This window comes from Lycium barbarum, chromosome 6 (assembly GCF_019175385.1).
Source record: "Lycium barbarum isolate Lr01 chromosome 6, ASM1917538v2, whole genome shotgun sequence".
NCBI classification, from domain to species: Eukaryota; Viridiplantae; Streptophyta; class Magnoliopsida; order Solanales; family Solanaceae; genus Lycium; species Lycium barbarum.
In genome coordinates, this window is record NC_083342.1 from 137,217,836 (window position 1) to 137,289,924 (window position 72,089).

The following is a 72,089-nucleotide window of genomic DNA, read 5'->3' on the forward strand; positions in this document are numbered from 1 at the left end:
TCATTCTTTTAAAAATACTAGAGTCATCTATGATATTCACATGGTATATATCATATACTGCCAGAGTATCATAGAAGATTGATTTATTCCTTTAAGAAAAGCACTCAATCCTCTATGATACCCATATGGTATATATCATATACTAACATAATATCATAATGACTAGTTCATTCATTCAAAAGAATACACTCATCAGTCCTCTATGATACTCACATGGTATATCTCATATATTGACACCGTATCATAGAGGACTGGTTCATTCCCACAAGAAAAACACAACTCATTCTTCGACGATAGCACATGGTGTATATCATATACTGACAGAATATCATAGAGATTGATTCAATCCTTCAACAAACATACTTTTAATTCCTCTGTGATATCCACATGGTATGTATCATATACTGACATGATATCACAGAGTTTGAGCTTAGTTTTGATATTTTAATTATTATGTCATTTTTAGCAAGTTAACTTTTATTTAAAAAAATTACAAAAGATAGAGCAGTCATATTTTTTTAATATTAATTTAGGTTTTAATAAATAAGCTAGTAACTTTAGTATTTATTATTATTATTATTATTTATTTTGTAGTCTAGTTATTTAATTTTTCTATATTTTTATTAATAAAAAATAGTTAGTTAATATTTTTATTTTAATCTTTAAAAAGAAAAAAAAAAGAACACAAAAATGAAGGGAAAAAAAGAAGAAGACAATCTAATTTAAAAAAAAAGAATTAATGAGAAAAAAAGGAGCCAACTAAGAGAAAAGGAAATTAAGAGAAAAAAGAACAGAAAAGGGTAAAAAATGCCCTTAATGTATTAGAAATGGTTAAAAAATTCCCTCATTCTACCTATTGAATCGAATTTGCTCTTCCTTCTATCTATTTGAATAAAAAATATTCTTTACGTATTAGAAAAGGCTAAAACATGTATTTTCACTTGTTGGAAACTGGAAAAGGAAAGATCCAATTTTACAATTCAAGGGGAAGCTGCAAGTAAAGGGGAATGCCGCAATATTCTGTGGGTATTGAGGTAAATTGTTCATACTGTGTGGACTGCTGTATAAATAGTTTAAATATATATGGGTAAATTAGGGTACATATTCTATCGTTTGACGGACAATTAGTGTACTTTTTTTTTTTTTTTTGCGTGGATTGTCCTTCATTTGGGTGGTCTTTAATTTTTGCCCTTCAAATTAGTGGTCTTTAAGTTTTTCCCTTCGCCTAATACTCTCAGGTTGTGGGTTCGAATCCCAGCTCAGTAAAAAAAAAGAAATTGCAAGACAAAAGTTGCAAAATTCCGCCTTAAGGCAGAATTATGCCCATGCAATTCTGCCTTAGCCCTTAAGGCAGAATTTTACAAATCTGGCCATACAATTAGGTCTTAAGATAGAGATATTTGTAAATTCTGCTCATGCGCAAATTGATTTATAAATTTTGTGTATAAGGCTGAAATTTTACTGAAGGACAAAAAGTTAAAAGATTTGAGGGAAAAATTAAGACCACCCGAGCAAGGATAAGTAAAATTTACACAAATAACTACCTTTTAACACCTTCTAACAAGTTATAGCTATAAGTTGAAGATTTACAATTCGTAGCTGCTTTTGGCTGTATTTCAGTTGTATCTTGCGTTTTTTAAATACAGCGAAATACAGCGTGGCTGTTGAATAAAAAAAAGGCTATATTTATGGCAATAAAAATCTTTTTCAAATTATATGGTAATTTGTATTAATGGTTCCATGATTCACGCAAACCTCATGAGGTTCCATTACAGCTAATGTCTCTCTATCAAAATCACTCCATTCAAAAGTTTTTTGCTGGTTTTTTTTTTTTTTTTTTTGTATTCGATTATATTTCGCGTTTTTGAAATACACGAAAATACAAAATTTGGCAGAGTAAAAATAGGCTGTATTTATGGAACATATTCTCTTCTTTCATTTTAAATGGTAAGTTAAATTAAATCAACCATGTATCACGCATAACGGCTAAAGTTCCATAACAACCCATGTTTCTCTCTCCAAATTACTCCATTCCAATCTTTTAGAAATACTTCCAAATACAGAAAAATATACATTGAAATACAATGAAATATGGTTGATTGTTTAAGAAATATAAAATTGCAGTATGCGTATATACAATGGAATACAATGAAATGTATTAGAAGCTGTTTCGTAAATTAGAAATACATTGAAATATAGCGAAATATACTGAAACAGTACACTAAAATATACTGAAACAGTACATTGAAATATAGCGAAATATACTGAAACAGTACACTAAAATATACTGAAACAGTACATTGAAATATAGCGAAATACACAGAAATATACTGAAACACCACAATCACAAACCCTACCGAACCACCACAACAACTGGAAAAACCCTCCTCCTTCCTCCGTCGCCTTTCTTCCGATCCACCATCCTGCTTCACTCCAAAAACCCTACCGAACCACCACAACAAACTGGAAAAAGCCTCATCCTTCCTCCGCCGCCTTTCTTCGATCCACCACTGTCCTCTTCCACTCCAAAAAACATACCGAACCACCACCAAAAACCATTAATACATGAAGCATATGAAGTTCAGATCTGAAGAACTAGAGCCTTAAGTTTTTACGAGTTTGGAAATGGAGATGGTAGTAATAGTGGTGGTGGTAGTGGTGGCTCCGGTGAAACCCAATTCTTCCTCTTTTTCAGATCTGAGTGTATTCTCAGATTTGGGGTCGTTTCATCACCGTCACTGCCACCTCATCATCATCAACAATAGGAGCAATGGCAGCAGCATCGCCGACTTTAGCAGCCGTCGGAGTAAAGTCATGATTGTTATTCGACTAGGAAGCAGCAACAACTTGTGCAACAGCGACGTTGCTATAGTTTCTACGAGCTTTAATGCTCAGTTGCCTCACGAAATTTGGCTGAAGGAGAAGAGAGGTCAAAGATAGAGAAAGAGAGGGAGAGAGGCGGCAGTGATGGGAAAGGGAGAGAGGAGAGAGATTTTTTTTTAGGGTTTGAAGAAGATGATAAATTTTAAATATGTAGTGAGGGAGAATAGAGAGGTACATGTATTTTAAAAGTTATTGGACCAGTTATGAAATGTAATTTTAGAAAAATAAAGCTACAAAAATTAAATAAAAAATAAGGTAGTTGGTGCAAATTGCCCGTTATATTCGGGTTTGGGGACTCATTAAGTTGGGCCGGGTCAATTAATAATCGGGTTAAAGACTGAGGAAAGGACTCGAACTCGTTATCCTGACATTGAAGATTGAATGGCGACGGTGGCGGCGGCGGCGCCGTGGTTTAGAGCAAGGTTGATCCCTGAATTGAAGAATGGCCAGTCACTACTCTGCTTCCGTAGAAGAAGAAGAAGAAGCTTCTCAGTTTATGCTTCATCGGAGGATGTCCGTGTTCGCTTTGCGCCGTCTCCTACCGGTAATCTCCACGTGGGAGGCGCTAGAACTGCACTCTTTAACTACTTATACGCAAGGTCCGTCCCCTTTTCCTTCTCTAATTTACTTCGTCATACTTGAAGGCGCTTTTTACTTGTCTCTCTCTGTTAACAGGTCCAAAGGCGGAAAATTTATACTCCGGATTGAAGACACTGACCTCGAAAGATCCACTAGGGAGTCTGAGGAGGCTGTGCTTCGTGACCTTTCTTGGCTGGGTCTTGCTTGGGATGAAGGTCACCATTTCTTTCCCTTACATGTAAATGTCTTCTTTTATGTGTAAATAGAATTGTTCAAAACTCAATGCAAGCTTTTAAACCTCCAACATTTTCCCCCAAGGTTTGAGCTGAGCTGCTCGGCATCTAATACGAGACTTGCTAGAAGCAAAATTATTATTGTTAATCCCCAAATCATCTGCAATATTATATAAACAACAACTATGCTTTAGTCCCTAACAAGTTGTGGGATTGATTAAATCATCAGCAATATCATAAAGAAAAAAATAGAGATGTTTCGGTCATTTGTTTTTATCCGAGAATAACTGTATAGATTCCTTCTGGAATTTTGCCACTATTCGGAAGAGTTCCAATGCTTTTCCTGATGGGATCTTTTTCTCAACTAATGAAAGCTTAATTCATCAAAAGTTAAATAGTTATCGCTTTCACTTCTGGACCAATTCGAGTGTTTCTTGCTTTAACTATCATATACAGACAAAGTAAGGCACATGCCAGACCAACATTCAATCAACAAAGGGGACGGAACTAGGAAGGCCAAAGAAGAGAGAGATCCATTAATTGATTTTGTTGGTGAACATTTCGTCATTTAGCCTTGGTTGTTCTGCCCTATTTTTTTTTTATTTGATTGGTAAAGGTTGTTCAGCCCTACTGGAAGGTATGTAAGAAAGGCAGACTCTCTCTTTTTGTCTAAAATTGGAGGAGATCTAATACGGGGGCTGTTATGATAGGCTCTCTCCTTTTTATCCAAAATTGGAGGAGATCTAATATGGGGACCAGTCATGATACCCTTCCTCTTTTACTTACTCACCAACCAAGGAACCTTTACAGGAGATCCCCCTCCAAACCTGCTCATAACCTATCTGTCTCATCATAGCCAAGGATCGTATTAATATTCGATAAAGGGTGTATCTCATTGATTTTACTGTTTAAAAGTGAAAAGGTCAATTTTTTTTGAAGCGCACACTTTTCTGCATAGATTCACCCATGAAGCGATAACTCTCAAACCCCATTTAGGAGTAGTCGAGCCTAAGCTGAGTAAGCTCAGGTTGCTGCAATTTGGCTTGTCTTGTTAGCGTCCTTAGAAGGGAACATTTAGACAAGTCTTTTGATTGCTGAGCAATAAATTCTTGATTGTGCTAGAATTCACTTACTGTCAATGCAACTGGAATTTAATATTTTGCACATACAAAACTGTCAAAGTTCAATAGCTAAATTCAATGTCATTAGTTGATCAATGAAGATGAAACATTTTCCGAATTTTAAATGCTGAAGTCAAAAGGCAAAACCAGGGACTCTATAGCATTAATTAAATGCGTGTTTTTTTTTTTCAATAAGTAAGAGAATTTCCTAACAAAAGTCAGCTCCAAGGAGGCAGTGGAAAGTACAAAAGTACGCCAAAAGTTGGGAATTCCTTCACATAGTGCCCAGACCATCTGTGAATTCTAGCCAACTTTTGTTTTCGAAGGCTCCTCCTCAATTCATTAGCCCATTCTTTAGCAAAAAGTTGGTAGCAGGACTTAACACTAAAGCTGCCATCATTCTTCTCTTTCAGCCATGTAGTATCCTTTCGATTATCCATCACTTTAGTTTGATTTAAAAATTGTGGTAATAACATTGTAGCTCTCTCTATTTCCCAGTTGTTAAAATTTCTTCTAAATTCTAACTTCCAACCATCATTGGTCTAGCTCTGTGCTATATTGATTTCCTTGTCAGTCACGCCAGATTGAATATGTGACTTTTGACACAAATCAATCTCTTTATTTTACTTCGCGAGCTGTTAATTGCTTGTTGCTTTTATAATATCCTGCTTTTTAAGTTTTCAATCAGCAGAAATTTACAACTTGCTAGTAAAAAATGCTATAACGCGAGAGTTATAATGAAGGCCAGGAATCAAATCCTTGTCGCTTGTTGCTTGTCATTGTGAAAGTGAGACAGTATTTAAATTCTGTCTTAGTTTTCATCATTTTTTTCCTTAAGACGTAACTGAAAGTTTTCAGAGAATGCAAAGCTTACTTTATTCACAGAACTGTACAGTATTTATACTAGAACAAAAAGATCAGAAAAAACTAATCAATCCCTAATTCATAGGAGCCTTAAATCAAGGGATTTCCTCTTAACTATTTTCCTAGAATAACTCCTAATATCTTTTCCTAAAATACGTCATATCACATATTTATAGGAGCAGATTATAATCAAATTTGCCAGCTCATTCACAGAGCAGATTGTGATTAGATCTGCCAGCTCATTCGACACTCCCCCTCAAGTTGGCATGTACATGTCGAACATGCCTAACTTGCTGACAAAGGTCTCAAAGGTAGTTCTGAAAAGACCTTTTGTGAAAATATCTGCAACTTGTTCTTTTGTTGGTACAAAAGGGATACACACGCTTCCATCTTCAATCTTCTCTTTAATGAAGTGTCTGTCCACTTCAACATGCTTTGTTCTGTCATGTTGAACTGGATTATGAGCAATGCTTATGGCAGCCTTATTGTCGCAATACAACTTCATTGGCAGCCTTATTGTCGCAATACAACTTCATTGGCAGCCTCATAGGTCTTCTTAGTTCTTGCAATAATCTCTTGAGCCATAACATTTCACAAATTCCATGTGCCATGGATCGATACTCAGCCTCAGCGCTACTTCGAGCCACCACGTTTTGCTTCTTACTTCTCCATGTCACTAAAATTCCCCATACAAATGTGCAATATCTAGATGTAGACCTTCTATATGTAGATGAACCAGCCCAGTCCGCATCCGTATAAGCCTCAACACTTCTTTGCTCATTCTTTCTGAAGAACAACCCTTTCCCAGGGGAACTCTTTAGATACCTTAGGATTCGGTAAACAACTTCTCGGTGTTCTTCTCGTGGAGAATGCATGAATTGACTGACTAGACTCACAGCAAAGGCGATATCAGGTCTAGTATGAGACAAGTAAATCAACTTGCCTACCAATCTCTGATATTGGCCCCTATCAATCAATTTTCCTTCCTTTGCAAACTTTACATTTGGGTCAATTGGAGTTTCAGCTGGTCTACAACCACTCATTCCTGTTTCTTTTAACAGATCAAGAACATACTTCCTTTGTGAGACTATAATCCCTTTCTTTGATCGTGCAACCTCCATGCCAAGAAAATACTTTAGCGGGCCTAAGTCCTTTATCTCAAATTCTGAGGCAAGACGTTCCTTTAAATTTTTTATTTCAACCACATCATCTCCTGTGAGGATGATATCATCGACGTACACTATAAGAACTGTTGTTTTTCCTTCTAGTGAATGTCAAGTAAACAATGTGTGATCTGCTTGTCCTTGCACATACCTTTGCTTCTTCACGAATTGAGTAAATCTTTCGAACCAAGCCCGTGGAGACTGTTTGAGGCCATAAAGAGATTTTCTAAGTCTACATATCTTTGACTTGTACTTCTCTTCAAAACCTGGCGGGGGGTCCATATAGACTTCTTCCTCTAATTGCCCATTCAAGAAAGCATTCTTCACATCTAACTGTTGAAGAGACCAATCAAGATTTACCGCGATTGTCAAGAGAACTCTAATTGAGTTTAGCTTAGCTACTGGAGCAAACGTCTCGACATAGTCAATGCCATATGTTTGCGTAAATCCCTTTGCTACTAGGCGGGCCTTATACCTCTCCAAGGACCCGTCTGATTTGAATTTGGTGGTGAACACCCATTTGCAGCCCACTGGTTTTTTTCCTTTTGGTAGATCCACCAACTCCCATGTCTCATTTTTTTCAAGAGCTCGCATTTCCTCCAAAATAGCCTCCTTCCACTCGGGAACTCGTAGAGCATCCTGCACATTTTTTGGAATCTCCACACTAGAAAGTTGTGAAGTAAAGGCTGAATAACTAGGAGACAACTTTTTATAGGACACAAACATAGAAATAGGATATTTAGAGGGATTTCTAACACCTTTGCGTTTTGCAATAGGAAGATCCAGATCTGAGAAGGAATTAGAATTAGAATCAGGTGGAAAATTACCTTGGATTCCAGTAAGGTCCCGCGGAACTGACTGTTGATAGTGTTGAGAATTTTCGGTCTTTTTCCTTGAGTTCGGTTCCTTCTCGAATACACCTGTATTTCTTTTGTTTGTTCTCTGTTTCCATTTTTAATTTTGTCATCTGAAGGCTCTACAAGTTCATTATCAGAGTTCTTATCATTTAAGTCACTTGGGTCCCTATTATCTCTTGGATCACACTTATTCATATCTTCTCCTATATCCCTCACATTAGCATTTATTGTAAAGTCTAGCTCCTTATTTGTCTGATGTCTAGTTTCCTCAATATCCCAAAAAGACGAATCTTCACCTACATGATACTCCCTCTGAAGATGAGTAGTAAAATAGAGTTGGGACTCAAAAAAAGTTAGATCCATTGTGACAATTATCCTTCTAGCATGTGGATCATAACACTTATATCCCTTTTGACTTGGAGCATATCCTACAAAAACACACTTCTTAGCTCGCGGTTCAAGTTTACTACGATTATGAGGATGAATATGAACAAACGTTGTACACCCAAAAACCTTCAGTGGCAGATCTGCAGTTAGTCTAGAACTAGGAAAACTCTCTCTGAATACATTAAAAGGTGTTCTAAATTTGAGAGGCCGGGATGGCATCCTATTAATAAGGTAAGTAGCAGTCAAGAGAGCCTCTCCCCAAAGGTACTGTGGAGCTTTACTAGTAAACATTAAAGCCTTCGTTACCTCTAAAAGGTGCCTATTCTTCCTTTCTGCGATGCCATTTTGTTGAGGTGTATCTGGACAAGAGCTTCGGTGTACTACCCCATTTTTTCTGAAAAAACTTCCTAATTGTTCATTAAAAAATTCACGACCATTATCACTTCGGAAAATCTTGATTTTTTCATTAAATTGTGTTTCTACCATGACATAGAAAGTTTCAAACACATTTTTTACCTCTGTTTTGTCCTTCAATAAATAAACCCAACTCACTCTAGTATGATCATCAATAAAAGTTACAAACCATCGCTTTCCAGACATTGTTGAAATCCTAGATGGTCCCCAAACATCACTATGAATCATCGTAAAAGGCTTTGAAGCCTGATACTTTTGAGAGGGAAAAAAAGATCGGTGATGCTTAGCCATTTCACAGAATTCACATTGGAACAAAGACGGATTTTTATTTCTAAATAGTTGAGGTAACAAATGTCTTAAATAATAAAAACTAGGATGTCCAAGCCTATAGTGCCAAAGCATGACTTTATTCAAAACAGAAGTAGAGTTCAAACAAATTGGATTCAGTTGTAGTGAGTTGTTCCCATTCTCAAGAAAATAAAGACCTCCAGATTCTCTAGCACTGCCAATCGTCTTCCCCGAGACCTTGTCCTGAAATTCACACAAACTAGAGTAAAAAATAGCACGACAATTAAGAGAACGGGTTAATTTACTGACGGAAACCAGGTTGCAAGAAAGTTTTGGAACATGAAGGATATCATAAAGTGCAAGAGATGGTGATAGTTTAACAGTTTCTTTTCCAGCAATTGCAGAGAAGGAACCATCAGCTATCTTGACTTTATTATTCCCTGCACAAGGAGTGTAAGTAGAGAAAAAATGGGAACTTCCTGTCATGTGATCACTAGCTCCTGAATCTATGATCCAAAGATTTATTTGGTTAGATTTGGCACTAAGAAAAGCGGACGGTACAGTACATGTTTCAGCAAAAGAACAAGAAGGATTAGAAGGATTTGGTGCACTAGGACGAAATTGTGGAGATTGAAGGAGTTTGTGCAGAATTTCCAGTTGTTCCTTTGTGAATGGAGATGTTTCTGGAGAAGATTGTTGTCCCTGATCAAAACAAGTTTGGAAAGCCTGACCATGTTGATATTGAGAGCCACGATTATCAACTCCTTTCTTCTCCCAGTTTGTTGGTTTCCCATGAATCTTCCAACATGTTTCACGGGTGTGCCAGTGTTTTTTACAATGATTGCACCATGGCTTTTTCTTTTTGTCGTCTTCATTTTTCACTGTTACAAGAGCTGAAGAGTCTATGGCAGGTTTTAGTTCATGGTTAAAATCAGGTTTTAGCATAACTTTCCTCCTAGTTTCCTCTCTCCTAAGTTCAGAAAAGGTTTCACGAAGTGAGGGCAAAGGGTTCTTTCCTAGGATTCGTGACCTAACCTCGTCAAACTCCCGGTTTAGTCCTGCTAAAAACAGGTAAACTCTCTCATTTTCTTCCCTTCTTTTTGCTTTCACACTATCCACCGGACACTCCCATTCATCATTGTAACACTGGTCTAATTCCTGCCACAGAGACACCATTTCATTATAATAAGCAGTGACTTCCCTCTCACCCTGCCATAGTTTAATTTTTAACTCAAAAATTTGAGAGGCATTTTCTACATCAGAATATGTCTCCCTAACAGCTTCCCACACATCTTTAGCAGTGGGTAGAAAAAGATAAGGTTTACCTATGACTGGTTCCATGAAATTTATTAGCCAGGCAATCACGAGTGAGTTCTCTGATCTCCAAGTTTTCAACTTTGGGTCTCCGACTTCTGGCTTTTTCGTCTCTCCGGTCAGATGTCCCAACTTTCCACGGCCATCGATTGCAAGCTTTACGGACTGTGCCCATTCCAGATAGTTCTTCCCATTTAATCTATGAGAAGTTAACTGGAAGGGCATGTGAGAAGCATCGCCTCCTTGTGCCATCAGATTTTCTGTCGAAGAAGAACTTTTGTCTTCTGTTCTAGAAGAATCTGTTTTGCCCATATGGTATTAGGGATAAAACTCATGCTCTGATACCATGAAAGTTTTCAGAGAATGCAAAGCTTACTTTATTCACAGAACTGTACAGTATTTATACTAGAACAAAAAGATCAGAAAAAACTAATCAATCCCTAATTCATAGGAGCCTTAAATCAAGGGATTTCCTCTTAACTATTTTCCTAGAATAACTCCTAATATCTTTTCCTAAAATACGTCATATCACATATTTATAGGAGCAGATTATAATCAAATCTGCCAGCTCATTCACAGAGCAGATTGTGATTAGATCTGCCAGCTCATTCGACAGTAACTCTAAGCGATCACAATTATCGATGAGATATTGTTTGCTTATCAAAGAATAAAAATAAAATGATGACATCTTGCCCCCCCTTTTTTTTTTTTTGCAGGTCCTGGAATTGGTGGGAACTATGGCCCATACAGGCAGTCCGAGAGGAATGCCCTTTACAAGCAATTTGCTGAAAAACTTTTACAATCCGGTCATGTTTATCGATGTTTTTGCTCAAATGAGGTGACTCTACTGAATTTTGATTTCTTTCCTTCGGTAGTGCTATCCGAGTTTTGCAGTGAGAATTTTGAGAGTAAAAATCTATACATCTAGAATGTAAGTTGACAAAGCAGATATTCGTGCTAAAGAATCCTTTTGGATTCCACCTATTAGACTAGTTTCAGGAGCATGGCGCTCGCAAGTTTGATGCCATCTTAAGCTGCTCCATTGCTATTAGCTTGATGGGTCAATATGTTTGTCCACTTTGTGGTATATCTTCTTGAATGATTCTGTAATACATAAACCATTTTCTGTTGTCTAGGAATTAGAGAAGATGAAAGAGATTGCAAAGTTGAAGCAGTTGCCTCCGGTATACACTGGGAGGTGGGCCAGTGCTACAGAGGAGGAAGTGCAAGAAGAGCTGGCAAAGGGGACCCCATACACATATCGGTTTCGAGTACCGAAAGAAGGGAGTTTAAAAATTGATGACCTCATTCGTGGTGAAGTTAGTGATATTTCTCTACTACTTTTTACTAGTAAAATTTATATTTCCGTCTAATTGTATACAGCCGTTGTGGCCATGTTTATGAATGAAAATACATTTACTTGAATAAAAAAAATATTTCCGTCTAAGCTGGTGGTTCTTCCTCTTTTTATTGTCATAATTGCGGTCCAAACTATAACGTTGAACTGCCAACTGGTGAATAAATCGAAGAATGTTTTTTTAGATGTTGCCCAACCTAATAATGGCAAGTTTATTGCTTAAAACATTGTGTTATGATGTTATCCTCGTTTTCTAGAAGATTAGAAACAAAAGAAGAAAGGGGTGGTTCTGACCATTTTTTCGCTGGTAATAATTATCATAGGATGGATTTATTATGATTTTAAGTTGGAGCGTGACTACCTCTTTCTTAAAGTAAGAGCTATGATTATATGAGTTTATTGCCTTATTTAGATAGGTGGACTAACTTCTCTAGGTTATCAATTGGTGGCTTCAAACTCAGTAAAATTGCTGTGTAGTAATATGGTGATTATGGGCTTTGGTGTTATCAATCGGAATTTTAAGCTACTGTTGATTGGAGTTTGAACGTTATATAGCGTTTTTCAAATAATACAATCTTGTATCTTATATTTAATTTAATGATTTCTACAGTGAAATTGAAAGGTGATTGTTTAATATGTCTTTTGTAACTCTCTTCATGTCATGTTAATATCTTTTGATACAATTCATCTACTATTAAACATCATAACCACGTTTTGGCGCTCATAAATTTTCTCGATTTTCGTGAAATGGAACCTTTGCTATCAACATGCTTTCGAACATTTTCAAATATCTATTAGAAAGTGCAGTTGGACCACTTCTATACTAAAGATGGTTAAAACTTTTCAGAAGTTAGTTTTAGCCTCACTTTTGTGCTTACTCTCGTTTAAATAATTTCTTCCTGCTTTCACACGTATGCCTGCTTTTGCACATATGCCTGGTTAGAGAGACATTTAAATTGGGAAAGGGAGTAGAACTTAGAGATTGTAGAAAAAAATAGATAAAGAAGTACTATAGGATACTAATCATTTAAATTGGGAAATATGGAACTTAGATATAGTAAAAAGAAGGTACTACAAAATACTAATACCCTAACACATAAGTATCCCTTTGCATATTTCTTTCTTGCAATTTTTTTTTTTTGCCCCTTTTCTCTCAATGATGTACGGCGGGCAAAAGTGGTAACGGTTAGAAGTTTCTTTTAATTAAATTTGCTATCTAAACCAGATGGAACTGACAGTGCACAAAGAAGCTGAAGAAATTATGGAGATGTGTCCCCTTGTGTATTTTCTGGACAATGTGGAAAGGAACCATAGGTGCTTTGAGAATAGTTTTTTTCTTATGTTTCCGTTTGTAAAGCTTAAATTCTTATAAGAGAGCTGGAAGAAAATGGATTTTAGAGACAGAGAGTCGTACTTCTCTAAAGAAGCAAAGAAACACAATATTCACTTGTACAAGAATATTTGGCTATGCCGGCACTAAATTTAGATGGAGGGTGCAGAAAGATGGTTCATCGAAATGCACCCAGATACAGTCTAAGTCGGAAATATGTCTTGCAAAGGAAATATTTTCTCCTCACATGTTTGGTCGGAAGGTTTGAGAAAAGCGTTATTGAGAAAGTGGTTGTGGAGATTTGTGGTAGAAGTGAATGCTCTTTGGAGGAAGGTGATTGTCGGAGAAGTATGGAGTTTTGAAAGGGGATGGAAGACAAAAATTGTCTCTCTCTTATGGGCGTGGGCTATGGAGGAAATCTTAAAAGTGTGGGAAGGGTTTAATGGTAACATTTCATTTAGGTTGGGTGATGGGAGAAGAGTGAGCTTTTGGGAACGTAAGTGGCGTGTGACAATATTGTGAGAATCTCTTTTCCTAACATGTTATATAATCTCTTGTAAATAATGATGTCGGTCCAATAACTGGAAATCTTGCATGCAATGCACGGGCAAGATGCTAGTACATCTCTGTTATTATGGTGGACTAACTTTGTTACAATTTCATGAAGGTCAGTTGGAACTTCGACACGCTTGGAGACTTTGTGATCATGAGAAGTAATGGACAACCTGTTTACAACTTTTGTGTCACAGTTGATGATGCTACTATGGCTATCTCCCATGTCATAAGGTAATAGAGTATCTAATTTCAATACTCTATGACCGAAATATACTAGAGGCCAAGGCCATTGTAAAATTCCCACTGAGAATTTGAGGTGACGGTGAAGAGGGTTATTTAATTATAGTGATCTTTAGTTCTCAATGTTATGGCGTTTACTAGATGATGATTGCCAAAATTTATTCCACTTGAAAGTGGAATAAGATTGGTCGCAGGGAGGCCCTGAAATGTCAAGGATTGACTATTGTACATGTACTTTCTTTTGATATAGAAACATGTGCAAGAACAATTCTGTGTCCTTTTCAGTTGTGTATTGTATCTTACACGAACTCATTCATTTGCCTTGATATAACATTGTCAAATGGGTATTGACATGGTTACCTTGAAATGTACTAAAAACTTGCTAAAAATCGAGCTTACCCATGCCACGATTTGTACGTGAGGCTATGACTCCCTGTAACATAGGTTGTATCATTTGTTTGCTGCACATGGATACTACCACTTTTTAATGTATGTAGCATGTATTTTTGAATTGATTATTTGGCACACAAGTACTGATGGAATCTTGATGCTTCAGAGCGGAGGAACATTTGCCGAATACTCTAAGGCAAGCATTAATATACAAGGTACTGCTTTCCTGTCTCTCTCCACCCCCCCCCCCCCCCCCCCCCCCAAATTGAAGGAAAAAAAATGGCAGAAAAGCTAAAGGAAAAAAGAGAGTAAAGAAAATGGAAAAAGAAGAAAAGAATCATTAGGTAGTTTTGGGTGTATGATGTCTCTTCTAGAAGCTCACGGAGAAAAATCCTTGCTGCCCTGCTGTAGGCACTAGGTTTTTCAATGCCCCACTTTGCGCATGTTTCTTTAATTCTTGCCCCTGATAGAAGCAAGCTCTCTAAACGGCATGGTGCAACTTCAGTTGGTCAGGTAAATGATTATTGCATGCTTTCCTTTTGAAACGGTTTTAGGGGTTTACTTGTCAGGTAAACATATGTTATTCCTTTGCTTTGGATGTTCTCTACCCTTTCCTTTTGAACTGTAGAAGTGAGAAATCTCAGTGTTTTCCTTTTGCTGACAGTTCAGGGACATGGGCTATTTGCCTCAGGCAATGGTGAATTATCTAGCTCTTTTGGGATGGGGTGATGGTACAGAAAATGAGTTTTACACCCTTGAACAACTTGGTACTCGATTGCCCCTATGCTGTGTTAACATGGCTAATACTAGCTCAGTAGCTTGCACTCATTTCTATTTATTTGCATTTCAAGTGTGATAGCTTCTCATTTTATTTGCAGTTGAAAAGTTCACAATTGAACGTGTGAACAAAAGTGGTGCCATATTTGATTCGACCAAGTTGAGGTATTATAAACGTATTTTTGATCAATCAGAGAGTAACTTCTATTATATGCACAGCAAAAAGATAATGCCGGAGGGTTACAACCAGAAAACAATAATCATCACAGGTTATCAATTCGCTAATGAAGTCAATCATGGCACTAGGGTCAGAAAAATTTACATCTGCCATGTTGCACCAAAAACTAAGCAAAAAAATACATCTGCGTTTAACTTCTATAACAGAACAGTTTTTGTCTTCAAACATCCTGATGTTCTGCTCCACCAAATCGCAGATGGAATTGTATACCAGATGCTAACAGAAGATTCCCGAAAACCTTTCCTATACCATCCTTGCAAAAAAATAGGGAGGGATGGGATATTATCATGCTTGCAAAAAAAGTATGATTAGTTTGGGCACACACCAATTCAAGCTAATTTATTTTTTTAACATAAAGTCCCAAATTTGAGTGGAAAACCTACAATAGAGGAACAGATGGTTCTTTTCCTCCATTTGGGCTTCACAAAGAACGCATCTGTTACAAAGTTGTATGCCCCTTTTTTGGAGGTTGCTTTGTGTGAGGCATGCTTCTTTGGACACTAACGAAGTGGAACATTTGACCTTACGTACTTCCAAGGCCATTCAGTATTCTGAGGACAACAATGTGTCAAGATGGGGTAACAAGATTTGACAGTAAAGTAACCTTTTGGTGACCTCCAAGAGAGACAATCTGGAGAGGAGGTAGCTGGTGAGGCACCACCGAGAGATTGCAATACCAAAATAGTTTTCAAGCTTCCAATCATTGAGATTTCTCCTGAAATTGATATGCCATCCATGGTCATGCCTATATTCTGAGATTATAGCTGTCTTGGACGCAGTCACACCATATAGATCAGGGACAACGTCCTTATAAGGGGATCTGCGATGCCGCACATCCTGCGAAAATCTTGTTTTTTCTGCCATCTCCCACCTTAATGGTGCAATTATCTGTAAAAAGCTCCCACCTGTCCCTGATGTGTTTCCACTTTCCAGACTCCAAAGCCAAGAGGGAAGGAGTTGGCTGGAAGTCCAAGGGTTGGAAATCCCATACTTAGCACAGATACGAGTTTTCGAGAGAGAATGCTCTTCCTGATTGAATCTCCAGTGCTCTTTGACAGTAGGCTGCTATTTTGTACCTTCAAATCTCTTGACCCCATACCACCACACTTTTTGGCTGTTCTAACAGTTTTCCAGTTAACCGAATTGAAAGCCTTCTTCTCCCTATTTCCTCGCCAAAGGAATTCTCTGCAGATTTTATCCAATCTAAAAGACACTTTTTGAGGGAGGGGAAAGAGAGACATGGTACATGTTGACACAAGACACTATTAATGGGAACCAGCCTATCCCCCCCCCCCCCCCCCCCCCCCCTTCCCAAAAAAAAAAAAGTACATCTTTCCATATTGCCGCCGAGTTCGCTGGCCCCAAGTGGGAGGCCTAGATATTTGGAAGGAAGAGAGCGAATGCGACAACCCATAATATCTGCATGTAGCTCGCTTTTGTCCCAAGTGGGAGGCCTAGATATTTGGAAGGAGAGAGCGAATGCGACAACCCATAGTATCTGCCAATAGCTCAATGTTGTGCACTTCATTGTCTGCATACATTTGGCTTTAAGGTAATTATTGTTCAGCCTAGATACTGCCTCAAATGCCGATAGCATCATTCTCAAATAAAGGACTTGGTCTACTTTAGCACCACTAAGGATTAACGTGTCATCTGCATAAAGAATGTGTGAGATATCTAGATTGCATTGCCCTCTAAAGCCAGCAGAGAAGACCTTGATCCAGTTGTGATGTGAAACGGTGATCATCATCTTAGTGACACCTTCGATGACAAGTGTGAAGAGGAAAGGAGACAAGGGGTCTCCTTGTCTAAGGCCTCTTTGGGTAGAAAAGAATCCATGAGGTGCCCCACTAGTAAGCACCGCGAATCTGACGGCGGAGATGCAGAAAAAATCCGATTTATCCACTTACTACCAAAACCCATATCAAAAAGCATCTCCAAAGAGATTCCAATGTACATATGATTGAAAGCTTTCTCAATATCCAATTTGCAAAGAAGCCCTGTAATGCCTTGTCTCCATATCAATACATTATTATATTTTCTTCTGCTAGATAAATAGGAATTCTTGGTTACCAAGACATTAATAAATATATTACATTTCTTGATTCTTGTTTAAAATATGGCTATGAACTTCAGGTGGATGAATGGTCAGCATTTGAGATCTCTTCCATCTGAAGAGTTGAACCAAATCATTGGTGAAAGGTGGAAGGATGCAGGCATTCTTACAGAATCACAAGGAGTCTTTATACAGGTAGAAATCTTCCTCTTTCTTTCATTTCCAACCACATCTTGTAGTTTGTCTTTCGATAATGAGTCTCATTCTTCTTTAACGGATAGTTGCTATCCCTTCTAAGTTTTACCAATCCAAGAAGAATAAACTATGTTTGTGCAATGTGATGTGATTTGTCAGTTCCGTGTATGGTTGCGAGCAACGTTTATGTATTGTGAGTATGAAGCTTATTCTTAACATATACTTATTGCAAGTTGGGATAAAGTTGTTGCAGACCCTCATATGAAATGAAACTGGCAGCAGTATCATTATAGGCATTTATTTTAACCATGTGATATTTGCTATGACTTGGCTGGCTGATTCTGGATAGACCTCGTGAAACACGATCTGTTGAATTAAATTGGGGATATTTTTTGCATAACTGAATGAATCAGGGATATTTGGTCCTGGAGATGACACCAAGTCATTAACTCAAGATCCTACTTAGGGTAACTTAGATTCTCAAGGCTGGATCATCAGGTTATAAATTGTTGCCTTTTGCAGTGCCTCCTGGGTACTCAAAAAAATACTAGGCGATTTCTTTTCATCTGCCTAAGTCTTGGAAGAGTTACTCGATACCTGTGCTGGTGGTAGAGAGTGGGTACCATTTGGAATTGTCGAGGTGCGTGCAAGCTGACCCGAACACCACCGTTACAAGAAAAAGAAACTTTTCTGTTTTTACATATTTCTAAAGATTATGTTAATGCATCATTCGTCAATGTCAATGTAATAATCCATTAAAATATGTTATGCTTAATCTCCTCGAAAGACAGCCCAAATCATTAAAATGGGAGGGGTATCCTTTTTGAATTAATATTACTTCTGAATCATAAAGAGCTCAAGTGATATGCTGGCTTGCAGCATTGGAATTGAACATTTCCTTTTCCCTTTTTGACACATAGCATATTTATTGATCTTCCATTCATTGCATCAGAAATCAAAGGGAAATAAAGACACCTCAGAGACATGGCTATGTAGTGTATAGTTACCAGTGTCACCAAAAAAAAAAAAAGGCTGTGTAGTGTATAAATGTTGGACATGCACAATGCAGACTTTTCTGTGCTGGTGGATCTATGGTAAAGGTCAAGATGCAATGTTCCTTCTAAGTTAGTAGGTCAGGGATATTAGATTGGGGGCAACTCAAGGACATTTTTAATAATCTTTGTGGAGATCAAGCCATGAGATTTTGGAGGCTTCTTTGGTTTCTGGTGTCTGTTATGTTTAGCTATCCATGAGCTTAAGGGGGTATGATATGTGAAATGTGTGTTTGAGAATGCATTATTGTTTTCAGTTAGTTGGACGTATTGCTGAAGTTGGACTAGTCGAGGTAGAATACACCAGGTGGTTTTGTTTGCTGGTATGATTCTCGAAGTGAATTGGCTAGATGTCAAACATGATTGAAGTTTCTAAAATGCTGAAAAGATCCACGTCTCTTTCCCCAATGGCTGGTGCATAGATGCTAGTCGTTAAACATCAATTCAAAAAATTATTGTTCAGTGTACATTGGAGTTATGGTTCTTATACCTGTTAAATTTTCTGTATATATAGGATGCTGTTCTACTCCTGAAAGATGGGATTGACTTGATACCAGATTCAGAGAAAGCGCTTTCAAGTTTGCTATCTTATCCTTTATATGAAACTTTGGCAAGGTGATTTATGAAATTCTGTTTTAAAACTATACCTATGTGATGCTAAAAGATGAAAAATTGTCTCCTCAAAGAGAATGAAAGTCTAGATAGAAAATGTGAAGGTTTCAATTTGGTCTATTAAGGCGGTAATGAGAATATTTGTTGATTAATGAGCTCAATTTGTTTGAATAAATAAAGGTATTAATTATAGAAAAAAGGAGAGTTATTCCCATTTACAAGGTAAATACAAAAGATAACTAAAACATAAACATGATTCCATTTACCCTTTACAAAATGAATACAAAAGACGAGTTCCACGAAAAACATTGATTTCTTTGTAAATGGCAACCAATTATCTATTCCAGCTGGAACATCATTTATGCTGCAGCAGTAATTAAAATGTTCTCGAGCTTAAACATTATAGCTAAATTGAATAAAAACTGGAGGTGAAAGCAAATTAAACACTTAAATTTTTGTGCTCTTATCATATTAGCAACCTTTTATGAGCTAATTAATTTTATGCAAGCAATACATAAAAAAGTAAACCTACGTAAAATATTTTTCTCTACAGAAGACACACAATCTCCTATACTAATAGGGACCTCATGGGTGCTCCAAAAATTAAGGACGAACAATAGGCTATTCCATAAATGTACACAATCTATCCCATCAAAAGTTCTTTTGTTCTTCTATCCACAGGACCCACATGAGGGCTAAGGGGTAACATTCCATACCTTGCATCCCCAGTTAAGCAGCGCCACAATAATTATGGCATCATCTAATGTAACCCAAACCAATTCAATACCACTCACATTCTTGTCGCCACCTGACAGTGCAACAGAAGATTATCCACATCTTCGCCTGAACATAAACACTAGTTGATATATGCCATTCTTCTGTTTTTCAAGTTTTTGACATCGTCCTTTTTGCTGCCAATTAAAAATAACATGTTTCTGGGTACTTTGGGTATCCAAACAGATAAGTGTAGAAAGTCCAACTGTTCCTTCAGTAAAAGCCTGTGATAGTATGACATTACTGAGAACACTCCATCTCTCTTCACTCTCCACCTCCACAAGTCCTTGCTAACATGTTTTGTGTTCTATTTTTAGAGTATATCAATTGAACTTGAATTCAACAATCTTCCTGTCTTGTAAATTCTTTCCTATGTCCCAGGAGGTTTGCCTCCTACGGCAGCTCTGCGTGTCATTTTTTGTAGTGTTTTCATTTGCATAATGATCAACATAAGAGATAATGAGTTTCCTTGTTTCAGATCTCTCGAGCTACCATAAAATCTGCATGTGTTTCGAGCTATTAGAATCCAGTACTTGACCATTGAGATCTAGAACTTGATCCACTTCCTCAACTTATTCCCAAATCCTATATTCATTATGAGAAACTGCAGCAACTTTAAATTCTCATTGTTGTAACCTCCTGAGGGACAATTTGCATAAGATTCCTCTCCTTTTTTCTTATTGGGACGGGCGCATTACTTGCCACACAATTCCGTGTCTAGATTCTGTCTTCCTTTCATGAACACTTTCTGGGAGACGATGTCTTGCCTAACACCTTTTTAATAGTAATTTTAAGGTCTTAGCCCTTGATATTCACAAATTCTGGCGGAGGCAAAAGCACTAGGTGATTTCTTCCCTCTATCCCAAGCCTTATTTAACAAAGTTAACCCGTACCTATGCTGATGGGAGGTGGAAGGTACCCTGTGAAATTAGGTGAGGTGCGGCAAGCTGGCACGGATACCACAATTATCAAAAAAGATGTCTTTAATATTCATTACTCCCTCCCTTTTTGGCAAAATCACAATAAAATGTGCGTCAAGGGTGGTCTCAAACTCCCCGATTTCTTGAAATGCAACTATACTCCATCACTGCCCCTTGATCTGCTCCAGCATTGTTGAAAGAAAGTCAAAGTGAAACCGTCCAAACTAGGGGCCTTGTCTACTGCACGAAGTTTCCAGGGAAAAAGAGATGCATGCCAATTAATTTTCAGACTCCTAGAAAGATAAAAAGGGATGAACAAGAAAGAAGATTGGGTGTAGAGGAATGGTGGGTTTGGAAACTATTTGTTGCATCATAAGCTAAAAACTAGAAAGATTATTTTAAGCACGGATTCTAACTTCCTTGAAGGATTATTAAGCCAAACTGTGTTAGGAGGGCAAGTAGTTGAGATATTTGGAGCTGTATGACATTATTCCTTATTTTCTGCTACATGGAAGAAATGAACAGGCTGAAAGGGAGACTTTGATGCCAGAAAGGACCAATTAGAATCACCCTGAAATGATGTTAAAAGAAGAAAAGCTTATAGTATGTGACACTGTTTATGGTATGCCATTTGCAGTACTGAAGGAAAACCGATCTTAGAAGATGGAGTTTCTGAAGTTGCTAAGAGCTTGTTAGCTGCCTATGACAGTGGTGAGCTGTCTGGTGCACTTGCAGAAGGCCAACCTGGATGGAAAAACTGGGTGAAAAACTTTGGTAAATTGCTGAAGCGCAAGGTTAGATATGAGCATTTTTTTTTCCCCCTTAAGTTGGTTTTTCAATATTTAATGAGGTTGCTTTATGTACCAGGGAAAATCTCTCTTCATGCCCCTTCGAGTGTTGCTAACAGGAAAGCTTCATGGACCTGATATTGGGGCCACCACAGTTTTGCTCTATAAAGCTGGAACATCTGGCTCTGTAGTACCCCAAGCTGGGTTTGTCACATTTGATGAAAGATTTAAAATATTGAGAGAAGTTCAATGGGAGTCGTTCAGCACAAATGTGCCTTTGTCTGCCGGTGCTGTAACTCATTGATATTGAGGCGATATTCTGTTGGATTATCCATAGTATGACTTCCATCTCCCATCCCCTGTAGAAACAAAGAGAAGCTGCGATCACAAGGGTGATCTTTTTGTGTTTGCACCTCATGGATTCTTTTTTTGTATCCCCTGGTAAGGTTGTGCTGATTGTGAAGCTACTTCTCTTTTTTTGAAGGGTGCGACCATGACCTGCTCGATATCTTACTGCCACTTGCCAGTCGGGGCAGCGACAGAACAATGGTAGAATAGTCAGCAGGGCATTGCAGCTTTCATCGCATAAACAATGGCTATGTATTGCGTTTATTGTTCTACGTGTATAGGCTTACAGTGATTGACTAACAAGGATTTTTTTTGTAAAATTTTCTTTTCTGGTGATGTGCTAAACCGTTGCATTCACTTTCTTGGTATTGTTCAGCCGTGGAATTAAGTCAGACTTTGTTGGTAGCATTTCATCGGTGCTGAGCAAGTTTCTCCAGATGCTATAAGTTTCTTTTCTTGGTTCTTGTTCTCTTGTATTGTTACAACATGCCTTAAAACTGTGGCCTATTTGTTTGGTCACCTGAGATCCAAGGCTATTCTTGCAAGTAAATGTTGCATGCCTTTTGAAATTCCGTTTTAGGCAACTCAGGACTTACAAGTAATTCATCATTTAACCACAGGATTTTTCCAGTGCCAAATGACGGATTTTGCAGCAATATGGGTCAATAGAAATAACCGTGGAACCTCGACCACTAAAAGGCCTTCACCAGCCGGCAAACCCATTTTCCGGTTTTCACCACCCTTAATTCTTCCAGAAAATCACATTCTTATCACCACTTGCACCGCTTCTCACACATCTGAAAAAACCCGTGGCGCTATAATTTTGAAGGAAAAAACGGTTAATCAGTTTTATTATCTTTTTGTTATGTTTGCAAAACTGGAGAGAGAAGAGGCAAATCCATCAAAGTTTGAGTAGGGAAGAGAAATTTTCGAACGTCAAGCAATAACGGGCCATTGTATCTTGGAAATCGAGTTCTTCGGATGACCTATAATTATGGAGGAGAGAGATTTGAGGCAAGGAGTACGAGTGGGATTTATCTTGGTAAGATAAAGAAAGACATGGATTGTTTGCTTGGGATTATTCTTTATAAGCATGGGAGGTGGAGTTCGAAGTTCCATCCTTTAAACAGTCAACTATGGATATCTTGTTGCCAAATGCCAACTATAATTTGTTTTGCTGTCCTCTTAGATTCTTGTAACTACAGGGAATTGATGATCATTTCTAACACTACTTACTATGTCAGCAAGTTCCCATATGAGTTTGCCCGTGAAGGTTTTCTAGGGTTCAAGAACGAGGTTTCTGATTTGGTTTTCAGGGGTAAATTAGTCAGTAACAATATTTTTATTTGATATTAACATAAATAGGTTAAAAGAATTAAAATAAGAAAGATAAATGTAGTTAGTATTACGAAATAAAACTTACGGGTAGTTTTCCAAAATTATCCCTATAATCTATTAGTTGGGCTAGCTGTATATCATTGGCGGGTCAATATGGATAATCCAAGTTAATGCATCTACAAGTTTTAGCAGCTTTGCACAACATATGTACAGTTATAGTTTCACTTTGTCGTGGAGGTGTAACATCTTGTTTGGTGCAGATGTTGGCAGACGTATTACTGCTTGGATGGGCATTCGGGCCGTCAGATTGAATATGAAATTTCGATTTTCAGATTGAACAAATTACAATACAAATCTAATTCAAATAACTTAGATCGGATTGGATTTTTTAAATTCGATTTCGGATTAATAGGTTTGGATATTTCGGATTTTCAGTTTCGACTTTTGATTAAAACAGACTTAGTAAGAACTAAATTCATGTAATCTAGTTACCAAGTTACAGGTCTTCGCACAATGTAAAATCAAATATGTGGATTCAGTAAAGAATTAATGTTACCACTACACCAAAAGGTATCAAGTCACATGATTCAGTTCTATATTATTTCCTTTGTTTCATTGGAAGCTGCCTTATTCTAAAAGTGGTGAAGTAAACTCATTATATTTAATTTAGTAGAAAATTTCATATTGAACTTAACTTAATACTATAATGAGTATGGTCGTAGGGTAATAATCTATTAAACCTTTGGACTAATTAGTATAAGACACATATAATATCGGTAGGACTAAATATAAGGTGTAAAAAATTCGGATATCCAATCCAAAATTCAAAAATTTTGATAATAAAATTCAAAGTCCAATCGATTGTTCAAAAATCTAAACCAAATAACCAAAATGTTAGGATTTCGGGTTGGCCCAAACTATTGGTTTATTAAATGGAAATACTAGAATTTGAATATTTTTTACTTACTTGGAAATAAAAGTCAATCCACAAAGAAATGAAAGTCCATAAATAACGGCATTCATTGAGGGGGGAAATTGTAGAATAAAAAAAATGTGGGTGTGAGTGAGAGAGTGAAATAATGATGGTGGCATTATCGACAGGTTGCAGTTTGCAGTACCATCGTAATTGGTTGTTGAATTCCTCCTCATTATCCGGTCGGCATAAAGCAGCATGTGTATCTTTGTCTGGCCCTCTTGGGTTTGGTGGTGTGTTAAAGAATGAAGCACGAAATTGTTGGCCTTGGGCTCGACCATCTCGCTCCTCTGACGAGGATAGTGATAGTGATAGTGGCAACACCGCAATAATCTCCGCTTGCTTTGTTGGCCTCTTCACTGGTATCACTGTCGTCCTTTTCAACGCTGCGGTGCGTCATACTACCTTCTTTCATTTCTCTTTTCATCTGTTGTCACTAACTGATATATCTCCCTTGGTTAGGTTCATGAAATCCGTGTTTTTTGTTGGGATGGGCGAGGTGCCGCATGGTTGAGGGAGGAGCCCATTTGGCAGCGTGTAATCTTAGTACCAGCTTCTGGCGGTTTGGTAGTCAGCTTTCTGAACGCTGTCCGAGCCACACTCGAGGAACGAAACTGGACACCATCTGTCCTGGGACCTGTTTTGAAGGCAATCGCTGCTTGTGTCACTTTAGGAACTGGCAATTCCTTAGGACCAGAAGGCCCAAGTGTTGAAATTGGTACCTCAGTTGCCAAAGGAATTGGAGCTCTGCTCCATAAAGGTGCTCACAATAAGCTATCTCTCAAGGCTGCTGGATCAGCTGCTGGAATCTCTTCTGGTTTGTTCCCACATTATTCTTGCTTCTCAATGTATGGATTCCTATCCCTGGACAAGTCCTTTTGTGTTTGCAAGCAGAAACACTACAAAACCATCAAATACACCTTTCTCCCCAGAGTAGCAGTAAAGGTGACCCAACAATAAGGCAGCTTACTTGTTGATTTCTGAAGATTTGTCTAACCAGCTCCTTTCTCTGTGTGTTCAAACTGTTAGCTGTCAATAAAGTTGAACCAGACAACTTCTTGGTTTCTGCAAGCTAATATATTTCCAGGCTTACTCTATAGCAGAAGTAAAATTTTCCCAAAAATCCTTGAGCTGGGAATGAAAAATGAACTCAAAAATGTCATATTAGGCAACTGTCAAAAGCAAAATACTCAAGTTGAAGTTTAGGTAAGAAAAGTGAATGTACATTGATGAACTCTCCCTTAGGAGAGAATCCAATCACTTGCCCCGCAGCATATGCAGGGGTGGAGCCGGGATATGTATATATAGGAGGTGTTGCATCCCCTTAACTTCTACGTGTGTTTACTTCTTGATATTTTGAACCTTCTTATTGGAAATCCTGGCTCCGCCACTGAGCATATGGACCTAAAATATACCAGTGCACTTTTCACATCGTATCAAAAGTTTAACAAACAGAAAAGGTGACTAGTCCTAAAATGTTATTTCATGTCTATATGCACAAGGTTCGACCTTACCATACGTGCATTATTTGTTCTTTGTCTTTCTAATTCGTCAGATATAATCAATCGTCGTTGTAAGTTCTTATAATGTCTATGATTATCTTTATGTTTAGTGACAAAAGACACTTACGCTAATCACATAGTTAAGTTGCCGAGGTCTCTTCCAATTATGTCGTAGTAGAGTATTGAGGTAAAAGATGATTTGATAGCCGACTTTTATCTCCTTTCAAGTTGAATTGCAAAAGCAATGTTCCATGCTATTGACAGCTAGACAAGGAAAAATGCAATTTACTTTAGGTATAGCAGTCTTAAGCTCGAGTAGCAAGTTGGAATGGAATTACATAAAAAAAAAACCTGGAGTTCAACCCCTGATTCAAAAAGTAACTTTAGTAAATTACCTCGAAACTAGCGCCTGGGAGGATTTTCAGCATCTGAGAATGGCTTTACCAAAGGTTGGCTCTAGTACCATTTTCTCCTTTTTCTTTTTCATTCTTCATTGCTAATGAGCTAATGCAGTTCCCGCTCTATGGTTGTTTTGATTGTCGGTGGATGTTCAATGAACGTTTTCTTCTTTTTATATGCTGTCAGCATCTTTTGCTTTGCAGGAGTTCGTTTTCTGGAAATATTCTACTTCTTGTTCTGCTAATAATTTCCTGTAGTATCTTTTCACTTACTTCCTCTCCATGATTAACTGGTTTTGTCACTGTAAGACTCTTCTTGTTTTCTACTTAAAGGATTTAATGCTGCTGTTGCGGGTTGTTTCTTTGCTGTGGAATCTGTTTTATGGCCATCACCTGCAGAGTCCTCCTTGTCCTTGACAAATACGACTTCAATGGTTATTCTCAGTGCTGTTATAGCTTCTGTAGTCTCAGAAATTGGTCTTGGCTCTGAACCTGCATTTGCAGTCCCAGCATATGATTTTCGTACACCTACAGGTAATTTTGAACTTCTTCCCTCAAGTTTTCTTCTTAAATACATTTGTACAACTTACAGCAACAACAACCAGTGTTGTTAAAAGCCATCTTCGTCGCTTAAAGAAATGAAGCAATGCGAAGCGAGGTGTGATCGCTTCAGAGGTGAAGCCATACGCTTCAAAGAAATGTGTGCCTCAAACAATGACGCGCACGCTGATCCAAACGAGTAGAGGTCAATTCTTTAAATATCAACTTTGAGGACTTGGACTATTGTATTTTTTTTTTTTTTTTTTTTTTGAGAAAGGCATCTGCATTATCGAACTGCAATTGAAAAAACTGATTTCAGCGTATCAGTTTTTTTTTCAATTGCAGTTCGATTCCTATAGTACTAAATTCATATAAGTTTGACATTTGCGCATTCACTTCAATGAACTGTGCGCTTTCCTTCTCGCTTTCACTTTAAGCCTCACGGTCCTTGCTGCTTTTTTGTGCTTATTCGCTTTTGAAAACACTGACAACAATTACATCTCAATTTAAGCTAGTTAGGGTCGGATATACAAATCATCACTATCTATTGCACTCCATTTAGTCATACCTCATTTAATTTGTCAATATCTGGGTATTCCGTAACATCAGAGGTTCTCTACATTTTCAACTTAAGTCATACAAATCTTTTTAAATAGACTTTAGAGGACTCCTAGAGAGGAGACATTGGCAACTGGCGTAAGATATCACCTTAGACTCACATTTCTGTCATTGGTATTACTTACGGTGGTACGTCCAAATGTGTTTTGAACTCTTTTTTGGTATGCACAATTGTGTTGATTTTCGGTCTCTTTTTCAGAATTGCCTCTTTATCTTCTGCTGGGCATCTTTTGTGGCTTAGTTTCAGTGGCATTATCAAGCTGTACATCATTTATGCTGCAAATAGTGGAAAATATCCAAATGATCAGCAGCGTGCCAAAATCAGTTTTTCCTGTGCTGGGTGGTCTTCTGGTTGGGCTGGTAGCTTTAGCATATCCTGAAATCCTTTACTGGGGTTTTGAGAATGTTGATATTTTGCTAGAATCTCGCCCACTAGTGAAAGGCCTCTCTGCTGATCTGTTGCTCCAGCTTGTAGCTGTCAAAATAGTAACAACTTCATTATGCCGAGCCTCTGGATTGGTTGGAGGCTACTATGCTCCATCTCTATTTATTGGTGCTGCTACTGGAACTGCATATGGGAAAATTGTTGGCTACATTATCTCTCATGCTGATCCAATCTTTCATCTTTCCATCCTGGAAGTTGCATCCCCACAAGCATATGGTCTGGTATGAATTTGCCTTTGTTCAAAGTAGTGCTACATGTCTGGATAAGTGAGTGTTTTATTATTGAAAAGTAATAAGAGGAGTGCAAGGGAATCTAGCACCAAATCTACTTATTTCCCCTCTTCCGTCTTTTCTTCTGAAATTCGAGGTCATTTTATCTCTACCTTGCATCACCATCTCGAACTTATTTCAGACCTCTCGCAGGTTATAGGAAAACTGGCCTGAATTTCCTTTGCCATAAGTGTCTCATATTTCACCGATCACCTCCCACCCCGCGCATCCGCACTCCTTACCATTACACCCCCATTCTTTCATACCCACCTAGATGATGGTCCATCCCCTATCTTTCCATGATATGATCTTGCTATACATTCACGGTTCAAGAGGATGCTCAAAAGGTATATGACATGAGATGGATGTGTAGGCATGCTAGGAGAGATAAGATTAGGAATGAAAATATTCGGGACAAGGTCGGAGTGGCCCCGTGGTGGACAAGATGAGGGAAGCGAGGCTGAGGTCATTTGGGCATGTGAAGAGGAGATGCGCAGATGCCCTAGTTGGTGGGTTTGAGGAGAGGTAGAGGTATTTGAAATGCTTTACTTGAGCCTATAGTCTATTGGAAACAGCCTCTCTACCTCCACGAGGTAGGGGTAAGGTCTGCGTACACTCTACCCTCCCCAGACCCCTCTTATGGGATTACACCGGGTATGTTGTTGTTGTTTCTTATGTAGCATCTGTCTTGGTTAATCTTTTCTGACGTCTATAGTATATTTCTCTGTTTCAACATGAATTGTACTGTTAATCTTACTGTTTGACCTCAATTTTGGGTTCTTTTTAATTTTGGGAGACATTGTTTAACAGGTTGGCATGGCTGCTACTCTTGCTGGTGTCTGTCAGGTGCCTCTCACTGCGGTTTTGCTTCTCTTTGAACTGACACAGGATTATCGGATAGTTCTGCCCCTCTTGGGAGCTGTGGGGTTGTCATCATGGGTTACATCTGGACAAACAAGAAAAGGGGTAGTAAAGGATAGGAAGGTATTAAAAGATGCAAAAGTGCAGATGACGCAGTGGCAGGGAACTTCTTCCTCCAACATTGGACTTTCTAGCTTCACTTATTCTTCAGGTGAGGAACCTTCACAAAAAGAGAGTAACCTCTGCAGACTTGAGAGTTCACTCTGTCTTTATGAATCTGATGATGAAGAAAATGATTTCGCAAGGAATATTCTAGTTGCACAGGCAATGAGAACACGATATGTGACAGTCCTAATGAGCACCTTGCTAATGGAAACCATATCTCTCATGCTAGCTGAGAAGCAATCTTGTGCTATAATAGTTGATGAAAATAATTTTCTCATTGGTCTGCTGACACTTAGTGATATCCAGAATTACAGCAAGTTGCCAAGAGCAGAGGGAAAATGCCAGGAGGTAGCTTTCTTAGTACATTTCAATATTTTAACTAGTATAAGAATATAATTGTTCTAGCATGAAATGGAGCTAATAAGTTTTACAGTAAAAAAAAAATTACAGTTTAGAACTGGGAAAACAGGGTTGGCTGGATATTTCTTATGTTGGACTTTTAGGATTATATATATTGCTTTAAGTGTTGTAGGTTGTTTTCTGATGTGAGAAAATGGAATGTTGTATTGTCAAATGTTAAAAAAAGGAATATGTGAATTTCAAAATTAATTAGGGAGTATTTTGAAGTCAATACTTACCTACTGAATCTTTTAGTATAGAGGAGAGAGTTTTCACAGGAAGAAGAAATGGGATCTGATTTCAATTATGTACAATTGATATATATGTTTTTGTATCTATATTCGCATTACTTTCAAGCAACCAACCAAAGGAAAGTGGCCATTCAACTTGAGTCAGAGGGAGAATATGTAATGATTTTATCTCTATATTTCATTGAAGCCCCATCGATCAAGAAACTTGAACTTTTTTATGGCCCGCTTCACTCAATTGATGCATTTCTGGAGTGCCAATAGAAACTGACCTGGCCGTGAAAATAACATTATTGTTCCCTCCGTTAACTAGTTTCCATGGATCGCCTCCTTGTTGACGATCTTCCAACTGCTAGAACAACTGTTAGCCGGGCAAGTTCTGGCCCCTTGCTATGAATAAAATGTAACAGCCCCCCAAAATGACTCTTTGGCCATTGGACTAGTTTCAACAACTTTGATTGTTCTTTATTTATTGATTACACCTCTATATTCAATTCTTTTTTTCCAATTTTAGTCTTAATTTTGTTCACAAGAGAGATAATGGTATAGCAATGTGAAAAAGAGTATATCACACAGGGATCTTTTTGAAGAGTCCCACATCGGGCTCTTACGGGATAGGTGGTCTCTTTACATGGCTTGGACAATCCTCACCTCTTGAGCTAGACAACAGGATAGATTTGAATCAAACTATTTATTCACATGGATTTTGTATTACAACAATAAAAGCAACGTACCCAGTATATTTCCACAAGTGGAGTTTGTATTGTATCATTAAATTAAAAAGATTGGTTTTGCTATTTTATCTTCATGTTTAACAAATACATTTCTTTTAAATATATGGATTCAGGAGCTTGTAGTAGCTGAAGTTTGCTCTTCAAATGGCAATAAGTGCCGGGTATCATGCACAGTGACTCCAAATACAAATCTCCTTTCTGCTCTAACTCTTATGGAGAAACATGGTTTAAGTCAGCTACCTGTTATACTAAGGCACGCGGAGGATGAAGGCATACATCCTGTGGGCATTTTGGATAGAGAATGCATCAATGTAGCTTGCAGGTTTTTGATATTTCAACTTTACCTCAAAATACAATGCTTTCTGGAACCAGTAATGATAAAATATGCAAGAAACCTGTGCAGAAGTCACACTTTACCATTGATTTCCAGTTATTATTAAGATGTCGAAAGTATTTGACAAAGTTTATCTCTTATACGCAAGCCCAAGAAGAGAACATATTTCTCCAACACATTTTGACTAACACTAAGAAGAAAATTACAAAAATAGGGTTAAGAAATTGGTTTGATAGGGAAATCATCCTTTATACTAAAAAGAGTTGTGTGAATTTGAGTTCTTAGAGCTTGTGAAAGTTATAAAAACTTGTTATTTTCTAATATGTGGAGTATTTTTGCCATCCAGAAGTAGAAAATAACTCCACTTGTACAATGAATTCCCTACACAAATTCTCACACTAGGGGTATTCTCTATTCATAACTAGCACCCCATGTGTAAGAGTTTTATACAATAAACCTATGTCACATAAAAGACTATACATGATGTGGAAGTAACCTCAAGCCACCAATTTTCAAATTCGAAGTATGACTTTTCATTTTCCTAATCCCTACACTGTAACAATACCAGAGTATGGTTAGAAGTTATTCGTGGCAGCAGAGACTATTTAGTGCTTCTGAAAAGGACATCCCACTCAGTCGAAAATGAAAATCTATCAAGCCTTGATGCAGCTCCCAGATTGTTGCCCTTGTTCCATTTGAAAGTTCCACCAAATAAAGGGGGATCAACAAATTCCAGATCTTCAATTGCCTCTGAGAAGTCTAAAATTGCTCCTGTGTGTCTGTTACTGCTTCTCTCAGCCACAAACATAGTTCCTGCTAACTCCCACAATAATTCTTGCCTTTCTATCCTGCAGTTGGAGCTGTAAACTCCTGTGATGTACCCGGACAAGTTATTTGCCAGTGAATAAAAGTTGCAAGTGATACTTTGAGTCCCTGTGTTGACTATTTCACCTTCCCAAATCCTTTTATCACACATCACAAGTATTCCACCTCGACTTCACTAGCCTCTAACGAACCCATGGCTGCTTTACAGTAATCTCCATGTTGCTTTCCATCTTCATTTCTTGAAAGCAGTAATACATCTGCTTGCCATCTGCGAATCAATGTTTTAATATTTTTCTTTTTCTGTACTGTTAATTCCCTGTACATTCCAAGTAATTATTTTCACATCCATTGATGATCAACACAAATTACTCCCCCTGCTTCTAGAGTCGGTATTTGACATTAAATACCAATCTTTGGACTTCCTTAATTCCTTTCTGCTTCGAAGTAGAGCATGGAGCTTCATTAATCTTATATTTTCTTCTATTATCGATCTTCATGAAAAGAGAAAGTGCTCAACTGGATAAACCGAAAACTACAATAGGTTTGGCTTTGATTCCGTGCGAAAGAAAGAATAGACTTTGATCCTAACTCAACCTCAAAAGTTAGCTAATTGCCTAAGACTGTGGAAGGAGAGAACCGTCCAATTCCTCAACCACTATGGGACACTTTATTAATTATGATGTCACTTTTCCTACCAGTTCTAAGTTGAGTGATTTCTTGATGTCATTGAAATGCCTCTAGAAAATTTTCTTCTCTCCTGAAAACACTTGTGTTCCAATTGAATCCCCCTTTGACATTTTCTATGTTTTCTCTCTTCTTTGGTGGAACAGAGCATTAGCAACTAGAGAACAGCTTAGCTAGTTCTCCGCGGGGTAAAGGCTACCTGAAGGTTGCAAAACCTGTTTGCAATAAGTTCTTCCCTGTTAAAGCATGTCGAGGGTTATTGTGTCCGAGTAATCCACCTCAACAAGTAAGATGGAACGGTTGGATTGATAGTGATTTATCCATTAATTACTGCTATGCTGACTTCTTGTTCATATAATAAGATGCTACATCAGCATATCCAAACAACTGGTTTGGTCTACCTGAGATTTTGGGACTACCATCTTCAGTTAAATTGTAAATGATGAGAATGATGCTAGCATAGATAGAGGAGAAATATAATGAGGAAGCTGGATTCACAGCTGAAGCTGAAGGTTGTTGAAGCTGCTTCTCAAATTAGGCACTGGAGGAGCGCACTGCCTAACTACACTGACTTGTCATCCAATTCCAAAGATTCACTTCCGTGCTATGGAACTTGAACAAGATTGAGTTACATGCCTTGTGTCAGAATTAAGTTTACTCTTTTGTCGTTAGTAATATCTCTTTTTGCTGCTTTAGTCAACCGTTAATGACTTTTCAAACAACCCCACCCCCCGCGCTCACCCTCCATCATTGTTTCCCGAACTGCCCTATCCTGATGCTTTGACTTTGCGCAATTTGCTCGTTCGTTATTAAGGTGTTATACTCTTTCTCTGGCACATTTTACATGATATGATTTGAGTTGGTAGAATTTAACAAGGCAATTTGGCTTGTATTAAATGATGAGAGGTAAAATAGTAAAGTAGCAGCTGATGAGTTAAGAGGTATGACAAAGTATTTTGATAAAATTTGATTTCTTGAAGTGAGAAATGAAGATAAAATTGTATATAGAAGTGCTAAATATTGTGGAATAACCAAAATAAAAATGTCATGCAAATTGAGAAGAAGTCAAAATCTCGCACATGACAACTATCACAAGACTTCGAGACTACTGTTCTGTTCTCTGAAACTTACCAAATCTAGCACGGAGTATTTTGCATTAAACAGTAAAGGAAAAGAGCAACTTGTGCTTCTGAATTGTATGATTTAGAATTTTAATATTTCAGAATGGAGAATTACTACTATACTCCACTATTATACGTTTAATACTCCCAAGTAAATGCAGTAACAGTAAAACTCTTGCACTTCATATATTTGTTTCTGCTCTGCACTAAAGATTGTACTTGGAAGCCCTTGAAAATTAGATCCGACCGCCCTACATTTTCCCTTTCCTGATGTCCATCTCTCCTCCAGGCTCTCCGGCTTGCTAGCAGTATGTGAACGCCAACTGTAGCCGTACAAAATAGTTAAAAGTTGCAGGAAGCTACCAATGTAGAGCCCATCCGGATGTTGGACAACTCACACAGGTCTAGAGAACTCTCAATGATCATCTGTAGCTGATTTTTAATGTGGGTGTGAAAATTGCTGAAGCTAATTCCAGCACAAAGGACACGGATGAAAGGAAAGTTGCCATGAATTCTAGATAAGATCAAAATGTCCACTCAATTAATGAGTAACAAGACAATGATGCACATGCTGCTTTATGGCTCTTCTCAAATAAAATATGCTGGCCTGCCCACTATCTAGTCAACAATCGAACTGCATCCAACTATCCTTGCATGTTGATTTTAACAATAAAACCGTTAGTTATGTCTAATGGTATTGATAAACCGTGTTACTAAGTTAAAAAACAAACGGCTGCCAACTTTAAGGATATTGGACAGAACACTACAGGCTACACCTGCCAAATGAGCTCATGGTGATTTCATAAAATAAAAAGCAACCCAGGAAGACTCTTGTGTACAATGAAAGTTAGAGACAACTATGTACAGCATTACAGAACAAATACCACAACAGGAGCATTTCAGAGACCATCCTTCAAGCTAAGCTTTATATTTTGGACTTTAACTGATAGTTGTTGCTTATGGTCATCTATATCCTTCATAACTGAATAAAGGTTTGCACGATAAACTTCACATTTCCGATTGGCACAATCTAGTTGATAAGAAAGTTCCTGGATCTTTGTATCCATGTCATCCTACAATAATATGCATATAATTTATCAGTCAAATAACCAAAGATCTGAGAAAATAACCAAACCTCCAGACATGCAAAAGTTTCTTTGCAGCTCGAAAAAACAGTTGACCAATTTTTATATTTTAAATTTTTTTATTATACATAGAGGAAAGGGAAGAAGAGTAAGGAGGGGATCACAAGGTAGGAGGAGCCGGAACTCCCGCCAACAAGGTAGAACTCAGATAGCCAACCAACTAAGCTATCATGATTCCCCATTAGACCAAATTCAACACCTACAGCTGAGGAGAGTGCACGGAATTGTTTCAGCATTCTTCAACCAAATTGGAACAACCCAATAGATGTCGATGCTGAGGTATGAAGAAAGATCCGTCAATGCACCAAATAGAATATATGAAACCATGTTTCTAATCCAACAACTTATGACCTCTATTGCTGCAGAGAACCCAATCATCAAACTTCTCCACCTCATTTAAGGTTCTCTTCAAGTGTTTAGGCAACTTAGAGCTGCCAAGTTTTTTTCCCCAAACGAGTTTAGAACCAGCAGATGCATGTTTAGAATTTTCCAGGATATGAAATGTGAAATGAAAGAAAATGCAAACACACATTGTGATTAATGCTGACCCACGAACCTATATCAAGCAAGAATGTCATTATTTGAAAATCCAGTATAAAATCATTGAAATAACTGTCCCCTCATACAATCAAATCCAGGAGGAGGGGATCGTATGACCCCTTAGGTATAGACGCAACACAACAAATCTCTTCACAGTTGAGGCTTGTACTATAATCACTAGTGCCCATCAGCAGCAGCCACATAAAAATACACATAGTACCTATGTACACAACGACAATAGCCATCCCAAGTTAATTTAGAAATGAACTACAGTTTCAGCCAGAGAGCTCACTAGCAACCAGGGAAAAAGCCAAATATAGAGCTGCTAAGCTGCAATTTCTGAACTATGTCCAAAACCAGTAATGTTTAGGAATTGAACACCCCTGCTGGGTGGGTATTGAATTTTATGCGAAAAATGCAAGATGTACAAAGGTATATTCTAAACACTATATTAATGTGTGAAATGCTTTGAGAAATAAAAATTAACAGCGGAAGAGACCTACTGTGACTGCTATTTGTTATTTGTTTCCTAGTTTTCAGGCATCTTTTAATTTTCAACGATCTTTTACTTGTTTTCTAATCTTAGGACTCTGTTTCAGATAGGGAGAGTAGTTGAGACTCATATGGATAGTAATTAGGGTATCATCCTTTTATATACCCTGTCATGTATCATAGAATATAAGCACATTATTCAATTAGCCATTTCCTTTTATGGTATCAGCGCTACTGCTCACACGAGACTGATCCTTGTTTCTTTTCAACAGTTGTCACACAATAACTGATCTGCTGTCTCAATGGTTCCTCCTACCAACGATGTTAATGCTGATAACACAGCCGCAAACAATCCCAACGTCCAATTCAATCGTGCCACTCAATTACCAATCAAGCTCATCGGCAGTCATAACTTTGCAACTTGGAAAGTTTCAATGCTCATGAATGGCCACAAATTATTTGGCCATCTTGATGGCTCCTCCGCTGCACCACCCAAGACAATAACTCAAAACAACCAAAGCGTGCCAAATCCTGCCTACGAGACCTGGTTCTGCCAGGATCAACTTATACAAAATGCCCTCATGACATTAGTTGATCCAACACTTGCATCAACTGTTGCAATGGCAGCTTCTGCTCACAAAGCATGGACCTTTCTCCATACTGCTTTTGCTAACAAGTCTCAGACTAGAATTTTTAGTCTCTGAGACCAGCTTGCTCGGCTTCAAAAGGAATCTCGGCCTGTAGCAGATTATTTACGCGAGATTCGCTCACTCTCTGACGAATTCGCAACTGCCAGAACACCAGTTACTAATGAAGAACTCATTGTCAAAATTCTGAGTGGTCTTGGCCCCGAGTTTTGAGAGATTTCCGCTGCTATCAGATCACGTGACACTTTTGTCACCTATGAGGAATTATATGTGAAGCTGATTGATCATGAACTTTTTCTCAAACATGAAGAATCTAGAAAACACCTCCCATAACTGCAGCATTGCTCAAAGGACCAGCATAGCTTCTCCTCACAGCAACAACAACAACAACAATCGCAGGCAAGGAAACAATGCCTCACCCAACAATCAACAATGGTGCCCTCAATAAAACAGGGAACAATGGACCCCAAGGAGAAACCAGCAATGGCAGCAACAACCTTCAGGCAATGAACTACGATGTCAACTCTATGATCGTCTGGTCACTCAGCAAGAGTTTGTCGGTCAGTGTCAGTCCCATAATCACCTCCAAGCACGTGCCAACTATGCTGGACGTCTGTTCCCACAACAGGAACCTTGGATTGTCGACTACGGGGCCACTCGTCACATTACATCTGATGCTCACAGCCTAACTACTACACAGGATTATCATGGTCCTGAAACAGTCTCAATGGATGATGGCAACACCATACCAATTTCCCACACTGGTAACACTAATTTATGTGCATCGAATTATCAGTTTACCTCACTTAATACATTGTCTGCCCCTGCTATAAAAAGAAAATCTTATCTCAGTCCCACAATTTTGTCGTGACAATCAAACATCTATTGAATTTTTCCCTTTTTATTATCTTGTGAAGGATCTGACTACGGGGGCGCCTCTGGTGCGCGGGCAGAGTAAAAGTGGACTTTATGAGCGGCCACCAGGCAGTACAAGCACCCATCCTCAATGCAATATGGCCATCCCTTTGCACCTGTGGCATCGGCGCTTGGATCATCCCAACAGTCGCATTTGAAATAAGCTTTTGCAGAAGTTTTCTCTTCCATTTTCAGATTCAAAAATTTCTTCAGTTTGTTATTCTAGTTGTTCAAATAAGATGCACAGGTTACCTTTTTCAGCAAATTCCTTGAAAAGCAAACGGCCTTTACAAATAATTTACAGTGATTTATGGGGCCCTTCTCCTGTGTTATTTGTTGATAAAAAACTTTATTACGTTTTATTTGTTGATCACTTTTCAAAGCATATGTGGTTGTACACATTAAAATCCAAGAAGGAAGTTGCCGAGGTTTTCAAAAAATTTACATCCTTTGCTTGAGCGACAATTTGAAATAAAAATTCTTTCATTTTATACCTCTGGGCGGTGAATTTGAAAGCCTATCCTCGTACTTAAAAACACAAGGTATCGAACATTTGGTACCCCCTCCTTATACGCCACGAAGAATAGCTTTGGTTGAACAGAGACACCGACACGTTATTGAAACTGTCAAGACTCTATTACACCAAGCTTCTCTTCCGACCAAATTTTGGAGTTTTGCTTGTCAACAAGCAGTTTATCTCATAAACAGGTTGACTACACCCAATTAAAAAGACCAGTCCCCATATGAAATTTTATTTAAAGCACCTCCAAATTATGAATCCATAAATATATTTGGTTGTTTATGCTATCCCTGGACTCGACCCTATGCCAAAAATAAACTTGAACCCCGTTCAACGCCTTGTGCTTATTTGGGATTCTCTAAGACTCTTAACAAATATTACTGCCACCAGTGTTTTGATTCTGTCACTTCAAAAATTTATTCATCAAGGGATGTATTATTTTTTGAAAAAAATTATCCTTTTGAACACATGTTTTCCCAATTTGAAAATAATTCTAATACTAATGTATCTTGGGAAATCTGTTTCGGTAATGGCAGCATAAAAATGAAAAGAGAGAGTTGAGCACAAGCAAGAAAACAGTAAACATAGTTTGTTTTGCCATAGGGAACATAACTTCCGGGAATTGGTAGATAGTTTTCAATGGCAGGATAATAAAATGGCGTTCACTTACACTCAGCAAGAATGAAGTGGGATAAGGCATTAGAAACCCGAGGAAACACAAGTGTAGCTTAATGATGAAATGGTTGTGTAGCTTCACTTCAAAAGAACAGGAATATGGAATAAAGTTGTTGGTGAGAAGTATGGATACCAAAGCAATGATTGTACCTTAGTGGGTGCGGTTATGGAGAACGTTAGAGCTTTATGGCATAACTTTGTAAGCAATATTGGGTTTAAAGTGGGAGATAGAAAAAGGGTTGCTTTTTGGGACGATAATTGGATTGTACATGATTCTCTATGGACCTGTTTGGATGGCCACCTTGTAAACTATAAATGGATTTGGCCGTGATTAGGTGTATTTACACAGTATGGCATGTTTGTTTGACCAAGTAATTACTTGGTCAGTATGGAGTTTAAGGGGAGTCATTACTCTCCAATTCTCAAGGGAAGGCGAGAATGACTTTTTAAATACTTTCCTTTTTTCTTTTCCAAATATTATTCCTTTTTTTTTAAAAAAAAAAAAAAGGAAGACTCTTTCCTCTTCGCTAATTTCCATTTCAACGTGAAGCCTCTTTGTTGCTCTATTACAATTTACAGGGACTAGTACTTTATATCTCCCTATATTTTCCTCTGTTCTTTTTTATTTTATTTTTTAATTTTATATTTAGTACTAGTAGTAATACTTTCTAGGCTGATGTCTTATGCCTTATTTGTTTTATTAAGACTAAGACGTCGGAATGAGTACACATCTGAAGATTAAGATGTTATATTAAGATCTAAATACTAAATGATTAAGACTGTCTGTTTTCTCAACATTTAAATGTATAAAGTTGCCTTTATTTAAAATTAATAAATATATATATTCAAATAAAATACTAAATTAACAAAGTATTTTTCAAAAATTATATGACAATTGTTGGTGGTGATGGCTAGCGGTGGTGGTTGTGGAAGGGATAATGTTGGCTAATGATGGTGGTTGTGAGTAGTAGCTAGTGATGATGGTGACTGGTATGGTCGATAGTGGCTGGCAGTGGTGGTCGATGGTGGCTGGTTGATGTGGTAATTGTGGTGGTGGCCGATACTTGTGGTGAATGATAGTGACAACTAATGGTGGTGTGAATGACGACAATGGTGCCAAATATATAGGGTGAATATTGGTGGTGATTGTTGGTAGTATTTAGTTGATGTTGAAGTAATGGTGGTTGGTGGTGATCATTGTAAATGATGGCTAGTGATGACGACGGCTAACTGTGGTGATTGGCGGAGGTGGTGGTTGTGGCTTGACGATGGTGGTTGTTGATGGGGGGTGTGGAGTAGATAACGGCGGGCAAGATGGTAGCAGTTAGCTGTGAAAACGGATGGAGCAGTGATGAACTGCGATCTTTGTAGAAATTCTTAAACAAACATCTTAATGACCATAAGACTCTATTATAAATCTTAATCATTCAGATATATTCAAACCCATGAAGTGGTTGTAAAAGAACAAAACAAACACACTTAATAAGTAAAAGCTAAATAATAAAGAATAAGACGTGAAAACAAACAGATTTAATTATTGAAATCTAAATGATTAAGAGCTTCATAGAGGCCTTAGTGATGGTAATGAACTTAATGTCTTGTTATATTATTATTGTCTCTTTTTATGAGTTTCTATCTTTTAATAAAATCTTGTTTCTGTCTTTTTATCTTTGTTCAAATAATTATCTTATCAGATGAATTTTGATTGACGATTATGATAGTTTGAAGATAATATTATGCTTTATTATTAGCTTTATACTAATGACTTTCTATATAAACTTTGTTGTAGATAGATTGATAAGTAGCGTTTGTATTTTGCTTAAAATTTAGTTTTAACTCTTTATTTTCTATTCATTAGTATAGAAAATAATGAATAGATTCTGATTTCACTTTCGGTGTTGTTGCCGAGGCGATGGGGGTTGAGGAGAACCACTATGGTTTAAGGGGGAATACATCAAGCCAACATAGGAGGGGAAAAGAAGTAGCTGCAAGTCATTCCCTAGTTGATGAAGTTGAAGAAGATGATGAGCAATATGATGATGATGCAGGAATACAAGATTTGGACAATCTTGTAGAAGAACAAGAATTAGATGTTGAACCATTAATAGCCTTGATTTTGTTTGTCCTATGGTCTATGGAGGATTTTGTGATATCTACTTTAGTTTTTTATTTGAACTTTTAGCCTATGGAGGATTTTGTGATATCTACTTCAGTTTTTAATTTGAACTTTTGCTCTTTTTACAAAAAAAATTGCGCTTCACCTCAATGAAGCTGAGCCTTGTCGCTTTTTTCCGCTTCACGATTTCCTGAACACTGGCTGGAACATTAGAGGAAAGAGTACTGGTCAGAATGGCTGTATACTATTCCTGCATGTATATGGTGGACCATATGGAGGGAAAGAAGTGATAGATGCTTTGAAGACAAAGGAAACTCTATTCAGAAGATAAAATGAACTCTCTACTTTTGTTTTATTTTTTGTATGGTGCTTTGACAATGATGTTGAAGCAGTAATAGATTTTATTCTACTTTTTTCTTTTGAAACTGGTAATTGTGAAGCAGTGATAGATCTTATAGAATCACTTTAAGAATAGTAAGGATATAATTTTGGCTTTGATAGCAAATACTTTTTACTGACTCCTCTGGTCCAAATTTATGTAGAAAAAAAGGGTAGATAAATTTATGTTTAAGCGTAACATGTGCATTCCTCTGGTCCAAATTTAAAATATTGGAATGCAAGTTTCACTGTTTCAGACTCCTCAAATACTACTTCTCCCATGTTCTTATCACAAAAAATTCCTCAAAAGGGAACTAAATACCAGTGACTCTTTTGAACAGATTTGAAATACAATGAGACACCAGAATTCTGAAGCCAACTTGTGACCAATTAGTTGAAGCGCTAAACCACAAGAAGTTAATTTTCTGCTTGCTAAGTAAGGATCAATGCCAATAAACGCTTTCTCTGCAATGTTCGTCAACATTCATTTCCTTCATTTTGTTTCTCTTTTTCGTATTTAATCTGTTCGTTTTGCATGATATTTATATTTATTCAGTTGTTCAATCACTACTCTTTCAGTTCTCTTTATCTTCTCAGTTGGGTGTTCCGATTTCAGGTATGATTTTCTTTCTTTTCGGGCTCAAATTTCTTCCAGTTATATTTCATGTCATTATTGTTTTGTCTAATCTCCCTACAATTTCATGGCTGACGTGAAGGTTTTTGTTGTTCTCAGGTATGTCTCAATTGTCTTAAGTCCTACTAATTACTTGCCACAACGTATTTGCAGATTCATAGCAAGAAGAGGAATAGACTAACCCTAAAGTGCCTAAATGACCTAGTGTTCATAAAATACAATAGAACATTGAGGCATCATTACACTTCATCAAAAAAAACATTGAGGCATCGTTACAATGCTCGCAATGTAATTGATCCACATGCTTTGGACAATATTGATGATGCCAATGAATGGCTCACCGGAGTTGAGAATGCTGAAGATGAAACAATTTTTTAGGGAGATTCTGATTTCACTTTCGGTGTTGTTCCCGAGGCAATGGGGGTTGAGGAGAACCACTATGGTTTAAGGGGGAATACTTCAAGCCAACATGGGAGGGGAAAAGAAGTAGCTACAAGCCATTCCCTAGTTGATGAAGTTGAAGAAGATGATGATGCAGGAATACAAGATTTTGACAATCTTGTAGAAGAATAAGAATTAGATGTTGAACCATTAATAGCTTTGATTTTGTTTGTCCTATGGTCTATGGAGGATTCTGTGATATCTACTTTGTTTTTTATTTGAACTTTTAGTCTATGGCGGATTTTGTGATATCTACTTTAGTTTTTAATTTGAACTTTTGCTTTTATATATATATATATTCTCTATTTATTTTGTTCTTGTTTAAAAAAAATTATGCTTCACCTCAATGAAGTGAGCGCTTCGCTTAAAGATTAAAAAATGACTAACCTCAGAGAGTGGACATGCGAGACTTCTCTGTTCATCCTCAATGTTGTAATTTGCATGGACCCCATTCCTGGTCAAGTTTTCTCTACAATGTCCATTTACTAAAGATGTCCTCCCATCATGCTTTACTGCTAGGGAAACCTTCTTTGAAGCCTCTTCCAGAGCAGCCATTGCCACAGTATAAGAATCAACAGTCTCCGCCCCTTCCTCCACAAACTTAAATGCTTCATGTCTCAGCATATTATATCGAACAGTATGTGATTCCAAATAATAATTGACTGCTTCAGCAACACGGTCTTCCAATGCAACACTGCTCTTTGCGCTTCGGCTCCATCGTTTGAGGATGTAATGAGAAGGAAGAGTCAGAACGTTTGTCACTCTGAACACTGCTAAAACGTGTCGGCAAAGAAGACCTGAGAACTCAAACATCTGGCAGCTACAAGTAGCTTTCATTTCTAAAACATTGAATCTTACATAGTAAGCTCTGTGGTCCTCCCCAAATTTAGCAACTTCATAAGTGGTAACTAGTCCATCATCCTCGACTTTGTTGGCCATGAAAGTTAGAGTGGCAACCAACTCCTCCTGAAATCTCATAAATAACTTTTTCGTGTAGATCTCGGATGCTTGTTTTTCCATTGGAGAAGGGGTCTTCAAAACTGGGAATGTATTCATCGTATCATAATCAGCTTTGACTTCTTTCTCTGTACGGCTCTCCACAGCTTTCTCATACAATTTGAAGAACTGATTCAGATTAGTTGACGCATTCACATAACCATCAAAATATGAGTTCATGCTATCACTACGCTGAGTAATAGACATTTCTGCAAAAAATGCATCACGGAGATATACTGGCACCCATTGCCTGCGATCTGAATATATCGCTTGAAGCCAGTCATGATCCCTGAGCTCATACTTGTCAACAAGAGAAAGCCAAGAGGATTCAAATTCCTCAGTAGACTCTGTCAAATTGACACACTTGTGGAAGTCTACTTCAAAATTTGGGTGTTCAAGGAAGACATGTGACAACTTTTCCTGGCATTTCTTGAAGATGTGCCATTTGCAGAAACGGTGACGGGTCTCAGGGAAAACCTGCATGATGGCAGACCTAATTACAGCATCATGATCCGTTGTCATTGACAAGGGGGGTTGACCAGACATAGCTGCAAGCCATGTCTTAAAAAGCCATATGAATGAGGCTTCTGACTCATTTATTAGGAAAGCACATCCAAAGAGAACAGGTTGTCCGTGATGATTTACTCCAGTAAAGGGTGCAAAGGGTAACCGGTACCTATTTGACCTATAAGTTGTATCAAATGTAACAGTATCACCAAAATAGTTATAATTTGCTCTTGCCTTAGAGTCAGCCCAGAAGACATTCCCAGTGCACTGATCCTCATCTCCCTGAACTGCATAAAAGAATCCAGGGGGGTTGTGGATATTCATTTGTTTCAGGTAATCTAAGAGGAGCTGTATGTCTCCTTCGAGGCTCCTTTGGCGGTTGTTGCGCATGTAATTGCGACAATCTACCTCAGTGAAACCAACTTTGCTAATACCACCATACTCTTTAATGAGGGCAGACATAATCCTGCGGGGACCCATGCCAGCAGCCTGCAAGGTATCAATTAGGGTCTTGGCAGGACCAGAAATTTGACGATGGGAGCGGAGACAGTGGACCTGATCAGGGGGAACGAGGTCGTGATTGTGGTCCTTGACAAAGTTGGAGACGAGCCACTTACCAGAAGAGTCGTGTATCTTGACAGAGAGAGCAGCCTTGCAGCCAACGCGGGTGATAGTACGGGGTCTCTTAATTTCTCTATCCTTGGTACGTTTCTCATTCAAATTGCGGAAACCTTCTTTGGCACAGACAAAGGACCTCTGAATGATGGCTCCATCCTTCCTGGAGCGGCGGGAGGAGCTGACACGGGTGCTGAAGCCAACACGGCGTGCGTAGGAGTTATAAAAGGCCTTGGCAGCCTCCTCGGATTCAAATTCCATGCCCTCATACGGTTCAAGATCAAGTAGGTCCCCGTAACTTGGAGGAGGAGGAGGATAACAGTTGTCCACCTCGTCAAGAACGTCATCTCCATCCCCGTCCTCTCCTAAGCCTATATCAAACTCGATCACCTCATTCTCCATCCAGTTTAATTAAGTTTAGTATCCTTACATACTAATAGCCTAGTGTGAATTAATACACACACACAGGAAAGAATAAATTGATAGCGCATTACATTAGGGTTATCCCTAGAAAATCAAACCACTTACTCTCCCAGGTGGAGAAGAAGAACGAAATTGGCTTTGCGGATCTTCTGTTACGCTTACACTCCCGCCTCTATGCTGCTACATCCAATTTGGAGATTTCCACGAATAACCAATTTTTAGGTCATCCAAAGCTAATTGGCATTTTACTTATTAAATTGTCAAAACTAATAAATTGTTCTAACCCCAACTTTTTTTTTTGTTATTTTTTTTTTCTTAAAAGTCATTTAGGTTTGATCAATAACTTTACCATTTTATATCTTATATTTTCTGTTAATCGAAAGCTAAGCGTGTCAAACCATCTAAGCAAAGTCCTAAAGAGAGTCAAGACAAGCTCAAGGTTCCAATACTATCCTTACTTTTAAAAATCATTTAAGCACTTTTATCCAAACACATAACTGCTTATTTATAAAATAGCTTTTAGCACTTAAAAAGTACTTTAAGCACATATGCTTAAAAGCCTTTTTTTTTTCAGCTAATCCAAACGAGTTCTAAAAGAAGTTGCGCCCTTTGTGTAACGGCATGGTTATATATTTACCACTTTTTTAACGAGGTTGTTCTAAATCACAAAGTATATCTATTTTAGATCACAAAATTGAAGAGTATATTTACACTTTTATCCTTTATTTAATAAAATTCATTTACTTAAATAAAAACACATAAAGCTCCAGTTAAATGAATATTGAAGTTGTTAGTTACCTTTTCATAAGAAAGCCAAATAGCATCAAATTAGCAACAATAGTGCACTAATTTATTTAGCATATTATATCACGTGACCTATTGCTCCCTGCACGTTTGCTTTCACAACAGTTTATTCTTACTTCAATTTGCATTGCATTAAACGGTAACATGTCTTATCTTTTACACTTCAATTTGCATTAAGTGTTTTACTTTTTGTATTTCCCATTGCAAAAGTGTAACCTCCACAATCATCTCACTATCTCTACTTAATCCCCTCTTTTTGCGCATATGTCGCTTCAACAAATATCCGTATAAGAATGAGAGTTCAAAAATTCAATATTTTTCATTTTAATGGGTCTTACGCAACGTGAATACATATATTAGATGAGCTCAATACGGACATCGAATTACCGGAGAGGAAACCCAAAAAAGGGACTTCTGATTTTCATGCATAATTATGTTGGAATATAATTGAAGTATTTTTGTCACCCTAATTTTGCCACATTTATATATTTATGAACTAAATGTTGTTGTTGGTTGAACCAATATTATTGTTGTAATATTCATTGTATTTAATATGAAGCTGCAGTAATTAGATGGCCAGTTTATTGGGCGTCTTCAATTTTTTCATGTTTTGCTCCTTTCTATCGGTAGATTTAAATTGAAATTGCATCTTGAACAATATCTCTTTGGCAAATTTGCTTAATCGGAAATTTTGGAATCATGATTTAAATTGTATTTCTCTCTTTCACACAAAACAAGCCCATATGTGATCAACTTTTTCCCGAGTCCTACATTTGGAACCACTAGGCACAGGAGCGAGTAACTCATATGATTTTTTTATTTAGTTGGATCGGTTTAAATGGAGCGGGTTTAAAAATGAAATCGGGTTATGTTGGGGATTTCCGTTAAGACGGGTAAATTTGAAAAGTTTAATGACATGAGGGGTATTTTTTACCCAAATTTGTAATGGAGGGTATTTTTAGCCCTTTTCCCAAAGTAGAGGGATATTTTTGACCCTTTTCCCTATAAATATATAAGTGCGGAAATAAAACCAACTACCCAAGGGTCTGGTCAAGTCACAGTACAAGAGCTACTAAATAAGTACATAAGTCTGAATAATATAAATACGTCAATGTCTGAATAATACTATCTTGAAACAAGGGACAGATATCATGATAGAAGAGTTTTCCGAGTAGCGGATCGGGAACATGGCTCACCGTGGAAACTTGGACTAAAGGCATTGGGATGATCACTCGCGAGGTGCTGAAGTGGAACCTGTAGCAAACTCTGCACTCAGAAAAGAGTACAACAAGGTAGTATCAGTACAAACACAAACATACTCACAAGTCAAATCATCACAATAATAAAGGAATTTCACCAACCAGAAGTCACACAGAAACCCAACTATTCAAGTCATAAGCCTAGATGGATTCACTAAACCACAATTCTGTCAAAGTCAGATAATAGATCTTTACCACAAGAATAATCTGTCAGTCAACACCGAGAATCAATAATAAAAGTGTCATATGATATCGTGGATGAAATGTAATGATATGCAATGCAATGCTATCCAATGCACTGGCCAATGCCTCGAACCTGTACACACATGCTCTGGGCGGAATATCGATGTCTCGGTAGTCATGACCTGCGGGGGACCCATGGCATCCATGTACCGCTCACTCCGGAATGTCCCATAAGATCACGAGCACCCATCCCTTCCACTCCGGTAACTACCTCGGATCACGGATTCACATAATACTTTCATCAAAATATCACATTTTCTTTCATAGTTGCCATAAATCTTTCATCATCAGTACCACATTTCTTTTATCAACCGTTTCCACAACATTACCAACATGTATGAATGCAAGAATGCTAAATCAAATATAATCAATGTCAATGAATATGTTATGGGAATCACGACACCATAAGCCATATCAAGTCTTGCATAAGTCAAAACAACTATGGAAACGGTTAAATATCAACTATAAATCATAATCAGGATATCATTCGTGTCTTATCTTAAGTACACATCACAATTCAATCTTTTATCATTATCTTTCCTCTTTATGATCATAGGTGGACATCAAAGAGAGAGATGAGTGCAATACAACATAATATAGCAAGAATGGCGACAAGCCCAATCATAGGAAATAAGGTGACAAGCCCAACATGATAAATATGGCGGCAAGCCCACACAACAGCTGACATAACCAACCTAATTAAAATCAATCCCAACTTCGTACCCGAAGACCTAACATGATTTCCCCGTCAATAACAAACTCTTACATATGCTTCACTACTTGGAGTCTAACCGAAAGGTAAATCGTAACCTACCTTGATGCCGAACGGGTGCCACGAATTATCCAACTTGATCCTTGCCCTTCCGGAGCTCCCAAAAGATAGAAGTCTATTCAACAATGCATTCTATGTAAGAAATGAAGACTAAGGATATCCATAAAGCTATAACACTAATTGAATCGAAAACAGGATAATCCCCACAAGGGCAAAAATAGGAATTTCTAGATTAAAATCGGTAACCCTACATTTTAGAAATTCAATACTATTCTCCAGTTGCTAAATAGACTCAAGAAATCATCAATTTCCCCATTAGATAAAAAAAAACAATTGGGATGAAACCTAACTTTCCATAATCTAATTCTTGATAAAAAAAAATGGAGATTCAAGCTTAGAGTCTAGTTCACAAGGTTCCATGATCATATTAAGCAAGATTCATCAATTAAACCCATGTTCGTAGCATAAGACTCAACAATTTCACAAAAGAGTTTGTAAACGCATCCTCCCCAATTAACACCATAAAACTACCATGGTTTATTTTCTAAATAAACAAGATAACCACAAAGAAGTAAAAGGGAACTTACCCAATGAAGAAATCACTATCTCTAAAATCTCTTAGGGTTTCAATATAGTGAATGAATGAAGAGTGGTTCAAATTGGGAATAAAAGGGGAATCTGTTCCAGCGATCCTCGCTCCCTCGCACAGGATTCCGCTTATGCGCTCCCTCCTCTGCAGATACTCATCCACTGAGGCGGGCCTTATTAATGACTCAGATTTTCGCGTCTGCAGGCCAAGTCCCGCATGAGCGGACCCGCAGAGGCGAAAACTCACCGGTTGGAGCGGGACATCAGAAAACCATAAAATATTTCACCAAGTTCCACCCCAAATCCCGACATCCACCCGAGACTTCTCGGGTACAAACTGGACATGCAGACACATGTAAAAACACGCTACAAACTCAACCATGGCCTCGAAATTTCCAACGGAGGTTACCTTGACTTGGTCAACCCCCAAATGGCCAAAACTAAGTTTCCAACCAAGGGTAAAAATGCTCTCTATGCCCCAAGGACCGACCCAAACATCCCACCAAGTCATAATCAACCCAGTTCGTTTAGAAGCAGAAAAACCATTTTCAAGTAGTGTTCGATCGATTACGTATTATTCAATATTCGATTGATTGGTCTGAGGTTATCAAAAAAAAATTGTCTAAGTACTTCGTCTCTTTTGTTTAAGCCAGACTCGGCCCGAGCGTACCACTCTCTAACTGTAACACACCATGAATTCGGGTTAGGTGTGTATGCATTAAATGAGAATTAATGCAACATTTTAGGCATATGAAGTCCTATCAAGATGAGTTTGGATGGAAATAGTTGATTTAAGATCAAGACCAAGTAGTGAAGTTCGTCAGAGTTCTTAAACTCGTCTATGTTTTAATAGGTCTGACTTATAGGCCAGTTTCATGAAAATTCGTTGAGAATTTGGGAAAACTTTCTCAACTTTCTCTAATATAAGTTGTATCTATTTGAAATACCTTTCCAATGATATAAGGTGGAGCTTAAATGGAGTCGTGAGAAAAAGTTATGCCTGTTTTACTGAAGCCTGTCTAGGATGTCGGCTGGGATGCGGCCGCAAACTCATAATGCGACGTCACATACACTTCGTATTCTGGCAAAATGTTGAATATTTCTAGAGTGAATTTTCATCCAGAATACGGCCCGTATGCGGCCGCAAACTCGAGATGCGACTGCATACTTATCGTAGCATCCCCAACTGGGGAAAAATTGTAAAAGAGGCGATTTGCTTGGGACTTTCAAACCCACTTCTTTTGGGGCGACTTTTTGAGGATAAAACAACCTAGGGCTTCTACAAACCTTGCGAGGTGAGTTATTAACTATCCTATGATTAAACTACATCAAAGTAACAAGAATTAACACTAGTTCATCTTCCAAAAATCCTAGATTCTTGAAACCCAAAAAAGAAAAGAAGGAGGGACGTTTGAGATTCCTCCAAAAAGGTATGATCCTTGACTTTTTTGATGTTATTGGAAGGGTTTATACTAGTGTAGGTTATCCTATGAGATTAGAATCCATGAATGATTCACGAAGTGTTCAAGAACACCTTTTAGACAGGTTAAAACCCTAGTTTTCGATAAAAGGGGTAGATGGGTGGAATTATATTAAAGTTCTAATATTTCTCATCTAAATCAATTGTAGAGTGATTGTTGGACCTTGAAAACCCGTTTGGTAGCGTTATAGTGGGAATTGAGGTATGTCACTTTTCGAACATACTCTTTCAAACGTTTAAGGTGTTGTTTGGTAAGGTTTGTGTGTGTGAGGGACAAGCCCGCATTAAACCTTTATGTGTATTGTAGTATATATATATGTATACATGATATTCAATTATCAAAGGTTGATTGAAATTTAAATATTAAGCTTTGGTCTTCGATCTCGAATCACCCCATAAGGGATGTTTAAACTTGATTTTTGGAAAGCTTGGATATTTCACCAGTTTTCTCTAGGAACGGATTGTGTTGAACTTGAAACTTGCTTAATGACTTGATCCTGGTTTCTAAACCTTTAAATGAGTCGATGTACCCCTATTAATGGGATGAGAAACATATTCCATGATGGATATAAATTATTCATGTAATTTCAGTATATAAGTATAATATTTTAAAATAAAATATGAATAATTTATATCAAATTCTAGTACTTTTCTAAGAAATATTGCAAGAAACAAAATACATGAAAAAAGAGAAGAAATAAGAAACAAAAAGCAAGAAAGGAGGATGCATTCATGACAACTTCACCAAAGACTACAAAAAGTCAAGAGATACAAAGTTATGGCAAAATGTCACCAAGATTTCATGACAAATTATCATGCCAAATTCTCACCAAGATTACATGATAAATAGCCATGTAAAATTCTCATCAAGGATATAATATTATATTCATGTTCTCTTGCAATTTCTCACCAAAGCCTTGTAGGAATTCTCCTATAAATAAGCACACGTTTGTAGAAGAAAAAGGATCCCCTCTTTCGTTTGATTTGCATCCAATAGTGAAGAGGCCACAAGAACTAGTCTTGGTGTCTCTCTTGGCTCTTTCTTGTAGTAAAAATGTTTTGTTAATCTTTACTTCTATTTAGTTTTTCTACTCCACAATGGAGTAAGTTTTCTTGATTGGGATACTAGATGAAGCTTGATGAAGCTATTATAATAAACATCTTTATTTTATTATCTTCTTATGTTGAAATTTTCTCTTTATCATCCTTATACACCAAGGTATTTGTTATTAATTATATCCCTTATTGGATATAATTTTATCTCTTTACAAAAATCTTTATCTTGTTATTTTATTTTTTATTCGGGAGAAGAGAACGATTTAAACAAGTTTATTGATTTAAATGATCTTTTATCTTATTTCTTTTAGTCCTAATTCTCGCGGAGAGATCAACTCAAATAAGTTTATTGATTTAAATGATCCTTATCTCATTTCTTTCAGTCTTAATTCTCATAGAGGGATTGACTCGAATAAGTTTATTGGTTTAGCAAAAGCTAATCGAAAGAGGCTTTTGTTCACTTGGTGCACTCAACTAAGATAATTCTTATTTGAAGCCATTACTTTAATTAGTTAACTACACTAATCGAAAGAGGTGCTATTAATTAATTATTTTTTAATGTCACTAATTAGTTGTCAATAAATTAATAGTATAAGAGAGAGTGGTGCTATTATCATATTGTCGTTATGTGAAGTGATTGTTTTAGAAATAAGCAATCACTCTTTAAACAGGGAAATAAATAATAAACTTTTGATTTTATTATAATAATTTTATCTTACCGATTCAAAATATCCCAACCTCTATCTTTTATTAGAAAAATCCAAAAATATTTCTTATTTTGTTATCCTAATTTTCAAGACTTTTGAACAACTCCCTTTTCATCAATTTGATACTCTCAAATAGTAACAAAAATAATACAAATCCATAGCCTAGGTGATTCTAATCGCCGTGGGGCCATATCTTAAACTTTACTATAATTTGAGAGAGTGGGAGCAAAAAATACCTATACACATTGGTCTCGTCAATCCATAATGAGTGATTCGGCTTCTACGTTATGATTGTGATTCGGCTATTATGCCATACTTTCTATTGTTTGTGTTTGGCCTAGCTAATCGGGAGGGAGGATAGTCACTATGGATCCTAGCGGGGTTAGCCTAGCCATTTGGGAGGAAGAGTGGCCATCGAGGGTTCATCACCCCGGTGTGGTGTAGGCCTAGCTATTCGGGAGAAAGAGTAGCCGTTGGGGTAGATAACCCCGATGTGGTGCTTTTATGCAGTTTAGGAAACCTTAAATAGTTATCCCTCCATTATATTGATTTGGGCCTGTATTGGCATGTGTTATACTTTGGTTTCATGTGAGTGGCTTGTTGATGATCTTGGATTCATTATTGAAAAGACTTAAACGTAATAAACGGCATAATGAGTTAGAGTTGATTTAATTCTTCTTGAATGAATTCATTAATGGTTTTATTGAGTTGATGATTTATTCTATCTCTAAATTTCAAACTGCTTTAACTGACACTGTCTTACCAATTCTTATTATACTATTTTGTTATATTAACTATTGTCCCGGAGATAATCACTTAGTACCCAATACTTACTGCGTACCCAAGCATACCATTGTTGTTTTTGATGGCGTGTTAGGTAATGTTGATGAGCAGGTTCGTGATACGCCTACGACTTAAGAGAATTTGCTGCTTTCAAGACTAATCGAAGAGCCCACGTAATTGTTTGTGGGGCACTATTCTATCATTACTTATTTATTTCAGTTTTCCGGATTGCGTTCAAATGAGTTAGACATTTATTTATTATCTTAGAAGCTGCATAGATAGTTGTCAAATTGTGGGTAGTGTGTTGGAGTCCCGTATGACTCGTTGAGGAATTTGCTACGTTTTACAACTAAGTATTTTGATTTGACTTCCGCTGAATTATCTCTAAGAATGATTATGCTTTCATTCAATTATAGATGATTGTTTTATATTTATTATTATAGTTGTTTAACAAAAATGTTTAGGTGTTCATTGATTACAATAAGATGATTCCTGTATAGTTCATAGCGTCGGATGCCTGTTACGTCCTTGGTCGGGTTTGGGCCGTGACACCTACAACAAACATACAATACCAACCAAGGCCAATAAGGCCGTATCCTGAATTATCTGAACATAACATCAATCTCGTCTGATAGATAAGTATAACAACCTGAAATATTAGGCCTTGGCCCATCTAAGTTACTTAGGTATTAAGTCTTGGCCCGTACTACTTCAATCATAAGCTATTTATTACCCACTTCTCTAGTACCTCCTTGATAACTTAAACAAAAAAATAAAAAATAAAAAGGAGAGAAGCATCAGCATAGTTCCAAGAAGAAGAAAAAAAAAAGAGCTACAGGAAAGGAAGTGAAGAAAAGAAGCTAGAGACTTAGAACCAGATAAGAAAAATTCAAGATCCAACTAGTTTCTCCATTCTTGACTTTGCAAGTAAGTTCTTTCATCATTAAATTCATCCTTTAGTTGGGTAACAACTAAGATTTAGAATCAAATAAATTGAAATTCTCTTCTAGAGTTATAAATTTGGGGAATAAAACTGAAAAACCTGTTGTTGGTATGCTCAGGCCTGACAGAGAATAACAATAGCTAGAAATCAAAATTTAGTATCCTGATGAGCATAGGTTAATTGGGGGAAATTGGCAGCTGATAGGCCCACATGTGACTCGAATATTGCTTTATATATTTTAGATATCTGATACTTCAAGGAGACAATTGTCGAAAGCGAATTGGAGTTATTCGGTAAGAATACTGTGAGTGATAATTCCTTCATAGTTGATTTTTTTTTTACTGTGGCATGTTTTAAATTTGTTTTCTTGCATAGAGTTGGTTGTCTAACGGAAGAGATTATTTGCACGCGGACAAGCAACAACATGACCTTATATATGAAAACACATCAATTCACTTTTACACACTGAATGTTCTTGAACTATGCCATTTATGAGTTGTTATATATTTTTATTTTTTTATATATAAGGATGAGTTGATATATACTGCTGGATTTAAATTCTTGACACGAAAAGAATATATTTGTATTATGAAAAAGGGACTTTCGGAAGAACCTTTGCCAGAGTCCTGTTATCTAACATCGGGATCGTTAGACTTGATGCACCTTGTAAGTGAACTCGTATTGTACAAAGGCCCTTTAGAAGGAAACATAGCTGACGGGGTAGTCAGACGGCTATGGTAAATCCATAGTGTCAGAACGTATATTTCGATACTGGCATAGGGACCTCCCAATAAATAAGAACGTGATTATTTAACTAGCTTAAACATAGTTTTCATAGATGTATTGTTCTGTTTGTTTAAAGGAGATATCTTTTGATGATTTTACATGTTGCATGATTTCTTATACATATGCTTGTCCCAAATAAAATGCTATGATTGATATTATTACTCACTCAGTCTGTGTGACTGACCCCACTCCCTCGTTTTAATTTCCTACAGATAACTTAGCCGAGGGTGACATTCTGACTCAGACAGAGCGATAGACAGAGCTGACAATGAATCTAGTAAGCCCCGCACTTGTTTCGCATGGGCCATCATGTTGTTGACTACTATAGTAAATTAGTTTTTTTTTTTTTCAAATCCTAGATTTTTGCTCCTTAAGTCAGCCTTGTATATCTTATTTTGGCTTGTGTTAGTAAAGTATAGCTCGGAACTTATAAGTTTTACGAAAGACCATGGCTTGGGATTCTGATGCTATATAAAACTTAATATGTTGGTATTGTAGCTTGTTGGATTACTTTACTGGGTGTTTACAGGTTTTGATTTATGGATTTTCTCCCGGTACAGAGGAAACTCTGCCGAAATTTTTATTAACAAGAAATGATTCAGGCTTGTTCGGTTGGCTTAGGCTAACTGAGCGCCGGTCATGACCTAGGTGGGTGGGTCGTGATAAAGTTGGTATTAGAGCTGTCGGTTTAGGATATGACTTAAGGAGCACTGGTTTCAGCGGAGACTTAATTGTGTATATGTTGTGCACCATATGCACGATCGGGACCCCGCAGAAACCTGGTAGGACTTGTCTTTCTCATTCTTTGTTAAATCTGAAAATGTTATAAGCGGTCTACAGCCAAGTTAGGATCTAACACCCTTGATATGATTACAGATGGCAGATAGAGTTATACTTCCACCAAACTTAAGATGGGGTCGAAGGAGAGGTCTGGGCCTATCGGCTAGGCAGACGATCGACCCAGTTGAAGAAGCTGAAGAGAGACCACCTTCGCAACCTCATACTGGTACTACCGCTGACGCGATAGTTGCAATGTTTCAGCAGGCGATGGAGAGTTTGGTAGAAAGGATCCAGACACAACCTCAAGCCGGTATGATCCCCGTAGGGTACAATGAACATAACCAACCCGATGAACCACTCAGCAGGTCCATTCGAGAGTTTCTAGATATGAAACCTCCGGTGTTTACGGGGGCTAGTGAGACTGAAGACCCCTTGCTATTTTTGGATAGTATTCAGAAAGCATTAGATGCGCTTAAATGTTCCAGTACACGATCGGTTGAGTTGGCTTCATATTGTTTGCAGGATATAGCTGAAGACTGTTTAAATCTCTTAAGGCAGGGTGGCCGCCTAACTCACATCTTTTGACCTGGAAGGAGTTCACTAATACATTTATTGATCGATTTCTGCCTATGAGCCTAAGGGATGCTCTGGTGATGCAGTTTGAGGGATTATGGCAGACCCCACAAATGTTAGTGAACGAATATAATATCCAGTTCACTCGGTTGTCCGGGCATGCGCAATATGTGATGAATGACTCTATGCGAGCTAAGAGGTTCATTTGCGGTCTAATTGACCCACTGTTCAAATCATTAGCATCACACTTGACACAGGGAGATATAACTTACTTGCAAGCAGTGGACGTGGCAAGAGAAGTAGAGACTAGATGGAGAGACGAGAGGAAAACAAAAGCACAAGATAAGAGAGCAATGATTACAGGGTCTTTCGGAACGAGTATTGGTACAAGTCGAGGCTCAGGATCCCAAGGCCACCCGAGGACCGCACAGACTGGAGGTACATCTATTGTCCAATCATCTAATAATGCTTCCACATCTAGACAGAGCCATAGAGGTCCAACACCATCAAATGGACAAGCCAGCAACACTACAGTTAGCTGCTCTAGTTGCCGCAAGGCTCATACAGGCCAATGTTGGAGGGATATCGGTACATGCCGTAGATGTAGGCAGATGGGACATTTCAAGAGAGATTGTCCCCGCAACATAGGATCTAGTCAAGCATCGACACTGACTCATGGAACTCCAACAAGTTCTAATGCATACACCGTCAGGGAAAATTCCATACCAGCAGGAATAGGCGCTGAACAAAAGTACTAACGATAGAGGGCCAAGAGCGGTCGGGAGAGGTCAATCCCGAGTGTTTGCCCTGACGAGGCAGGATGCTGAGGCTTTAAATGTGGTTGTCACAGGTACACTATCAACCTGCTCACTTAAGGAAGTTATCTAAGTAATCTGAAAGTGACCTATCCGTATGTATTAACTAATTGTGGTAAATTTGACGTATGATAATTACAAGTATACGTTCGGTGTGTTCATTTGATGCTTTGGCTTTAGTGGACCCTGGATCTAACTATTCATATGTATCGTTATATTTTGCAATAAGATTTGATAAACCACCAGAGTTGTTGACAAACCCTTTTGTCGTTGCCACACCGGTTGGGGAATCCTTACTAGTTAAGCGAGTATATCACTCTTGTCAACTCAATGTTGAGGGGAAAGACACGTTAGCAGACTTGTATGAGCTAGACATGGTAGATTTTGATGTGATCATGAGCATGGACTGGTTAGCTTCATGTCACGCAAAAGTTGATTGCTACTCTAAAACGGTCCACTTCAACATACCGGGTGAGCCAAGTTTTGTTGTACAATGCGGAGCAAGGATTACCTCCTAATCAACTGATTTCATTCATTAGTGCAAAACGAATACTAAGTAAAGGTTGCCAGGGCTTCTTGGCACATATCAAGGATACAAAGCCTACAGTACCAGAATTAGAGACTGTTCCTGTGGTTAGAGAATTTCCAGACGTGTTCCCAGAAGATCTATCTGGGTTACCTCCTGTTAGAGAAATTGATTTTGGCATAGATCTAGTGCCTGGGACGCAACCCATATCGATACCTTTGTATCGAATGGCACCAGCAGAATTGAAATAACTGAAGGAATAGTTGGACGACCTTAAAAAGAAGGGATTTATTAGACTAAGTACTTCACCATGGGGTGCACTAGTCTTGTTTGTGAAGAAAAATGATGGATCCATTAGGTTATGCATAGATTATCGCCAATTAAATAAGGTCACCGTGCGCAATAAGTACCCACTGCCACGCATTGATGATTTATTTGATCAACTTCAGGGTGCAAAAAGATTCCCCAAAATCGACTTGAGATCCGGATACCATCAGCTACGTATTAGAAGGGAGGACGTCTCTAAGACTGCTTTCCGAACCAGGTACAGACATTATGAATTCATAAAATTGAAGTGCATACGTGTATGCATGAGAAGAGAATAGATATCCAGTACTATGACATATGTCCGCGTGAGATAAAAAAAGTAGTTTAGTAATGTGGCCGAACAATATGGGACGGAGGGAGTATTTCATTTATTAATTCTTAAAAAACTTGAAAAGTCAAAAGTGAACAAGTAAAAGTGCATGCAGGAAATAAATGTGTCAGAAAATTAAAATTGAATAGAATTAATGAAGATCAGAGAAGTAGAAGTAAGGCTGAGAGACCATCGGAATAGTGAATGAGAAAGAGATCGAAGGCTTGTGAAAACTGATTCAAGGTATTATGATAATTTGTTTTTTTATTTATTTTAATTTTATGTAACACGTGGTTTGCTGAGGAAAATTTTCTATTTTATAAATACGCGTGTCAACAGATAAAATAAGCCAAGTTTGTGTGCAATTCAAAGAACTTTTTGTACACATATATCTCTCTCTGTATTTTGTCAGAGTAAAAAAATAATCAATTATTTCTTGATTTTCTAAAATAACAAATATTTTAGATAAAATAGACCAGAAAGACTAAGTAATTTTTAAAACTATACCTGAAAATCATTTTAGTACAAATATTTTTAAACACATAATAAAATATAAATATAAAGTAAAAGAAATGCTTACATGTAAGTAAAAGAATTTTCAGTCTCAAATTTCATAATGCGAATATAAAACAAAAGAAATGTCTACATGTAAGAATCTATAACAAACGAACCAACAAGAATAAAATAAAAAAATTAGAGAATAATAAGCAACAAATGAAAAAGGAAAAAAAATGAGAGAGCAACAAGAAGCAAGAATATCTAGCGAAGAAATGATTGTTTTTTAGGTTAATAAATAAGATCAATAGAAGAAAGTAATAGGAGAAATAATATAGGAGGTTTGACTGGTTTTAAAAAGTAGACCATAAGAACAAAAAGTAAATTTAATTCAAAAATAAGATTAGGACCTAAAAGTACTTAATTAAAAAGTTTGATATTAATTTGGAAACTTTTGTGAGGACTATATATATATATATATATATATATATATATATATATATATAGACACATACACACGCACACAAAAAAAAACTGTGCAGGCCGGTGAGGTCGCCATGAGTAATGACTGCACTATAGATGGGACAGGGCCCCGACCTACCAATCATTTGTATATACACAAAATACTGGACTAGGTAACTCCTAATGACATGGAGCTTACCACTCTAGATGGTACTCGTCAATCTACTAAGGCAGTCTCTGCAACCGCCTATCTGAACCTGTGGGCATGCATACAACGTTCCCAGGCAAAGGGACGCCAGTACGAAATAATATACCGAGCATGTAAGGCTACTGAAACTAATATTGAAATGAAATATAAGACAACTGAACATAAACTGAAGAGTCAATAAAGAACCCGACTATACTTACTTGTCTCTGACGTCTAATAACTAATAATATCAAACTACTTAGCCTCATATAAGGCATCTAGATATGCATGATTAGCCCCAAAAGGCACTTAATGTAGCCCCAAAGGTAGTTTGTATGTATAATCTTAGCCCCGAAGGCAAGCGCACGTCTGTATAGCCCCAAAGGCATTTGTATGGCCAATAGCCCCGAAGGCAAACATCGTAGCCTCGAAGGCAAACATCCTAGCCCCGAAGACAAGTATATACTCCTATAAATTCTACAATATTTTTTTTTCTATCTACTAACTACGTGAGCAACAATGCTAACTGAAAGTGAACTCCCGACGAGGGAAACTACTATACGAATATCAGGAAATGACCTAGACACGGAATCCCTATTAGTGATACCTCTTTGTGCACTTGGTCGGGACTCGTTCAATAAAGAATTATGCCAAACAAAGATAGAAGGGTAGCCTTAGCTTCCTTGATGCCACAATACAACCAAAGCAGCCCCAAAGTGTACTTCAATATTAACCAGTAGCAACAACTTGGAATCTCAGCCCAACACAGCTCACAACAACCTTTAATGCCAACACAATCTTGTAGAGGTGTTCTTTCTTCTTTAAGCTAACATGATGTTGGATTATGGTGTATTTATTTGGAATTTGTTTGGAGCCTTGGGGGAACTGTTTAGGAGGGTTTGGAGAGTGTGAGGATGGGAGAAGGTCGAAAAATGAGCAAAGCTCATCCCAAAAACGAGATAAAAAATAACTGAAGGCTGGCCACCGCCATAGTGGGTCCCAAAAGGGAGCTACTTGCAGCATTTTCTTAAAACATACATAACTTTTTGTACAGAGCTCCGATTGACGAAAAATTTGTTGCGATGGAAAGTAGACACGCTGAACTTGAATTTAGATAGGTTATGCACTCCATATCTTCTTATGTACAATAAGATGTACCCCCAGAAGTTTGAGCAAAAATCATGCCCAGAATTCAGCCTACCATTCCCCAAGTTTTAACGAACTTAATTTTTTTCAGTTCATTTAGCCCTGAACTCTTACGAGACTTACTTAACACTTGTTTAAAGACTTACTTAGCCTCATATGGGTATCATAACTCATCTGGGCTCACATTAGTTTACTCACAACGCTATTGACATAACCAATCCAAGCATAATGGCTTAGCAACTCTTGAATTCTTGTAACTTTCAAGGATCTAACTTGTTCCCCTTCCTTTACAACCTCAAGGATAGTTTTCTCTTTAACTTATGTCGACTAGCTCATGACGATTCCAACGTACAAAAGAACGAGATGTGACAACTTCATATAGTGATACATAATTTCTACTAATATGGAAAGCAAACTATTCAAACTCTTCAAAGTATGTTTTTATTTACAATGACTTTGGCCTAAAATATGTAACGATAATATGATTTCTCTAATTAAATTAAAAGAATACCGTCGAGCCTGATAACGCGACCTTGTAACTAGGTGGGCGTTAAAGTGGTTGGGTGTTGGTATATTTGGGCTTAGTAAATGACGGAGTTATTTTGGCCTCTCTACTCTCGGCAAAAAATGGACACGACCCACCTCTATGAGTTAGCGAGAATACATAATTAACCCCATGAAGTAATACCTCTTTTTCATGAAGACATTATGCCTATTCGGGCAAAATTACATAGGAATTATGCTTTGTCTAGGATAACTTAATTTCTACAAAATTATGTCAGACAAGGCATAGTTTTTATGAGACCTTGCCTTGTGATTTTTTAATTTATTTTTTTACTCAGCTAAGGTTCGAACCCAAAATCTCTGATTTCATTGACCAGCGAATAAGAATACTTTGGCCCACAAATTTCATTAAATGAGGGTATGGACAAAAATTAAAGACCATCGATTGGAGGGTCAAAAATTAAAGATCAGTCCATATGAAGGGCAATCCGCATAAAAACAAGTTCTTGCAATTAAAGATTTTCCAGGCAGCATAACAAAAATAGCAATGTTACATAATATTCGAATTTATTGCTATCAAAATTGTGGCTTTGTATTACATTAGCATACCAATTATGTTATAGCACAGATGTAGAGGGAAACTAAACTTAGATTAGAAATGTTACAAACAGTGAAGAGAGCTCATAAGATCCAATACTTGATACATAGACTGTAATTAGTTTTGATTTCATAGCTGCAGTAGGCATACAAGATGTAACTAGTGGTGTATTTGTTTGTTTTGGTTTTTGTGAGACTTAGAGGCAGCAACAACATTCCTGGAAGGTGGTTGTTGTCCTGAGTGCTCCTTAGGTTGTAAATACGTTTGGTTGGTATGGTAATATATCACGGTTTATTACCAAAATAAAAATAAAAATTGTGGCTCTGATAACTTGGTGTAGGGAATTCGAAAGCAGTATTTCTTCACTTTGTTTTAACAACAACAAAGAAGTTTGTTTTCAAAATTGCGGCTTCATGAACCAATCTGTACTAAAGCATTTAGGCTATTTTTTGGGTTAAAAGGATATTATTATTCTTATATAGTCTGTCCACGCCATTACACTTGTAATACCGGAGGAATTACCAAAATTTTGACATTTTCAAAATGGTTTAAAATAGTGGAATTTTAAACCTTATTTCATCTTGGACGAGTTTTGGGGAGCTATTATGGCCTGGACTCATCTATCCAAGGTGAGTTCTTTATCATCCAATGATCAAATTATAAACTACATCAAATTATCAAGGATTAACTCTAGATTATCATCCAAATCCCAAGATTTTTGAAAATTCAATAAAGAGCAATTGAGGTGGAATTTGGAATTTCTTCAAGGTAAAAACTTTATCTTTTTTGGTGTTCCGAATTAGTTAGAAAGAGTAGCAGGATAATCCAAAGCCTAGATTTCACTGGGAATGAAATTGAGGAATTGGTGGGTTACCGAATGAATATTGATCTTTGTGACTTCAAATGAATGTATAGTGTTCATATTAGAAGATTGGAGCTCACGGTTTGAATTAGTTTGCGGGATTTGAGGTATGTGCGCTTCGAAAACCTCCTTTGACAGTAAGGATGTTTTGAACAAGGCTTTATGCGCATGAGGCACAATCTCGCATCGAGTCTCTATATTTTGTTATAGTATCATATATGTATGTACATGTGATTGACTCAAAGTATGGGTTACTACACTTGAATCTCGAATAATTATTTTGAATATGATTTCTAAATTGAGTAATGACTTTGAAACACTCCTATTAATTGACAGAGGAATATGAGTGGCGATGAATGATTCAGCTAATATGCCATGATTGATAAAACGATATGAAATTATATTATTGAGTTAGCTAGACAGGAGACCACCATTCATCACTTTTAAGAACCATGAATACTTTATTTATTTATTCAATAGCTCAAAAATATTTTTAAATATAATCAAATAGATCTAATCTTTAAACTTATTTTTAATCATTATACCAAACACATGTACACTCGCACTTGCGTACTCAAATACTATTCTCTCGATACCAATTTAAGTGTTCTACTTTTTTTTTTTTTTTTGCTATGTCAAAAAAGAATGTCTCTTTTTATATTTAATAAATTGATAATTCAAACATCCTACATGACAAGTGTATAACCATAATATTCAAATGACATTTTAATACATTATACGTATTTTAAATTTAGGATCATAAGATTTAAAAATCTCCTTTAGTCAAATTAGCACAGTTAGATTGAGACGAGGGAGGGATTAGTTAAAATCTAAATTTATGAGGTGGTATGTAAATTACCATAGACCGGAAAAAGAAAATAAGGGTGTGTTTGGTATGAGGAAAACATTTTTCGGAAAATGTTTTCCAATTTTTTCAGGTTCTTTTGGTCAAAATTTTCTTTAGGAAAACAAGTTCTTTAAAAATGGGAGAAATGACTTCCCTAATCAAAATAAGAAAAACAAGTTCACAATTGGAATTTCACCAACTACCAAACCGCAACAACCCCAAGCACCTCTCCTCCACCCCCCACCCCACCCCCATCTTTCCTCACCCATGCTCAATTTTTTTTTTTTGCTTAAAAAAAGTTTTAAAAAGTGTTTTTGTTTGATTTTTTACACCACCCACCCCCACGACCCCCTCGCCCAATTTTGTTTTAAAATGTTTTTTTTTATTTTAGCTTTTTACGACTCCCCAGCCACCCCCTCCCTTCAAAAAAATTAATTATTTTTAAAAGTAAAAGTTTTGAAAAGTTTTTAATTTTATTTTGGTTTTCTACGACAACCCCCCACACCCCACCACTTTTTTTTTTTATGGGTTTTCTACGACTCCCCTCCTCCCACCCAACACCCCGTCCAAAAAAATTAATTTTTTTAAAAGAAAAAGTTTTGAAAAGTTTTTTCTTATTTTGGTTTTCTACAACACCCCACCCCACCGCACCCAACACCCCCTCCAAAAAACAATTACTTTTTTAAAAAAAAATATTTTTTATTTTCTTCACCCTTAACCCATCTACTTCATATTTAATTTTACCTTTATAATTTTTTTATAAAAATGAAAAGTTTGCATGGTTAAATTTGGTGTGAGGTGAGTGGTGGGGGAAGGTTGTAGTTGGGTGGTGGGGGTGGGTGGTGGTGAGGGATAGTGGATGGTGCTGGGGTGAATAAGATTTTTTTCCCCTTTTTTATAAACGTAAAATAAAATATAAGAAATAGAAATTTTGGGAGGGGTGGGATGGGTGGGATGATTGGATGGAGCGATGGTGTGGGGTGGGCTTATGGGGTGGTGATGTGGGGTAAGGCTGGGTGAAGATGAAGTGCGTTGGAGGGTGGGTGGTGGCAGTGGAGTGGGTGTGGGTGTGGGTGTTGGTGTGGGTGTGGGTGTGGTATGTGTCATACCCCCATTTTAACCGGGTTGATTTAGGAGTACAACATATTGGTGATTCCTATTTATTTTGTTTTAAGGAGTCGCCACCTAATTAATTAACGGTGAATTAGGACACCTAGAGATTAACTAAGGAAAAGTTAAAACTAAACCTCAATTAATAGTCTACTTAACCAGTGTGATTCTAGGTAAAGGCTCTATATTATCCTAAAGGGAAGGGGTTAGGCATCCTTTAGAATCCGCTAACTACGGTTGTCCGGCCAAACTTACGTTAATTAATTCAAATTAAATATAATGCTTAACTCTTAAGAAAAATAGGTTATAAATATTATTGAGGTTTTAAAGGAAAAACATAATTATGCTATTTAAACTGACTTGAAGAAATGCATAGTAATCCACTTTAAAATAAAAATTTATAAATGTTGTTAATAATAATTTTAATTATAAAAGTGAGACTGGCAAAATATAATGATTTGTATATAAATAGAATCTTTTAAGAGAAAACCTAGCCAATACGACATTATAGCAGTATAATAGCGTAAGAAATCTAGACTTGTTTTAAAAAAAGAAATAGAATGCAGAGATGATGAATTTCTCTCTTTTTACTGATCTATTTAATTATACTCGGCTAAACATGGACGTGATTGATTCAAACTTGAAAAGTTATTTATAATATGTTTGAATTTATGTTTGCATATTAATGATGTTTTTGAAATTAAGATAATAAAATATAACTCCTTTAATTCAAAAATATGAATTTTATACTATCAACTATTCTAGAAGTAAATATTATGGATACTATAAATAACTTTAATGTAAAAAGAAGAAAATGGAATTTATGGAATTGATTGTTAGTCTCTCTTAAACTAACTACCCATTACTAAAACTGAATCTACCAATTCGTTAGGATTCACCTAAGTTAATAAAATAAGATAAGGTTAGTCGTACAAGGCAAATAACAAAATACACAACAATAAAATAAAGAAGAGAGAGAAGGAAAAAAATGAAATGGATCTGGCCCATTTTAAGGCCCAACTGCTGGAACTGTGCACATGATTGGGCTTAGGCCCAGTTTGGATTGCTGCGATCCATAGCTGCTATTGGGCTTGAGCCCAGAATTTTGTTTTCTATTTTTTTTTTTTTTGCTGCGGCAGAATTGATAGGAAATGACCCAAGAAGATTGCGTTGGGCTTTTAGCCCAACACCGAACGCGGAAGAAGAACGAGTCCCTCAGACTCGTATATGATGGTCATGCATAAAAACGATACGAGAGAAAAAGATTAGTATATAATCAACAATGCTAGACATATACAATGTAAACTTGAACAAAACAAATCAACGACTTGTATACATGTTATACGTATTTGAGTATTACTTTAATACCACATTACTTTTGCAATGCGGAAATGACTAATGGTACAGGTAATACCGGAGCTCATACAATGCGAAATATGGCATTAGCAGGGAATTATGAGTACATATTTATTAGCAAACATGATAACATATACACAAAGGCTAATCCTGGATCTTTTTTTTTTGCAACAACTAAACTCAAACATTACCATTATCTCTTGAAGATGAGAAATATCACATATCACAGACTGGTAGATACTTATACTAGCATATTATCCCTTATTAAGTCAAGACATATTCCATACTAAATTCGAATCAATTGATAGCAAACAGGCAGTACTCATTAAAAGATCACATCAGAGACACTCCAACTCCAGGGTAATAGACTGCATAGCTAGACTGATCCATTTAGAGTGACATATGCAAACTGGATTGGACTAGGTAAAATCCTCTACATTATTGAAGTTTAAACTAACCATGTTTTCACAAATTATGAGTCAATAATTCAATACAGAATCCTGATTCAGTTAACAAAACCAAACAGCATCCCCAGGCTACTTCAATATCAAACAAAATCTACGGACTATACTAATAGCGTGTCTAATCATACTGATTTTATTTCAACAAATCACAGGTGACTGAAACTAATTAAAACTGAGCATAAACGAGTGTCAATGAATCTCCAAGGATTATGCTAACCTACCTTATTACTATGACATTATTAAACCACATTGAACAAACTTATAGAGGTGTTCTTCGTTAATATAATCAGAAGTAAAACAGAAATCAGCCACAGACTCGAATACTAATCATGCCCGACCTAATAACAACCCTTAAACGAGTTCGAATATCCTACTGACTAATTAACCAGATGTGTATAACAATACGCAACTTAAACCAACTAACATGATTAACCCACACATTTGAATCAATTAAAGCCCAGTTATCGCACCTAATACATGTAATTACACAAACAGAGCCAAGCTCGATAATCAAACCATCATACCAAACAAATTAAGTCCGAATTACTATCAACATGCAAACAAACTATTTAAACTGAGCTAATCAACTCTAACTAAAAAGCATATAGAATAGCAACTGAAAGATGCGAAAATAAGTAGAAAAGGGGAATTACCTTCTCCGGGTGCAGCGAAGTGAGGCGAAGGTTTCAATCTAACCTCGAACACTTCAAATCTACTTCGAAACACTACGAACCCCAAATTTGTATACCCTTCGAATTCAAACAGGTGCCAAGGGCAAAACAGAATAAAAATGGTGTGGATTTTTGACTCGATATCAAACAATACAGCTAAAGAATTAATCTCGTCTATGGGGGATTTCTTGTGGTTTTTCAGAGCTTTAATTTTTCGGGCCTTTTCTTTTGCGACTCAAAACAAAACCTGTCTTTATGGTGGATTTTTGGGTTCAAGAACTCGTTTTTGTAAGGGGATCCTCGCAATTCCGGAACCGTTCTAAACGACTCAAGTTAGGATTATTTATAGGATGGATTAGGGTTTTGAGTTTGAGAGGAGCGAGGACAAAGGGGAGTGGGGTGACAGACGGAGGTGGACGGAACAGAAGCGTGGGGGGACAAGGTATGGTGGAGTGGCAGTGGCGTGGAGAGGAGAGAGGGAGGGAAGGAGAGAGAAGGGAGCGGGGAGGGGGAATGCGGCGTGAAGAAGAAAAGATGAAACCCTAGGGGTTTCATCTCTTTTGTTAAAAGGGAATGGGCCAATCGGGTCGGGTCGGGTAGTGTATTGGGTTGGGCTGGTATTTAAAATGTGGATTTGGCATTAAAACTGGGTTGGGATGAATTAAAATGGGCTGCTAAATTAAAATGTGGACTGTTTTTGTGAATTGGCCCGAAAATAATATGAGTTGATTGGGCTACTACATTTAAATAAAAGACTTATTTAAATAACTTGTGTTAAAATATTACTTAATATAAAATATGAAATTATTAGTGCTCAGATAAAAAATGGCGTTGTAATAGCCGTGCAATAATATTTCGAAAATTCACAGTAAATAAACACTATTATTTAATTATGCAAAGATAAATGCGATGTGTATGCGTAAGCTGGTAAAATGCCGAAATGATAAAAATTGTGAATAATAATAATAATAATAATAATAATAAATGATGATGATGATGATGACTAGTAACTGTAATAGAATAATGAAACGCCGGTATTGATAAAAGGCTAATAATTATAGTAAAATATAAATATATATGTTTTTTAAATTTTTCCAAAAATATTAGAAGCATAAATTGGTATTTCGGAGGAGAGGCGAGACAAAATTGGGTGTCAAAAACTTGTCCCTCTTTGCCCGGTAATGATGAAAAGAGTTGTCGGGCAAAGACGTTGACTCAGTAGGCTATTTTGTCCCGGCTAAAGGAAATCTGAGAGGATTATGACCGAACTCCGGTCTCTGAGTTGCCTACATATCTCGGGCTGCACGAGAATCAGGTCGAGTGTAGTTCTGGGACAACTACGACACCTTATGATTAACGATTGGCGCGAATCTTTGCAAAATAGTCCCAGTGTCGAATTAGGACGACACTGGGTATGATAACAGAACTTGAGAATTTTGAAAAATTGAATTGCTGGAATGCAAAAGAATATTTGTGATTAGAGACGAGTGTTCGAGGTAGATCTTTGACCTGTGTCGGGAAGTCTGATTATCCTTCCCGACAAATTGCCCCAGTTAGCTGCCGAAGAAATAGTTCCACGAGTTGATGTGTGATGCCAACTTCAATATTGTTCAAAGCCACCAGCTAAAACAATTGTTAGCAATAAAGAAATATATGTGTAAATAAGACAGGGTTGGAGAAGTTTACACTTGTAACCCCTGTTTCGAAAGTTGAATCCACAATATACTTTGGAGATGAATTAAATTTATGGCTTCCACTTGAAAAGGAATTAAGTCGACATTGATATCCACCTTGACGAGAGCTAAATCCACATCCACTTTATTTTACGGAAATATAAATCTATATCCACTTTCACTGTACATAATATAAATCAACATCCACTTCCGTATTGGAATTTGGAATACCCGCATTATAAGGTGGGTGCCTGGACTGAAATTTGAAATACCCGCATTATAAGGTGGGTGCCTGAATTGAAATTTGAAATGCCCGCATTATAAGGTGGGTGCCTGAATTGAAATTTGAAATACCCGCATTATAAGGTGGGTGCCTGAATTGAAATTTGAAATACCCGCATTATAAGGTGGGTGCCTGAATTGAAATTTGAAATACCCGCATTATAAGGTGGGTGCCTGGATTGAAATTTGAAATACCCGCATTATAAGGTGGATACCTGAATTGAAATTTGAAATACCCGCATTATAAGGTGGGCGCCTGAATTGAAATTTGAAATACCCGCATTATAAGGTGGGTGCCTGAATTGAAATTTGAAATACCCGCATTATAAGGTGGGTGCCTGGATTGAAATTTGAAATACCCGCATTATAAGGTGGATACCTGAATTGAAATTTGAAATACCCGCATTATAAGGTGGGCGCCTGAATTGAAATTTGAAATACCCGCATTATAAGGTGGGTGCCTGAATTGAAATTTGAAATACCCGCATTATAAGGTGGGTGCCTGAATTGAAATATAAATCCACGTCCATTTCCACGGTACAAAAATGTAAATCCATATCCACTTCCACAGTGCAGAAAGATAAATCCACGTCCACTTCCACAGTTCAAAAATATAAATCCACGTCCGCATTTCACGGTACAAAAATGTAAATCCACATCTACTTCCACGTCCGTATTATACGGTACAAAAAATAAATCAACTTCCACGTCCGTATTATACGGTATCAAAATAAATCCACATCCATTTCCACGTCCGTATTATATGGTGCAAAAATAAATCCACATCCGTATTATACGGTACAAAAATAAATCCACGTCCACTTTCAAAAAAATAAATCCACTTTCCACGGTGCAAGAAAAATAAATCCACCTCCACTTTCACAAACTTTAAAATAAATCCACTTCCACGTCCACAATGTTCATATGAATCCACATCCCCTTCCACCATTTTATTTTTTTATAATATAAATCTACTTCCACTTCCACGTCCACATCCACAATGTAAAAAATGTAAATCCACGTCCACTTTAAAATAGTATTGTAGAAAGGTATCCACGTTTATATCCCAATCTATGTCCCGTTGTGACGGAAGTTAAATCTATAATTATCCCACAATTTAATATATGATGCAAGATCTCGATCTTGTCATCTTAGTAAATATCACATTCTAAAAAAAATAACTTGTTATCGATTTGAAATAAATAAGTATATATAAAGTGATGAAAAAGTTGAGGAATTTAACCCGATAATAGGTGACCATGTCCGTATCCACCTTGAAGAAAGATAACTCCACGATTATGTGCCCTTGATCCATCGAGAAGTGCCACGAGCTAAAACAACTGTTAGTGATAAGAATATGTAAATAGCTGGGTTTGAAAGAATTATGCTCACAACCCTTGGTTGAGAAGATAAATTCATGTCCGCTGTTGCGACCAAAATTTCATGGAGAATGGAACAACATCCACCGTTTAGCGCAAGCTAAATTTACATCCACATTGAAGAATATTTGCCTTTTGCAGAAGGCTAACTCTTTGTTCACGTCCATAACTAAAATTTGAAGGAGAGTCAAATATGCGCCACATCTATGTTAATTGAAACCTGTCTCATCAAAGAAAGTCGTGAGTTTAAAGAAAATTGGTTGACTTGTGCTTGTTGGGGAACTTGGCCCTTGAATTGATTTTTGCTTCGGTCGCGTCCACGTTCTTCGATGTCCCACCAGATATTTTGCTTTGCCCGGGAGTTTCAGTTATAAGTAATAAAAGTGTATTTTGAGAATAACGAGATTTGGATGACTTCGAAGGGAAATACTTAGTGGCTCTAATAGATAAAATGATTGTGAAGACTCGAATTTGAATTTATCAACATTTTTAGAAATATATGGGCGGAATTTTATTTAAAATCGTCAAACATTTAAGACCACTTTTGTGCTAACTTCTAAGAATTGTCCCAGTTTCAAGTCCTGGAGGCACTTGGTTCTTATAATGAAAGTTTTTGGAAGCGATTTGACCGATTTTAAAAATTTGTCCCAGTTTCAAGCTACTAAGACATATGAATTTAAACAGTGGGAAGACCAAAATCTTATATAAAAATCCTTATGTATCTTATAGGAACCAAAATGGTTGGACAAACCGAAGATATTAAAAATTTTAAAATAGAAGGGCCGAACCCGCCTCGGGTTGCCTACGTATCCCAAAGGAATCAGGCCAGGCGTAGTTCGTGAACAAAATAAGAACTTTTGATTTTTTTTATTTTTTTTTATTTTTTATTTTTTAATAAAAGGGAGGGTCGAACCCGATGTGGGTTGCCTACGTATCCAGAAGGAAATCAGGCCACACGTAGTTCAAACTACAAACAAAGACACTGAAATTTTTTGAAAAGAGTGGCCGAACCCGATATGGGCTGCCTACATATCCAAAAGGAAGTCAGGCCATACGTAGTTCCAACCACAAAACGAAGATACTGAAATGTTTTGAAAAGAGTGGCCGAACCCGATATGGGCTGCCTACATATCCAAAAGGAAGTCAGGCCATACGTAGTTCCAACCCAAAAACAAAGACACTGAAATATTTAAAAAGAATGGCCGAACCCGATATGGGCTGCCTACGTATCCAACAGGAAGTCAGGCCAAACGTAGTTCGTTACAAAACAAATGACAAAGTCCTAATTTAGAAAGGCCGCAACAAAACATAGAGGCAACATGACAAAAGAAACTAAATGTTCCAGCTGATGCCTCCGGCCTATTACAAAAAGAAATTTAACTTAAATTACTGAAACTCCCGGTGGACCGGGGCTAAGATAAAATCCAATTCTTCAACTCAGGTCCTGGCTCAGCAGCCTACAAGGTCAGTATTTCAGCAAAGTCTTTGATTACCACAGCATGATCATCTTCATCTTCCACGAACAGGTTCTTGATCCCCTTCACAATATCATCATAGGCAACTTCAACGGTCAGATCTGAAGTTTTGAAGCTGGCAGGTTTTGAGAAAGTTTGATCAATGGTAGGAATGGGTTTTGGCAGTGGAATATCCTTCCCTTTATTCTTTCGTGCTTTCTTCATTTCTTCCTTAGTTGGTTCATAGCCCAAACCAAATGTAAACTGTTGTGCAGGGAGAACGACTGGCTCAACCCGCCCATTTAATGTCTTCCCTAGCCCAAATCCAGGTTGGTACCCATTTTTCAGCATTTCCTTTGCAACCATAATTGCGGCGCATGACCTTTTAAATTCTTGAGTTTGACACACTTCACCCACTTTAGTGACATTCACAACCTCCCAAGCATGGTAAGTTGTTCCATCGAACCCTCATGTTGCCTCGATGAATGGGATGGACTGCTCTCGATAGATAAACGTGTCCCCTTCTCTATGTATACATATTTGCTGTTGATCCCACTCGAATTTGACAGTTTGGTGCAAAGTAGATGGTACAGCTCCAGCCAGATGGATCCACGGTCTTCCTAATAGCATGTTGTATGTCGTGGAAATATCAAGTACTTGAAAATCCATAATGAACTCAACGGGCCCAATCAACACTTTCAACTCTATTTCTCCAATAGGACGCCTTTGAGCCCCATCAAATGCTCGAATATTCACATCACTTGTCTTGAGCTCGCTAGCATTATATCCGATCTTCTTTAGACTTGTTAGTGGACAAATGTTAAGTCCAGAACCCCCATCGATCAACACTTTAGCCACAAACATGTTACGACACTTGACAGTTATATGGAGCGCTTTGTTATGGTTGCATCCTTCTGGCGGGAGTTCTTCATTATCGAAGCTGATTCGATGGCTGTCAAGTACGCGCTCAATCATCCCGGCTAACGCCTCACTAGTTGTTTCGCTTGGAACATATGCTTCATTCAAAATCTTCAAGAGTGCATTTCTGTGCACATCCGAACTCAAAAGCAAAGAGAGAATAGGAATTTGGGCATTGGTCTTTTTCAACTGATCCACAACTGAGTACTCACTAGCCTTAATCTTCCTCAAAAATTCTTCTGCTTCTGCTTCTGTCACGACCCTTTTGGGAGGTACATTGGTTTCCTTAGCTTGCCCCAATCTAGCTAGCTCTTCTGGAGTATAGCATCTTCCAGACCTTGTCATTCCTGATGTCTTAATCTCCATCACAACTTGTTGATAATTCCACGGTACGGCTTTGGTATCGAGCACTGGTAACTGATTTGGTGCTTGAACTACTTCCACAGGCGTCGACGAAGCTCCTAATATCTCGATAGGTACGCAACCCCTTATCACTACATCCGGAGAAGCAACGGCTACAAGACCATGATCTTCCACGCTATCCACAGGCACAATGAATTCGGCCGGATCGTCATCATTTTCATCTATTCCAATCATATTTATCGTGGACCCATCATGGGTCGGGAGTGGATTGTTAACCACATTTGGTGCCGGTTGTTTGACCATGATCTGTTTTGCTTCAATAAGATCTTCAAC

At 37.4% G+C, this 72,089-nt stretch overlaps 3 protein-coding genes across 9 annotated transcripts; 2 read left to right on the forward strand and 1 right to left on the reverse strand.

Moving 5' to 3' along the window:
- Nucleotides 1-3,176: 3,176 nt before the first annotated feature.
- Nucleotides 3,177-22,285, forward strand: LOC132599412 (glutamate--tRNA ligase, chloroplastic/mitochondrial). Of its 2 annotated transcripts, XR_009566818.1 has the most exons (14): nt 3,177-3,482; nt 3,559-3,677; nt 10,820-10,941; nt 11,240-11,422; nt 13,458-13,576; nt 14,142-14,190; nt 14,387-14,488; nt 14,640-14,742; nt 14,854-14,917; nt 17,127-17,241; nt 18,808-18,908; nt 21,237-21,393; nt 21,467-21,779; nt 21,872-22,285. XR_009566818.1 is itself a non-coding variant. In XM_060312773.1 (13 exons), exons 1-13 carry the CDS (start codon nt 3,265-3,267, stop codon nt 21,689-21,691), a joined length of 1,677 nt encoding a protein of 558 aa, XP_060168756.1. In that variant the 5' UTR covers nt 3,177-3,264; the 3' UTR covers nt 21,692-22,285. The 2 variants fall into 2 exon arrangements, 1 of the variants encoding a protein (XP_060168756.1); XM_060312773.1 differs by having other exon boundaries at nt 21,467-22,285.
- Nucleotides 22,286-24,078: 1,793 nt separating this feature from the next.
- On the forward strand, nt 24,079-32,906 carry LOC132599414 (chloride channel protein CLC-e). 2 transcript variants are annotated; one of them, XM_060312782.1, is made up of 7 exons: nt 24,084-24,437; nt 24,509-24,863; nt 26,280-26,480; nt 27,304-27,770; nt 28,629-29,192; nt 30,339-30,547; nt 32,215-32,906. In XM_060312782.1, the coding sequence occupies exons 1-7, from the start codon at nt 24,153-24,155 to the stop codon at nt 32,243-32,245; spliced, it is 2,112 nt and encodes a 703-aa protein (XP_060168765.1). In that variant the 5' UTR covers nt 24,084-24,152; the 3' UTR covers nt 32,246-32,906. The 2 variants fall into 2 exon arrangements, with proteins under 2 accessions (XP_060168766.1, XP_060168765.1); XM_060312783.1 differs by lacking the exon at nt 32,215-32,906 and having other exon boundaries at nt 24,079-24,437; nt 28,629-28,890; nt 30,339-30,496.
- A 183-nt stretch (nt 32,907-33,089) lies between these two features.
- LOC132599413 (protein FAR1-RELATED SEQUENCE 5) lies at nt 33,090-44,536 on the reverse strand. Of its 5 annotated transcripts, none has more exons than XM_060312777.1 (3): nt 42,080-44,530; nt 34,074-34,262; nt 33,090-33,833 (listed from the first exon to the last, which is right to left on the reverse strand). In XM_060312777.1, the coding sequence occupies exons 1-2, from the start codon at nt 44,210-44,212 to the stop codon at nt 34,089-34,091; spliced, it is 2,307 nt and encodes a 768-aa protein (XP_060168760.1). In that variant the 5' UTR covers nt 44,213-44,530; the 3' UTR covers nt 33,090-33,833; nt 34,074-34,088. The 5 variants fall into 5 exon arrangements, with proteins under 5 accessions (XP_060168760.1, XP_060168761.1, XP_060168759.1 ...); XM_060312779.1 differs by lacking the exon at nt 33,090-33,833 and adding an exon at nt 40,385-40,440 and having other exon boundaries at nt 34,101-34,262; nt 42,080-44,534; XM_060312778.1 differs by lacking the exon at nt 34,074-34,262 and having other exon boundaries at nt 42,080-44,534.
- Between the last annotated feature and the right edge of the window lie 27,553 nt (nt 44,537-72,089).

Excerpts from the sequence above, each read along its gene's own strand:
- LOC132599414 (XM_060312782.1), top strand. The coding sequence starts at position 24,153 with ATGATGGTGGCATTATCGACAGGTTGCAGTTTGCAGTACCATCGTAAT. Across the intron at positions 24,438-24,508 it reads TCGTCCTTTTCAACGCTGCG|GTTCATGAAATCCGTGTTTT; the intron begins GTGCGTCATACT and ends TCCCTTGGTTAG. Across the intron at positions 29,193-30,338 it reads CAGAGGGAAAATGCCAGGAG|GAGCTTGTAGTAGCTGAAGT; the intron begins GTAGCTTTCTTA and ends ATATGGATTCAG.
- LOC132599412 (XM_060312773.1), top strand. The coding sequence starts at position 3,265 with ATGGCGACGGTGGCGGCGGCGGCGCCGTGGTTTAGAGCAAGGTTGATC. Across the intron at positions 14,918-17,126 it reads TTTGATTCGACCAAGTTGAG|GTGGATGAATGGTCAGCATT; the intron begins GTATTATAAACG and ends TATGAACTTCAG. Across the intron at positions 18,909-21,236 it reads TTATATGAAACTTTGGCAAG|TACTGAAGGAAAACCGATCT; the intron begins GTGATTTATGAA and ends TGCCATTTGCAG.
- LOC132599413 (XM_060312775.1), bottom strand. The coding sequence starts at position 44,212 with ATGGAGAATGAGGTGATCGAGTTTGATATAGGCTTAGGAGAGGACGGG. Across the intron at positions 37,045-42,079 it reads TCGCATGTCCACTCTCTGAG|GTGCAAAGGGATGGCCATAT; the intron begins GTTAGTCATTTT and ends CCGATGCCACAG.